We start from the raw sequence: 72,089 nt of genomic DNA, 5'->3' as shown, positions 1-72,089 counted from the left end.
TGGAATAGAGACGGGAGGAAGTTTGAAGAAAAATTTGTGGTTGAGGTGCTTATACCTCCATTTGCAATAGGGACATAATAGTCCTGACGTCATGAAAGGGTGGACCAATCCAGCATCAGTGAGAATTTATCAAGATAAATTTGAATTAAGTGGTGTCACTGATTTGGAGGGGAAAATTGAGACCGTTGACGATATTGGGATATACGATCGAAAATTGGCCATTGTTATAGAGTGCGACGCATGCGTGATAGGGCTAAGGGGTGGCGAATAAGATTTTTTTGAAGCAGGCTGGATCCACAATTTGGACGATGTGCTAAAAAAACATAGGGATTCGGTAATAATTGTGGAGAGGGCGCATATATTGTTGAAATAGGTCTAATCTTAGCATGGTTGGATTAAACAAGTCGGCGCATTATTAACAACCTTTAGAATTATTAACAACTTTTTGAAGTATGAACAAACTTTCGAGTAAAATAATATATTTTAACTGCATTGCCACTATCAAAGCTGATTTGATGAATTCCATTCACTAAAGTCATAAACCTAAATTATACATAGCGAGATTCATGTATGTTAAGTATATCCGTGATTAACAAAATTCCGATCTAGTAACAATTTATCTAATGAATCCGTTGTATCATAAAAATTGATATCAGCTCAATTAGTTGTATCTGGCTCAAGCGGAACCTTAAAACATTTTTGACTCGCATTGGTCACGAGGGTATTTGAGTTCAAGGCAGTTTCCACATATCATTCCAAAGGTCTCATGACTTATTAACAACGTTCGAGTTGTTAACAAAATTTTGAATTATTAGCAAAAAGTCGTAATCAGTTACTGGATGTTCAAAGTGACAGTAGCTTATCTTGATTATCATTTATTACGTCTATCATTGAACAATACGATAATAACGTTTAATAAATTCCATAATTCGATCGTGTACTAATTAATACGCCAAGTGCAATGATTTTGCAAAATTCTGGAAATTGGAAAATGGGGGCCTGAATTCGAGGCAGTGGCCAAATTCTGGTGCAAAATAATTTTTTAAATTATTCCCAGCGATATTTAACCCACTTTTGACGATGTTGAGTCAAAAATCAAATTTCTCAAAATTCGCAAAAAATTCGCACATTTTGGCTTTTATCTCGAAAACTGTTGGCGGGCCCTCCATTTTTATTGCAGATTCTTTATCTACACAAAATTACGAAAATTTTAAGCTATCATACATCAAAATCGTTGGAAGATGAAAAAACACTATTAGATGGTATACATATATTCTAACTAAAAAGAAATCCAGTAAATTTTGAAATCAGGGTTTCCGTTGACAAACCATATTCTCAAATTTTGTAGCCCATATTGAGTAAGTATAATAAATATGAATTTGACAAAACCATCGTATATATTTGGATACATATTTTTATTATGTAATTATATATTGTTGAATTTTATTTTTTACACAGGTTAAAATGCATAAATATTACATATTTCTTACAAGTTATCTGATTTCGACAGGTTGTGTATGGGAAGCTTAACTTCCATACTTTGCACCTACAACCGAATAACACCTGCGCATCCCATAAAATTATTTAGCTCTTAAAACTAACCCATTTCCTACAATCTTGGAATCATGCCTTCCAGTTTTGAAGACATGGGTCGATTATCCGGATTTATTGCGAGCATACGGTTAATAACCTTGGCAAAGTTATCCTGCCTGCTCAGTGTGACTTGCTCTCGAATGTAACTCAGTCTTGCATCATCATCCTCGCAACTTCCAATCTTACCAAAGACTTCCATCCTGTCAAACAAACTTCCATGCTGCTGCACCACCTCTGTAAAAACCAAACCCAAGCGGTACACATCCGGCTTTGATTAATATTTGAGGCCCGAAGTCATCTCTGGACTGCGGTAAATCTCCGTTCAAAAAATCTCCTGATTTCCAGCGGAACTGTAATCATTTCGCACGAAAGTCGCCAATCTTCAAAATGTACATCCCATGGTTGTCTCGACGCCCAAATATGTTTCCCGGTTTTACGTCACGATGGATGTAGCCTATAGAATGGACATATTTCAGTCCGCAAATGACATCCTGCGCGATTCGTGTTACGTCCTAGGCTGGTTGGTCGGCCGGACTAGAAGAGTGTGTCAAGTAGTCGACCAAGGGCATGTGGCAGAGTTCCGTTTGTATGGAGATCTGACTGAGGGGTTCCGACGTGGACGGGTTGGCTGGGAGATTCCTTCGAATGTAGGCTTGCAGACGTTCTCTATTGAGTTGAACATCGCCACGATTGTCCTGTGCCTCTGCCCAGCAAAAGAAGAAGCGCAGGACGTAATCAGACCTTAATTTGCTCAGGATTTGGATCTCGTTGAGCAGAAGGTCGAGCGATGAGGTAGATAAGGTTGACTCACTAGAAGGTGGGGACGTTTCCGCGGAGGACTTATTTACGGGACGTAACGTGGTACGAAAATCTGCGCATTTCATAGCGTATCCCGTATTTGTGAAGTCCAGGGCTTTGTACACCTTGCTGAATGATCCAGTCCCAATGAGCTCCTGGTAGATTAAGGATGGAATGGATTTCCACGGAGAGGCAGTGATTTCTGTTGAAGTATTTAATCATACCGGTTCAAAAAGAAAGATTTCATTTGAGAGTGAGTCATTCTGAATTTTGAAGGACGGTTTTCATTCGTTTTCATTAATTTGGATCATTTAATTGGTCGTTTCGTCTTATTTTGCCCATGTATTTATTAATTATATGTTGAACAAAAAGAAAGGAATGGGAAATTCGCAATTAGGTTGAAGATTTTCAATTACTTATTTAAATGAATGAAAACAATATCATTTTCATTCATTCTCATAATCGCAATAATGAATGAAAGTGAACAGGTAGGGGAATAATGCTATTATTAGCTCACCCTGCGTAGCAAGGGAGCTATTGAATTCCTCTTGTCCGTCTGTCCGTATGTCTGTCTAACAAAGGTTTGTCTGTCCGTCTAACAAAGGTTTCACAGTGGATATGGAGCCTTTGCAAGCTTGGATGGCTTTTCATGTACATATGTCGCAGAATGTAGTTTAAGCTCCATTGAAATATTTAACTTAACCCCTTTAGAATTTTGCAAGTCAACTTATGTTTTTCTTTATAAATTCTTTACTGTAAAAGTTTCCCACATCATTACACACGTAGAGTTTGCATTGTAAAAATGTCTTCCCATACATTAAGATACATATTGTACGATTCAATGAGAAGCAATTAGATTGGTCACGTATTGGACGAAGTTTTCAGGGACGTCTGAGAACAGCCAAATTGGCGTTCAGTGAATACAAGAATGAGGACTAGGTTAGCCATCTTTCTTTTCCTCAAACATTTCGTCATGTCGACTAACTTAACAAACCCATATTTTATCACCAACTGTCTCTACCACTTCGTAAACGTGATTGGAATGTCGTCATTCCCCTCTTCAAGCAGCAATCAACACCTTATCAGCAATTCCACCAATCTAAATTCCATGAATTGGAAAACATTTGTATATACTCGAACACTAAACTGTAGGGTCAAAATTTTAGCGATCAATATAACTACTTCCTTGTGGAAGGACGACTTTACAGTAGCTTTCGAACATTTGACTACCGCTCAATCAATATTAGAAAACCCAGATTAAATCATGTTTTATGTTAAGACTACCTTGAACAAAATTCCAAAAGAGTTTCCAACTTTCTTCAAAGCCTTATTGACTGTGACAATCACCTCAAAATTTCTTGTGATCGATTCAACTAGCACTTTTCTTCTAGATCTTCAAGGGTCTTCGCTACTCCACATTGAAGATACTAGTGCAATAATACCAATCTGGAATCAACTTCATACTAATTTTAAAGGCAGCTTTGTATCTGTCCCTAAACTTCGTACTTCTTACGAATATTTTGGAATAATATATGGGAAAGCTGTAGTTTGCGATCTGGGATACAAATATTCTTCCAGTGGCCTCTATTGTCTAATACACAGCATTTCCACCATACTTAATTTTACCGCGTATGACGATGTTTTTCAAAGTGCCGAAGTTCCCATGAATACTTTACCAATAGCGACGGTTAGGAAAGACGGGCATCAAGTTCTTCTTGGCCTTCTAAACAATCCAAACAATAGATTGCAAGTCCAGTCACATTTTTATAACGTACTTCCCTTCGGTTTTATTCTAGTTATTGATAAAACTGAATTTGAAATTGCGAATCCGATTTTATCCTTTGACGTGTTAACCTGGCTCCTTATTTTAGCAACTATTGTACTGATTAGTAGCTATATTTGGGTTGAGAATGGAACAGGATTTTCAACACTTAATTGCAAAGATCTCCCACTGCTAACCGTATCAAGTACGCTTACTGAACAAAGCCTGTCCGTCCACTTATGGAAAAAGTCACAATCCAGCTTCAAAATTTCCAAATACCTACTGCTCATCTGGTTTATCCTGAGCATCGTTCTTATTGGAGGTTTCCGAAGTGCTTTTTACCGTTTCCTAACCAGCTCCGTCCCACCAACGGACGTTCCGTCAACTCTTGAACTTATGGAATCCAAGTACGCAATGGTGGGATCAGACTCGTTTTTAGTATCAAAAGGAAGCGGTCCTGCCATCAATATTTTAAAGTATATTCTCGACAGTTACCTGGCATCATCTGAAGACGAAGAGGAAAACGAAGACGATAACGAGGACAAGCATATTGTCCAGGATCAGACGGTGAGAAAAATAAACAAGCGAGAAGCACAGCGTCGAACTACATTTGCCAAGGGTTTACAAAAGCTTGTTTTTCTAAACAAAATTGCATATTCAAAGCTCCGCGTCCTACACAATTACAGTTTGCCAGTCCCTGCCTGCTGCACCAATAAACCAGGTATCGTTCTACCAAAGAGTTTTGCCATGGTTAGCTCAACTGATGGCACGAGACATTTCCAAAATCAAATGAAAAGCGTGGGGGACAAATACTTCTTAATAATGAGCAAGGAATTTGACTATTTTCTCTCAACGACGGAACTCTTTGCAGTGACATCGAATTTCTTTGCGAAGCCTTTCAGTCACATTCAATCTATCTTGATTCAATCGGGGCTTTACCAAATTTGGACCAAATACGGGAAAGACATGATGCTGAAGTTAGACATGCACTATGGGTCTTGCTTAGTCGACGTGTATTTGAATGACGTCCGTAATCTAACTGAATTTTGGGGGTATACGACATGTCTTCTCGGTCGCCCCAGAAGTGACGGTGCTACCCAACTTGCAGAAACTTTATAAGACCAATTTGCACGTCCTGCTTCCCCGAAAACATACAAGACTTTCCGCTCATTGTCTCTGAGAGTTGTTTCCCTAATATTCTTCACATTTTGGGTGGGAATAATTCTAGCGGTTTGTGAGTTTGGTTTTGAGTGGTTTAATTCGTTTTATATCAAGAAAAAATTAAGACGTAATTTATTTTTGGTCAATCGATAAATCGATAGTGGACAGACTGAAAGTTATATATTAGAATCCTCATGTAAGTCTCTGAGTATAATATGTGCTGATATTAATCCATTCATATTCTGAATAAAAAGCCTTAACTTTCTTGAACTAACAATGCGATGGTGTTAAGTGTAAGTCTCTGATCTGGCTGAAATTTTAAAATTGAGTAGTCCAGATCAATACAACCAACATTTCAGTTTACGTATTTCGTAACAACCGCCGGAAGAAATGTTGGTTGTATTGACTTGGACCACTCAATTTTAAAATTTCAACCAAATCAGGGAGTTGCACTTCACACCATCGCATTGTAAGTGGTTTCACAAAAAATAATTGGCCACCATGGATAAGTTCCTATTCAAATTTCATAACATTCAAATTTCATTTCATCAGCGTTGAGTCCTCATAACGCTGTCTCTTTGTTATAGCGCCCCCATGGTTCGAACAATTTTGACGGCTAACCAAAAAGTGAACTTCTTGTTTAACATGGCCAAGCCAACAAGGGTATTTATTCATCAAGCTCCATAGTCATCGAATTGAATACGCGATTGTACAGACATTAAACTATTATACATATTTATTATATCCTTGATGGGACAATATTCATACACATTATACATCTACTATATTATCGATTGTTGTGTGCTTATATGTATTGTGCTCAAGAGATGAAGAATAAAGAAATAAATGCTTATATCTCACGCGATATCTAACCAAAGGGACTTTTCACATAATTTACTATTTCCACTGAAGGAGAAGAACTCATTTATTACTTCAATGAATAAATATTTATGTGATTGTATTATTCGATGCATTGTATAAGAAATATTTAATTTATCCTGTCCGCCCATCCGTCATACACCCATTGTGTCGAATAGCCTATTGTCACCACGGTTTATCAATTTCCCTTTTCTACATCCGCTTCTTTGTTAGCTAAATGCACGAAAACCTATGGGCGGATTCTGCGTGACATGCAAGTGGTAAAAATGTAAATCCCCAGTTTTGACATATCCAGCTGAGAAGATCAGACATCATTAGGATGTAAATATTCCGTTAAAAGTAAATACTATTATAAATGTTCCGGTATATATATTCATGTAGCGATATGGGCTGCGGCCATCGTCTGAAGAAATAAATAGAATTGAATTGAGAAGATCATGACGTGCCATGTAAAACATAACGTGACGTGTGAAAATAACGTGAAGTGCTCGCTGACGCTCTCACTTCTTTATACTTCAGAGCGGACGAAAAAACGCGGCTCATTTGCATGCGCACATAAATTGTTTGCTTCTAGAAATAGCTTGGATTTCCGACTATTCTTCCCTAATATGTATAAATACAATAGTTATAAGACACACTTTTAGCATTACGGTAAATGCATGCATACAATTAGCTAGTAAATATTTACTACCATTTACATATGTGGTGACTGAAAGTTGGACAAAACTCGCTCTGCATGAGATTAGTATTGCATCTCTTCGCGACATTTTAGCCAAATCAGCGCTACTTCCCTCGCTTCCCTACTTCCGCTTCTTACTCACAACATGCAATATTCGCATGTTACGACCAAATATTACTTATTGTACGAACTAAACATATAACTAACCACAAAGTCTGCAATAATAAGGGGAATAAGAGACTGTAGATAGCATGTGTGAAATTGTTACTTGGAGTGACCCACAGTGGTGGTCAAGGTGAATTATTATGAAAATTTGATGCCTATTATTGCGAACATTAGTGCAAAATACTCCTAATTTTGGAGGCATATAATCGGACATTTGATAGAGGATAAATTAGTCTACTAATAAATCCTGGTTGGGGTTATGCAGAGCTGTACTGAGAGGTTTAATATTTAAATTTAATAATAGGGATTTATAAATTCTCGACTTATAAGTGTGCACCACTTATATGTCATTTTTTAAATGCGAATTAAAAGTAAATTTTTGGACTTGTGATGGAAAAATGAGACTCCAGGACTACTACATCCTTACCATTACGGAATATGCGTACCGGCTGGTAATAAATTTTTTTCAGTGTGCGTCACATATACACACATATACATAGTGTGTAACAAGGGGTCTCAAAAATTATTCCTTTATTTTGAAACGTTCCCCCATAGAACTATTTTACACTGGCAATTGACATGTAATGTTCAACATATAACGGTTTACATCCATAATTTTGCGAGTATTAAATTGATGTATTAAAACAATTGATTACACGATTTTATCTATGCAATCAAAATCAATATTTCATACCTTTTGTAGAATATTTGACAAATTAATGCATATTTGTCTGACAAGTTGCACAAAACGAATAAATGTGCAGATGATAAATAAATGTCCTTGAAAAGATTTCCTTAATTTCAAAACCTAGTGATCCATGCAAAACTTAAGAGTGCTCGCCATGACGATAATACCCCATAAATTTTGTATCCCGTCATTACCAGAGAATTACCAATTTTTTTTATATTCCCACCCTCCACCAAGAAGACTCCCACCCCGAACCCACATCCGATGAGGAAGACGAAAAAAATGGTGACCGTGTTATCCCTCAACTGGAGCGGAACTGCCTCCATCCTCTCAACGATATTATAATCCATTCCTCCCCAACTCTCAGCTTCCTTCCACTCATTCGAAATCCCAGATTCATGAAGTGCTGCCAACTTTCGAAAGATATTTGGATTATTCCAACCCGCAATATTCCACCCGTTCCGGCGGTAGTAAAGATTCCCATTTCCGATAACCAAAAAGTGATGCCTCCTCATCCAACCGGTCGTATTTTTTACTTTGTTTTGTACCATTGTCAAATCGGTATGCCACCCTGTGAGGGCAACCTTGTCGCAAACCTGTATTACGCCAGAGAAGGAAAAGTTGAAAATTTTCGCCCCAATTTCCCTCGTCTCGTTGGGATGGTAACGCGTATTTTGGACAATATTGTGTTCAACGTCGGCAGAAAGAGTGCGCACGTTGTATGCCATCTGACTAATTTCGGTGTAGCCATCCATATCTGGCGACTGGAGGCCGGCAAGTGAGTAAGTTTCTGAAATACTTTGTTTAAGAAATGGCAAAATTCTGCTGTAAATTCTGTATCCCTCCACCATCAAATTTTCAAAGGTTTCTGGAGGGTGGAATTCTCGCGGTGCAGAGAGGTTACTAATGTTATCCCCTTTGTAATGATTCGTCACTATAACTCCGGTTAGTAGGACAGCACCCAAAATAGAGTAGGAAGCAGCCCTCTTTCCCCTAAAGCTTGGAAGCGGGTCGCCCTGCTCCAGAAACATTTTCAACGCGCCGAAACTAGCCTCCCAAAACATTCTGGGGCATCGTGGTCTCATACAGTATAAACAAATCGCATTCCCGCCGACTAAAGACAACCAGAGTAGAATCCAGGTGGGGACGTCGAAAGCGGAAATAAACCCGGTAAACGAAATCCCAGACGGGACAACCTCTCCACAAGAGAGGAACGTAAAGTATTCCACATTCCGGACAAATTGGAGCTTGTTGTGCTCTTCGAATGTAACGGAAAAGGGATCAGTTTGGGTGCGACAGATGTAGCCGAGTTTAATGGGGGATGGTGATTCAAGACGTAGTTCAGTCATACAAAGCTCAAAGGATTCATCCCCACTGATGAAGGTGGTGTTGGGGTAGAGCAGTTTAAGAAGGATGGGATCACTTCCGGAAGGATGTTTCCTTACGACGTATAAGCGAAACGAAATTGTTCCCGGAAACGTTTTGAGATCATCTCGGCTTATAACACGGATCCTGGTAATGGGTATATTATTCAAATAATGGTGGACTTGAGCAAGATTTAAATTTCGCGGCCAATCAATAAAGTCCCGCTTGTAATGGTGGCACTGACTGCATCGAAGTTTGACAGAACTTATTCCACTCGATAGATCTTGACAGTTCAGGAGGCCTAGAACTATCGCTATCATGACCGGAGTTGAACGCGAGATTCGAGTAATTGTCCGGCTCCATGGTTGCAGTGCAGGAGAGATTGTAATATCTTGATGGATTAGAACATGGTAGATTTGTCGTGATGAAATGAGTTCATCTAAACCGTACAGGCCACTCCGTTGATCGATGTAGGTGTACAAACTTGGGGGTAGTAGTAACCTCTTGGGGGAACCAATATACAAAGTGGGGTCCGATTGGGTGGGAAGGTTCAGGTAAAATGTTGCGTCGCAGGAAGGTATTCGTCGTAGCCTGGCACATGGAAAATAACAAGTTTTACAGGGCTGTGAAATTTAGAACTGTCATGTCGTACAAATTGACATTTAAGCCTCAATGAACATTTACCACGATAAATGAGGGGGCCAGATTTTTCCAAGGGTGTGGAATTGATGATTGTGAAACCTGAGATAATTTTTCGAATTTAGCCAGACCTACTTACAAGATGTTGACAAACTTTTTGGCTATAACAGACTAAAATCTCTGATTTTTCGCATAAAACAGAAACTGCTGTGTTCGCAAACCACGACATTTATTTCCTTAACTCACGTAGTTTTTGAATATAGTGCGAATTTTTGCTAAATTTTTGAGTTAAAAATTTCTACGCAAAAATTGTAAATATTTGTTGAAAATTTAAACAGAAGTTTAAAAATCATCAATTCTACACCTTCGAATACATTATCTTACAAAACTCTTTATTGAGTTTATTGAGGTCAATGTTCGTGAGAGGCTTACACGATTATGAAAACCTAAAAAAATATCGCATGATTCATGCACAGCCGATGTGCTGCTAGTCCAGAATATCCATAATTATTTACTGTGATCTACAAACTTACAATTCTACCCATTTCGAACATGGGCATGGTTTATACTTGCCTGAAGAGTACACTGATGTAGCTCGCGTTGAGATGAATGGGATTCGATTGCGATAACGGTGTGGTGTCTTTGGTGGCATCCATGTCGTATCTCGATAAGATTAGTGGGATGTGGCCAACCGGTATTCCGAAGTGTTCTCCGGTGTAAGTTATAATGTGTATAAGACAGTGGGCGAACGCTTCCATATCGATAAATCTATCTTCCACTGCAAATATGGAACAAATAATGGTTCGCAGAAATTGATGTAACACGGTCGAAAATGTATTCAATTTTTCTTCAATTTGCAAATAATCTATGGAACTTGTCACGAAAGTTCAGCAGAGAAGGACATTTTATCCCCCGTGCATATCATCACGTACACATTTCTAGTCTTATAAAACTCTCAAGTTATCCTGATACTTAATAAGAGTGGATGACGGACACATCCTAGATCGAGTGACAAATATTGTAAATTGAAATGTACTTGTAGGAAATATGTGATTGATTTAGACGTTAACTCAGCTTCTTTATTGTCATGCCACTGGCGTGAATTGCATAAGTTTTTCAAAGGTGAGACCAAAATAAATAAAAAACACCTACATAAATGCCCAAAGGTGCAACTACAGTATCGGTAGAAAGTCTTTCTACCCTCATACTTCTAGCACATGAAGCGTTATATTTCTCGACAAGATTTATTTAGTCACTTGAAATTTTGCACGATTACTTATCATGATATAGGGTTTTCGAAAAATAATGTATTGTAAATAGTATGGATCAAACTGAGACACTGTGACGTCATATGGAAATTCCGCGTTGGCAAAAAGTGTTTCTACCCTCTGATTCTTTATTACTTTTGACATAGTTTCTTAAAATATCCCCTTGAATTCTTCTGTCCCGATCAGGTAATTCGTCATTCTTCGGTTAAAAATATTTCCATAATTCTCATCTAATTTTCTGATATAAATCTTAGCTCATAATGCCTGGAAAACGCCTTAGCACAGACCTAAGGGAAAAGGTCGTAAAATTACATGGCAGGGGGCTTGGATACAAGAGAATTGCTGATAAGCTGGTTATGAAGAAGGACAGCGTTGCAAGAATTGTCCGAAAGTACAAAAAATTTGGAACGGTGGCGAATTTGCCAGCTTCCGGACGGCCAAAGATCACGACCCCCAGGATGGATCACGTCATAATTTCCAAAATTCAGCGAAACCCTCGGTTACCTGCGCCAAAAATCAAGCTGGAACTGAGGGAAGAACATAATGTTCAGATATCTGCGGAAACTATAAAGAATCGGATCCATGAAGCTGGATTGAAAGGCCGAGCTGCACGGAAAAAACCATTTCACTCAAAGGCCCATATTGCGAAACGCTTGAAATGGGCTAAAAAGTATCAAAATTGGACGATTCAAAACTAGAAAAAGGTCATACGGAGCGACGAGACCAAGATCAACTTGTTTGGTTCAGATGGGGTCACTCGAGTCTGGCGACGACCAGGAGATGCTGACAAGACCAAGTACTGTCGGCCAACCATTAAACACGGGGGCGGAAATCGAATGGTTTGGGCATATATGTCGTATTAGGGCGTCGGAAATTTTGAAATAATCAAAGGCACCATGGACTCCAACTACTATCGCGACATTCTGGACAGGAATTGGATCGAGTCAAAAACGAAATTGCGGTTGGCAAATATTTTTATTTTCCAACAGGACGGTGATCCCAAACACACGTCGAAGTTATTGAAGAGTTGGTTTACAACAAAGAAGAATGAAGTGTTGGATTGACCTCCACAATCACCGGACATGAATGTTATTGAACATTTATGGTCAATCGTGAAGCCCAAAATTGCTCTGCATAAACCATCCAACCTCAAAGAACTGGAGGACGCCATCAAGCTCGAATGGGAGAACTTGGACACCTCGTTCACCAACTCATTAGTTGAGTCGATGCTACGACGTGTCCTTGCCCTCCAAAAGGCTCGAGGTGGACACACTAAATACTATTTTAGCTGTTGTAAAACAAACAAAATTTATAAATAAAAGTTATATCAAACTTTAAAGAGGGTAGAAAGACTTTTTTCCATTTGAAATTTGGCATATCAATTTACTGTATCGTTTCTTGTGTCACGCCATTACCCAAAGTTTGGTTTTGAAAACCTTGCATCATGGTAAGTAATTGTGCAAAATTGCATTTCATTCCATAAAGCTTCTGGCGAAATATAACGCTTTATGTGCTTGAAGTGTGGGGGTAGAAAGACTTTCTACCGATACTGTAATTATAATTCTTTTGTATCACTTTCTTCACCAGTCTGAATTATCTAGGAGTTAAGTTGAATCGACATATAGTAAAGATTATAGAAACCCGATCACTCGGATTTTGGACCTGACAGGTTCAAGAAATGATTCTCGAAATCTCAAGTTATTAGAATCTTGGACATACATCTGACCTTAGATATCCGCGAACATAGAAGACTATAATCCATTATCCAATTCATATTTAATCTTTTTCCTCACATCTGCCATTTGTGTTTTTCCGGAAGGAATTTCAACTTTGTTGCTAATTTTCTTTTACGGGAACCCAATTTTTTTTTAAGTATCAACTGTTTCTTGAAGCTGGGAGTGTACCTTCTTGTATAGAGCACAAAATCTTTCGATCGGGCAGAAATGAGGGAAACTCGGGTCGCTTTCATCTTTTCACATCAAATTCCTATATGATCCAATGAAAACCAAACGAAATATTTCTTTAGACATTTTGAAGAAGATTTTATTTTTTCTTCTGTCTCAACTTGAGAAGAGTATTGGGCATGGGAAAATTGCCTTCCCGGAGTTTCTGTCCTGTTTTTATGGGCGCAGGACTCGTTGCCAATGATCAATTTTGTTGGTCAAATTTTGTTGTAAAGATTGGGAAATGTCGCGCTTATCATTTTTTTGAGTTTATGTATGCGTTTCTGAAGACTTTTTTGCATACCCTTTGACCCCCAATATATGTGCCTTAATATGACATAAACAGTTTGTATTTATCTTAAATATCTTGGCCGCACCAGGACGTGGAGGGATACATTTGAAAAAAAAAATCAATCGTTTTTAACTTTCGTGGGGCCGCCATGATGTTTTCTGTTAATTATGCTTTTTTGAGATTGACATTTTCGGATTCGCCATACTTTTTTGTGTATGTCTCAATTTTTGAACAAACACACCCCTCATCCTTAAAATGTAGTCAGACATTCCCCGCAGCGTTGAGAAACAAATTCTGGTACTTACGCAAAACTCGTTTCACGAGTTCATGCCTGTGAAATCATGCAGGAAATTTGTTTTCCATTAAAATCTTACGAAATTTTGAGGAATCGTAGTTAGATATATGTGTAATATTATACAAAAAATTCGGATTTATAAAACTGTTTTTTGACTAGCCCGCAGCTAAAGTTTAAAGTGATCGGCTTCCCATAATCCTTACCTTATAAGGGCTGCGGCCATCGTCTGAAGAAATACATTGAATTGAATTGAGAAGATCATGCCAAATAATTCGCAACAAATCAAACTCCAAATCTTCGGAAACATCGGATTCACGTTGTTTCCAGGATTAACCTTATTCCGCTTTAACTCAGTTTTGTTCCTTATTTCGATCTCTGCTTTCTTCGTAACTTCGGACTGGGGACACAACGTACAAGGAGACCGATGTCCCTACAAGTACCATCAGGGTAGCCCTGTTCGCTCCTTCCCCCCACTCTTCTGCTGCAATGGGTCTCAAATCAGTCAGATTGAGATTCCTCAAATAGATGAAGCTCACGCGGCCCGATTTTCCATATCCCATCATTCCGACGGTTACTTACGACGGTGTCCAGGAGAAGTGTCGCCCGCTCTTACGTCGGACAATATTTCAGTCTACCTGGTAAAAAACACCATTTGTTCACCCCTAGATAAGTGACAAGAATTAGCACTAAAAAATACCAGCTTCTTAATAACTGAGATTCTAAATTTCAGTGGAAAGTAGCGCCCTGCATGTACCAAAAGCAGAACATAAATAAGATATAACCAACTGCATACAAATGTAATTCGAAGCCCACGTATGATCCAAAATTTCATTCCAGAATGGGACCAAGGAAATTAGTTAGGCCGATTTTGTCTCGTGGAAGGTGCGGATGGTTAACTACACTACGGATAAAAACATTAGGGCAGAAATTCACGACAGAAATTCGTCCTACTCTCCAGGTAAACATATTTTAGCTTTGTTTTACATGGGACTCGATAACTCGTAGCCATCAACCAATACATTTTTAAGCGTTGCTACCCTCTGGAAATTTATTTTAAAATTATTTGCACATTTGTAGTCAGTAGGACGATTAATAGAATGGCAGTGGGTTTATAAGCCAGTTTCGATGGGTTCTTGTTTTTCTGAAGGCTCCTTCAACCTGACATCTCGCCCTTCAAGAACTGCCAAAACCTGGAGTGTATCTTTTTAATAAATCAGCAAAGACCTTCTCTTCAAATTTGATGAGCAAAATTTTAAGATAAATTCCAGCAACCCTGAAATGATTCAACTAGCCTCACGTTACCCTCCTGCACGAAATAACTGAAAGAAAGTGGTTTCCTGCGCTATTTTAACCTTTAAGAAATTCAAGGCGACCGGTTATTCCTGTTTTTAGGCTGTTTCCCCTTGTTGAATTAATTGCTCAGTTCAACTGCTCCATGAGTACATTCAGCAACTGATTTATTAAAGATCAAATCATGTAGTATTTAACTAAGAACAATTAATGCATTCATAATGCATGCATAACCTAAAATGTCAAGCAGGTTAATAAACTTAAGCAAATCCGCCAACAATTACTGGTGGTCGAATATTTACTACTATGCAGATAGTTGACACACGTCTTGGGCAAATCATATAATGGCTACTTTCAACAATCAACTAGCCTCACGTTACCCTCCTGCACGAAATAACTGAAAGAAAGTGGTTTCCTGTGCTATTTTAACCTCTAAGCAATTCAATGCGACCGGTTATTCCTGTTTTTAGGCTGTTTCCCCTTGTGAAGGAATTCCTTGTTCCGTACAACATCTGACTGGTCTTCCACAAGTTCCCTTGCATATAGAGAACGGACTCTATCGCGGCTCCCAGGCAGACCAAGGGTCCGCAACCCTCTATTAGCCAGCAGCGTCTGCTGCCGGACACTTGGGAGCACCCAACCCGAACTGTCACCGAGCCGAGTAGGATTAGCTAACAAGGGACACTATTGAAATGGATGGAGCGTCCAGGGTACCCACTATGTTTTTTAGAACCTACTAGGACCCTAAATAAAGGATCTATTCCTATTTCCGTGTAAAACTCATATTTGGCGCCGTGGCGTGGCGCCAAACTTAAAACTTTGCGTTTTCGACCAATTTCAAACCTCAATAACTTTTGCAATTTCCATGGGATTTTTAAAATTTTGGGCTTAAAATGATCACAAAGGTCAAAATTTTAAGAAAAAATTAAAACATTGAAAATGATTATTTTTCGAGATATTTGGAAGATTTTGTCGACGAATCCCATGCCTCGAAATTTTCGAAAAAAATGAAACAATTAATTTTTTGAACAATTTCACAACATTCGAAAGTTCGACTAATTGTTATGATCTTGGCCAAAAATTTTGAAAATCCCTCCAGGATTTCAAAAATTATGACGGTTTTAAAATTAAAAACATTCAAATTTGGCGAATGTGGTGCCACGCCACGGCGCCAAATATGAGTTTTACACGGAAATACGAATGGATCCTTCATCTAGGGTCCTGGTTGATTCTAAAACACATAGTGGGAACCCTGGACGCTCCACCCATGTCAGTAGTGTCCCTTGTAAGTTTCCCTGGCCTAGGATTCGAACGTAGAGCTGCATGGTGACAGTCCTACTCCCCAAGCACTAGACCAACAGGGCTCAGATACGAACCGGCCCCTTCGCTAGATGGTGTGGTGTGATGTATAGATGGTGATGATACATGATGATGATGAATATGTAGAATGATGTGTAGAAGGTGTAGTTTTTTCAGTTTTTTGCATGCACCGCACATAAGAATTTGTATAGTCTACTGTGAAAAGCCAAATATTAACAACACATTCATTAGTTTAATTAGAAGCAACAAAGGAGTCTGAATTCTGCAAAAAGTTTAAAATTCTCGACCACTGTGATTAAGGGCTTACGGTAGAGTTATTATTGCGCTATATTTACACACTGGTTCCATATTTTGTTCAAATAAATAGACCTTATCTTCATCCACAGGGCAGGCCCAATTATAACAATCTTATTTTCAGTGACAAACACGATGCCACTGAGTAACAATGTAACACCACAGATGAGAAAAACTGGCTGTATGAGTCGCAATGAGACTGCGGTGGACTCATGGAATCGGATTTGCTCTTTAACTTTCCCCAAATATCTTTGCACCATCTCAAAGTATTTCTGTTTTCCGTGGCGAAATTTCGTTTTGTTCAGAGCCGAACCAATCGTAACCAATTTCTCCCACATCCCCCCTAATCCGGATTCTTGCAGGCGTCCCCATTCTTTTGCGACGTAAGGAAATATGAAATTCTTAAACCCTACCCGAAACTCTGCAACCCGAAATGGCGATTCCGCCTTACATATCACAACATACCGATTTCCGGCTAGTTTAATCAAGCTAGCAAAATGCTCAAGCATTTTATTAACAAGTAGTACTGCAACGGTTGGAGCGATTCCAGTGAAATTTTCATGACTGTATTTTTTCAACATGAGAAACATCGAGCCATTCCCGATGGGCGAAATCTTTTCCTGCAGTTTGATTAACATTTCGTCTTGCAGTTTGGTGACTGAACTTTCTCTTGCCCTCATGAGTAATTGTGGAATAAGTATTTTCTTTAGGAAAGAATTGTGCAAACGGGTTTCTGCAGAATATAGAGTATCCATTCCTACGATGTCAATGTCCTCCCTAGCCAAATCCCTAAACCCTTGCGGAGTTTGTGGAGGGAATAGGACAGCCAAACATGAGTAGATTGATCCTTGATATAAATTTGCAGTGAGGATGAAGTTCCCGAACAGCCAGAGGATGACGAGAATCAAGGAAACTTTTGCCTTACAATACGCCTTTCCTGTAGTTTCGCCCACCTGACCGAGAAACATGGAGGTGACGGTGATCACCTTTTCAGCCATTGAAATAAATATTCGCAAATCGCATCCAATCATCCCGTCTTGTTCCAGCCATGCCAAGTATGCAGCCACTGAGACGACACTAATCAAGAGGAAGGTCCAAGATTCTGTGTCGAAAGGAGAGACAAAAGTGGTCACGCCACTAGCAGGGGACGGTGGGTTGGTGATAGTCAAAAAGTTAATATAACCAAATTGGACTTCATAAACTTCATCTGTGGCGCTGTTCGGTAGGTCACCTCTGATACCCATAACACGTTCGAAACTTTGATCCACATGGCGACTTCTGCTACTCACTTGCACCATGGTTAGATTATATTTTGTTGCAATGGTTTTTATGAGACAGAAATTAAATTCATTTATCTCTTCAAGAGTTCGATACAGGGGGCCACATCTTCCCCTCCTGACGAATTTCTGTGCTCGAAGGTAGTAAATATAGTATTTGTGCATGTTTCTATTAATAGTGTCCCAAGCCAGTTGAATATTAAAGAGCGAAATGCCCCTCAGGCGTAAATACTTGATTGGCTTGCATGTCAAACATGGGATGAAGTAACGGGGTGATTTCACACCATTTTCAAAAACTACAAGTTTGGCGCTACCAATGAGTTCGGCAGCGCGTGTGTAGCATTCCAAATCCCGCCTGTGGAGAGTTAGACAAAAGCTGACGTATGCTCGGAAGACCCGATAAGGGTAATAGATAAGATCTTCACACGCCGAATAACCGTTACGGGTTTGGCCTACTGAGCGGTCCAAGCGAATGAAGATAACAACCGGTCTCGAGCATTTTTCCTTGTTGAGATTCCAATCAATGTTGACTAGCACTTCAGGGAAGAGGACGCCACTTGAGGTGTAACAGAGCACATAGTATCGCAGCGGAGTGTAAGGATTGGCGCTGTGAATAGTGTGAAATTGTTGGACATCAATCTCGTCCACTATCTTTGAGTTTGAACAAGCTGGTACGCTCGCGAATGTTAGATCAGCCTCGTGAAAAACTTCATGCAACGAGGTACTTAAAGCAGAGTGAAAATAAAATGAGCACGTCCAGAGTGAGGCATCAAAGAAAAAAACTAAGAGGTCGAGTGACATGGTGAATTCAACGATCCTGTGACGTGTCACCAATCAGATCAAAGTACATGCCCGACATACAATTAATAATTGCGATCCTTATACATTTGACGAGGATTCTTTGAATCTTGCCTGCATTGAGAAAGTTGTCATGAAGTAAATATCTGTACATATGTGTTTAGATATAAAGGTCCGTTAAAATTAGAATTCTTCCAATTTCTTCGAACTTATACAAACCTTAAGTGGTTCATTTGTGCCTAGAATTATTTAATGGCTTCGTGTTGGCTAGATATTATTTCCGTTGTCACGCACACATGGAACACTTAATGAAACCACGTGTCCAATATCTATGTCATTATTAATTTTGTAAAGCTACAAGAGATACCAATTAATCTTAAATGTGGAAAAATTGTCTTTAATATTTTCCCAGTATCGGTTTAATCCCGAAAATAAATTATCCACGTATGTACTTCAAGAGGTGTTTATGTTGTGAAGCAGGCATACATATAACTTCCAAATACTTATGATACTAATCATCTCGGCAGATATACACTCTAAATCTATCAACAATAAAGTTTCAAATATGCAAGTATTCAAAAACGCTTTCTACCTCTTTTGTACCAATTATTATTGCGGTATTTGAGCAGATATGCTAAATTTGGAGACTACAGGGCTCTAAAACGGTTATCATGAGGGGAAAATATGTACGCGCAATGTTACAACTTGAAATTGTAAAAATGAAATACGAGATGGATAATCTTAATAATAGGTAAAGTGTCATTATTTTGCCATATTCAACAAATTGGAAAACTCGACTCAGAAGTCAAGGCAGTCGCCAAATTGAGTGTAATATTATTTTGAAAATTGTTTCCAGTGACATTTGACCAAAATTTGGACGAGTCTGAGTTAAAATCCAACATTAGTCGAAAAATTCGAAAATTTTGGCTCAGATCTCGAAAACACCCACACGGGCCATCCCAAGATCGATTTGGCTGGATACGATTATTAGCTCACCCTGCGTAGCAAGGGAGCTATTGAATTCCTCTTGTCCGTCTGTCCGTCCGTCCGTCTGTGTGTTAACGACTCTTTTGCATCAATTGATGCTAATTTAAGCGAGTTATTGGCATTCGCGGCCGACTTATTAGCGTCACTGACATCGAAAAATCCGTGACTTAAAATGGTGCCAAATAATTCAGGAAATAGATGCAAAGCGCACCGAAAGTGCAGAAAAACCGGAGGAAGTAACTATAATTTTGACCTCATGTTTTCCAAGATTTGATGTCAAAATTATGGATTCATTTTGCTCGCTTATTTCATACCATTGGTGCGAAATTATATAAAAATTACCTGTATTATTTGTCCGATTATTCTGCATCATTAATGGATAATTATACCAAAATTGTGACATCTATTTTATCCAATTTTTCTGTCCCATTGGTACAAAATTATACCAAATCATTATTACAGGGTGAGCTACTTTTAACGTTACAACGGTTTATTATCAAATACTCACAGGATTTAAGAGAGTTTTGACGCAACGACTTTGCATACGAATAGAATTTTTTCTAATGCGCAATACGACGTGTCTCTAGGGGATACAAATGGCATATAAAATTTCTGACTCGGCGCTAAAAAAATTGGATAAGTAACTTCTTTAAAACTGGGAAATTGCATTACTAATCATAATGAAAACGACCCGTCTGACCATCACTGTTCAATAACAAATGCTATGATTACAAAGACAATTTTGCTGAAACCCACCATCAAACATCCATTTAAATAGGTTTACATAGTTAATATTTGTTATTACGTGTCTTAATATTTATTTGTAATATGTACAATGGTCACACGTTGATGCAAATAGAACAATTCACCTAAAACACCTAATTACATTCTACATATTATATTTCTCGATCGATCTGTAGGTTAAAGCAATTCTTAGTATTTCCATATCTAGCCGCAAAGTAGTTATATTTGTGCATATATTTATGCTATATTATTCGGTCGGGATATCGGGATATTTGGATTATTGGGATATCGGGATATTGGGGGCTGATCTAACCCAGAAAACCACTACCCCTAAATAATCACCACCCCCAGATAACCATAAGACCGCGCCTAAAAAGAGTATTTCAGCAGCTAACGTTTATTTTTCTGAATTGAAGCTTTTTTGAATTTTCGTGCATTCGAAACTAAACTTTCTCTGCTTTTACTTTCGTCACGAACAAAATTTTGGGACGGACAAATTTACTTTCACTTCCGTTGCAGCAGACATTCTCGCTCATAATATAAATAAGAATAAAGCTAAGGAATCTCAAAACTTTCGCCATTCAGTTCAATTTCGCTTAATTTATTGGTACATTTATCGTTTAAGAATGTTAACTGATAAGCGGACCATGTCGCAAGCGCGGAGAAAGAACATTGTATCCTATTTCATATTATTATATGGAATCACAGTCCTCCCACCTTCAAGAGCATCATACACTGAAAACTTCCTGGAAACCGTTAAATTTCATAAATTACTAGAAAACATTCAAAATTGCCACGTAGTCATTGGACACGGTGGAGGGTTATCTTCGAGGAGTCTGCAATCCACATACCCAATCGCAATTATCCTTTTGTATTTGCCGCCATTCACCAAATTCAACTCCCTCATCACAAACCCGTTTCAAATAAATGTTCTAAAAATGCCGCCTCTCACCTGCAAAGTAATCCTTACTCACTATCCCAATAAGGAGACTGGAAGACACGAAACACTTATAGAAGAACAAAAGTTGTCATATTGGATCTTTCTGTTGAAGGAGTCACATTTCTATTTTCTCAAGGAATTTGGACACCACCTGGGATACGGGATACAAAGAGAATACATTTCTTTCCTGTCGTCCTTTCAACACGTCTACATTGTCGTGCTGGTCAAAAATTGTAAGAAATACTACATCGAATCTCACAGGCAAAACGTGGTATTCAACTTCATGATGCCATGGAACCCGGAAAATTTTGCAGTATTGTATCCAATTGATGGAATAACGTACGAGGTTTGTACCCTGCCAGGGGAAGATATCCCCAGCCGTCCACCATGGTTTGTGATATAACCTCGCAGCTGCATATTCAGCATTTAGTTCAACCAACGCCACCACATTCGTGGGAAGATGAACGGATGTTTTTTCGATATGAAAGATATCGCTTACCGCCTGCAGTTAATCCGTTCCAACGATCTGCTAGTGTCTCGATACACAATTACTTGACTCAATTAGTATTAAAGGCAAATGCTACCCTGTTTATCCGAAATGGAGACACGGACTTCCGGCTAGGCTCAATTTCTGATTTAGATGACCCATTCTTAAAGCCGGGAAGCATGAATATTGTAGCAACCAGTTTTAGTGGCTTTGAGTTCCTTACTTGCTACTCACCAAAGTCCCTCGACTTCATGTTTTACTTCAAGCCATTTCAACCCTCGCTCTGGTTAACGATCGTGTTGGCATTGGTACTAATGGGGTGTGTTACTTCAGTATTTGTTAAGTATTACATAAGAGGGAAAATCACGTTTTCCTGTTGGGTGTACCTTACCGCAACCTGCTTCGAAGAAACATCTTCGGTCCCTTCTGCCATTGCAAATAAATACTATTTTCGGCTAACCCTAGGAGTTTGGGCATTGGTATCTACGTTCCTCACGAATTGCTATAGCGGTCTTATGATAACAGATTTGAATTCCCCGCTCCCTGGCGCTATATTCGAACGTTTTGAAGATCTTCAATGTTCTGACCATGATGAACAGAAGTTGCCGACACCTATCAACCGAGTGTCGATGGACGAGTATAAGGCCAATCATACCCAATTGCGGAAAACTAACTTTGAAATCCTGGTGGTTTGAAAGAGTTCAGCAAAATCGAAGCCATGCAAGAGAGAACCCGCTGCAATCTGTGGACTGTTTTCAGTTTCTCAGTCCTATCGAGATCGGGGATTTTGGAGTTCACCTAAGTTTTCTTGCATTATTGCTAACAGAGTACCGAAGATTTAGGGATGAGGTTAAAACATATTTTAATACCTATGCACTATCCCGTGAGTCTAGAATCTTGCTACAACTATTCAACCCTAAACATGGAATTTTTCCTATCGGTCTGAACAGCCATAAGGAGGTAAACCTTATCAAATATCAGCACCTTGTCGAGGCCGATGTGGTTGACTGTAGAAGCAAGACCGCCTTTGTTGCCCGTTCCCCACTATTGGAAGAAGAGTACAGATATCTTTCGAAAACTTATTTCTGGTTGGACTTTCGTAAAGGGAAGCATGTTTTGTATGCTATGCCGCAAGGTTATGCCTTCCAAAATGAGGGAAAATCCAAAGTCCCAGTATATTTTCGGTCAGTCTTTGAAAGTGGGATATACAATCGACTTCTAATAGAGGATGCCGCAAATAGGGTAAGCTCGAGAAGACGAGAAGATGAAAATCTACCACATCTCTCAATAGCGCAAACTTTAAATGGCAGCCTTGCTACGTTGTTTGTGGTATATGGGGGTTTAATACTTCTGGGGATGGTTGCGTTTGCGGTGGAATCACAACAACTACTACACAACCTATGTAGGATGGTGGGAACTGGTTTGAGGAAAAAATGTTAAAAAGTTTGACCTTGTGATTTACGTACATTTATATCATAATGAAATTTGTAAATGCGCGACGTTAGCTTTGAAATGCGCTCGGATGTAATGTAAATAAATGGGCTGATGCTGGAAATATTAAAATTCTATATATGTATAACCTTGACTGTAGAAGAAATTTATTAAATGCGCTTTATCGCACTTTTCAGCCCCATCTAACCTTTCCTTTTTTGGGTTTCTTGTATTGTAGAAAACCTCAGAAATTGAAAACTGGTTGAAAAAATATCTTCCTTTTATGAAATGATGCATTTTATGAAATTTGATTGGTTGACCATCAGAGATGTAGTTATGGAAACAATATCGTATTCAAGGGAGTTTTTTTACAGAATTATATTCAACAAGAGTTTAAATAAGCTTAGATAACGCTTAAAAATTATTTATTCTCCAGCAATAAATAGCGGGTGATTCTATTGGAAATCAGATCGCTACTAAACTATTGTTAGTTTTCGTCCTGGCACATAATGCCATTTTGATATGTATTTCCATCCAACATAAATATTTCCATCTTTCTTTCATTAATATGGATACTTATTTAAATTTAATTATTTTCCCATAAGACAACCAGTAGTACAAACGTTAGAAATGCGTAAATTAAAACAAAATCGAAATAAATCTACGTATTTACTAGCTCAATTTTTTCTGGTACAAGAACCCTTTGATGAACTTGGTTTGACTACTTGTCCTTTCGGAGTAGAAGTCTTGGGGCGTTCCTTCTTAGGAGCCGGGCGCCCTGCGTTCCTGCAGGACGAATTGCCATCACTGCAACATTCGCAAGTAGAGTTGCAAAATCGTCGATTGTTTTTGCAAAAGCAGGACGACGTAGTACAAAATGTTAGACAGTTGCAACTGCAGAATAAAGAAAACAGCTATGCATTTGTTAAATAAAATTTAGCACAATTTTTGTGTATCTTGAATTACCCTGGCATTTTGGCGTTTCTTCAAAGTTTGATGTTTTTATGGGTAGTCGTGGACAAAAAAGACGAAGTATGTATGTAGGACTGAGGATGATTGCTATATGTCGACTTTTATACCCAAGGTCCTATTTAATTGTCAACTATACTTCATGACTTTTCAGTTTGCAGTCTAATTGCAAATAATTCAGCCATTATTTGACTATCAAGCAATAAATTTATCTACGCCCATATGTTGCCAAACATTAATCAAAAGAATGATAAAACTGTGAGCAATTTTGTTGACCGATACGAAAATAGGCATGTTACCGATAAAGTTTTAATATTAATTAATATTCACGCTCGCTAATATTACATTGCAAGATTACAATCGCTCTCTACGACTTTATTTTAGGTCAGCAAAGTTCTTGTTACAGAGTCGCCAAAAATCGTGTCTTTTCCCGATGCAGCTGAACAGGCAAGAATTTCCACATCCTTTCATGCCAAGAGTAGATTTCCAAATATTATAGGAATTATTGATAGGTCACATATAAATATAATGTGGCCAAGTCAAGACGAAAGGTCATTCGTGAACAGAAAAAAAGCATTCCTTTAATGTCCAAACTACTTGCGACGACCGATTCCGATTCATTGACGCCGTGGTTAGTAATCCGGGTGGCGCACATGACTCGTTTGTGTTCCGATATTCTTACATTCATTACCGATTTTTGATCGGAGAATTTGGGAATGGAAAATTAATAGCCGGAGAAGTAAAGTGGAATTTTAATTTAATGTATTTATTTTGTATCTAGGTGACTCAGGATATTCTCGTTCTCCGTTTATGGAGGTCCGCTATGCCGGATGGATTATTACTCCTTTTCAGAGTGATTACAATAAAAGGTTAACGTCCGTTCGGTGGACCATTGAATGTACAATTGATGATGGAGAAATAGGTTTAGATCCATGCACAGGTAATAATTTCAACGATTTATTAAACCTATAAAAATTAGTGCATCATTAATGAACTCTTTACTAATAGGACAGGGGAGAACTTTGTTACACCCCAGAAAAAGTTTCTCGCCTAATCATTTCAACAATAAGGCTTCACAATAAGGCTTTAAACTAGCTGATTTGGAGTGCTTGCCTAATTCTATAAACGGATGAGGTTAAGCATGATGATGGATCTGATGGGCTTGGACGGGTGACCGCTTAAGTTCGGGGACGGCTAGCGAATCCTACTCGGCTCGGTGTTAGTACGGGGTGGGTGCTCCTCTCAATGGTTGGGTGAACCCGGCCAGACGGTCTGGCAATGCTAGCGAGGGGAGCCCACACAGAGTCCGTTCTCTGTGTAGAAGATCCGACTCATCACCAGAGATATATGGTGAGAAGGACCTTCATGGATTGGAAACCAGATTATATTATCTGATCTCAGTTGACGTTAAAGGATTATTTTCATTTCATTTCACAACTTTTGTCATACGACTAATATTGCATTACTTAACGAAGACGAAGATATTTACAATCAAATAATTAGAGAAATGACTGACGAGGATTAATTATTTTTTATAATTTTTAGCTTCCCCTTTTCAATTGCGTTTCGCTCCGCCAATAAATCAACTATTTGTGCCAGCTGCATGGTTTGAGTTTCCAATAATCCCGATAATTTCCGAACCTGGTGCGGTTCGGGTTCGGTACGGGCGAAATTTTATATTTCTACTGCTTCGGCACGCCAGACTCAACTTACAAGTGTGGTCGGAACATAGTAATTCCTCACCAGCCCCATACACCCCTCTCATACTACATACATACATAACAAAGTAGTACATCACTCGAAACAGCACAGCTCCAGACACATGTCAACCAGGGTGGGAAAGCTAGGTACATTGAACTATACAGAAATCCACGTGTGCGTACCCCGAAAACAAAATCTATCACACAAATCCCAACATAACCCAATTTATCACATATAGAAACAGGCAGAAGTAAATTAGCAACTCATTTTTATTCCCAAATGAAACCGGTCTCCGACAAAAACCCGGCCTGCTTCGAGTAAACCACGCAAACCAAAACGGGACCAAGATCCAGGCAGAAGTTCCCGCCCAAACGGCTGAGGAAAGGGGGCAAACCGATCTTCTTCTTGGACATAAGGCAGCATCGGCTAAAATTCCATAAATTCCGATCCACAAAGTCAACGCCAGACCTGGTAGAAGGATCGCAGGGATTATTTTGCCTTTTACGAATTGACCCAATGTTTCTGTCCTTTTTCGGGGAAATTTCCTCCGCAGCACGTTCCCTGCACGTTTTTCGTAGGAAGAAATCGAAAACTTGGTCATGTTTTTGTGCACAGAGGATGGATTTTGATGTACCGGGGTGGATTGAACATGGGTTTCGAACACTGGGTGAAATGAATGGTGATCTTGTCCAGTCAATCGTGGTGGTGGGGACCTTGTCCGTGTTGGGGGGTCAGGTTTGAGGGGTACGATAACTGTGTAATTGTTTAAGTAAGCACTCTAAATAAATTTGATTAAAATTTACTCAATGCTCGGTAAAATTACAACGAACAGAACCAATTGTGGAAAATTTACGCAATGAAAGTTAAAATTTATCCCACTTTGGCGGATTTTTTCTCAACCTGGAGTAAATTTTTCCTTCGTCGGGGTAAATTTTACACAATTGGTTGTGTTAGTGGTAATTTTATTCAACTTTATTTAGAGTGTAACTCATGTTGGTAATTAACTGGACATTACAAAAACTAAATATACTTCACCTTCGTCGGCATCAACAGTGTCATATTTTTTGGCCATCCTTTATTTTATTTAAAAGACAAAGTATTTCAATCGTAAGGTTAAACGAATTGCGTATGAGGGATCAATATGTTTGACGTTCAAAATTCAACCTCCAAACAAGTGTGAGTGTGAACAACCTCGAACATATTTGCAATAAAAGCATAACTTTCAGTTCAATAGCACAATCAGAACCAACGTATCGCTCTGCGTAATCAAATAATTGTCAATTATTAATTGATAAAGATAAGCGATAGAGATATCCTTTTTAATTTTGTTGCCCAATAGTAATATTGGTGTCGTAAGGCTGAAACATCCATCACTCTGACAACCTCTTGTATATAAATAGTTTACATACTTCGGAGTATATACGTAATTCGAAATTTATTACTTACAAAACATTTGTTTGTTTGGAATTGTTGGCAAGCAGGCTTGCGTTACAGAAAATGACGAAATCCCCTCCAAATTCACCAGGAGGAATTCACCAGTTTAAATATATAAAAAAAACTCGGAAAAATTGAAAAATCCAGAATTTAGCATTGCCTTATCTTGGGAAATGTCAATACGAGTTCCAGTTAAGATTGTTTGCCAAAAAATTCCCTCCCACTTTAGATTTACGTAGCTATTTTATTATTTTACCATTTTCATAAAACTGCGGAGGAACACGTACTCACATATGGCAAACTTTGCATCAAGCCTACTCGGGCTAAAACACTCCGAAAAAATGAATGGTTTACCAGATTTTTCAAAATTTTATTTTTCCGGCCAATACATATGCACTCGTCTTCCACGCCCATTGAGGTACGATATTGTAAAAAGTGGGGCCGAAATAATGAAAATATTCCTATATTTCTGTTCGGCGTTGGAATAAATTACGTAATAGGAAGTTCATTAAGTTAGAATTGGAACATTAATATTTACGCAATTGATAATAAAACCATGTCTCAAATTAACACAGTATATGCGCATGTTAAATGTATTGCTTTTTTTTAAATTTCGTCTGCAACTCATACGGAATGCAGACATTCTGCGTATGACTGATTGTTCAATAGATCATTAAAAAATTGGCATTGACGTCGTTGTATTCAATTACATAAATAATTACGTAATATAATTGACATCATTGTAGCAACGTCTACTCAGCGTGCTGAATACCAGGGCAAGATTTTTGATCAAACTACGATTACGTTCCATACGAGAATGTTCAACTTGTTGGGAAGGCTTATCACTATTTGGGTAAATTCTAAATTAAAATTACGCTAATAATTAGTTTAACCTCTTAATTCGTTTGGAGAACAATTGTCGTTTTCTTAAAATTTGTTTAATTCGTGAGGAAGACAAAAGTCGTCCTGAAAAATTGTGGCCATGGTGCGGGCGGAAGACAATTGTCGTTTCTGGAAAGTCACTCATTTTCACCATTTTCTTTCTGCATCGCAATATTTTGTCATTTTAGGGAATTTCTCATATCCCAACTACATGTTAAATTTGAACATTTTCTTGCCAAAAAACCGGAAATTTCCTAATAATATTACGCAATGTGAAATTCTGGATCTTTTAATTTTTCGAGTTTATTCCTTAAAACTACCCAACTACTCTTCCCACATCATGATTACAAGTTGTAATTTACAACAGACTTATATTTGTGGCAGAATTATTGCATTTTCCTCTAGTAAATCATAATCTTTAAACTTTAAAGCTTAAAGTGTTAAATACGTCTGACTGATAATTTTCTAACCATCATAAAAGTAAATAGTTTTACTTCAAAACGTCCTTGGTAAATTCTTTGGCCGGGAAATTTTGAAGTAAAAATTAACTTATTTTTATGCACAAGGCCAATTGATCAATATATATTTTTAAAAAATGTTTCAGGTATTCGTCGCTACAGTTTTAGCCCAAGTGGATGATGACGACAAAGACATTTCCAGCACGATGAAGACGAATGACCTCGAAATCAGTTTCAATCACCTTGAAACTACTCCTCCTGGTCTGGACACCTTTTCTTCATTCTGGGATGGAGGTTGGTTCCAATCTGTAACGGAGAAACCCTATTTAGCTGATACCCCACCTCATGTAAGCGAAAACGAAGCAAAAATTGCAATTGATTCTTTGCTCGTCTCAATTTCGACAAATATACCTCCCCCGGTCGAAGAACAAGGTCGGATCTTAGAGGTATTAAAGACATCTATAAATCAAGCTGCCATCAAACCTGAATGGGTGGTCGAACTTAAAAACAAAATCCTTTCCCTGCCTCCTATCACGCCTTCGCTAACAAATCCAATCAACTCAACGGACTGGTTAAGATTCCAAGTCAGGTTGGAAGTATTAATGCGAAATAATCTACTCGATATTGGTGAGACCATGAAGCATCCCGCGTCCTCCGATTACCCCGGTGATATCTCAGGAAGCTCCGATTTGACGAAATTGTACAATTATACGATCCCACTTGGAAGGAATATGGTGTACGAGACTCTGCTAGAGGGCAAATGCACTCACGCACAATTTGTTGAAAGGCTTAATAAAACCGGAAAGATTTCGTGTCCCCACTTTTGCTCGACGCTACTCTACGCGGCGCCCGGATCCAGTCTCAAATTAACCCTTTTAACTAAAACTGTGACAGAATTTGTGGTTCGGATTGGTCACTGGATGGATGATACGTCTCACATCGATCTTTGGACACAATACCCAGTTATGAAATCGGTCAAGAGATTTACAGTGACAACAGATGGCGACCAGAGCTTCACGATGGCTTCAGTTTTTGGCGGGATTGTTTACATAGGACAAATAAATAGCTCAATTTTCCTCGAGAATGTAACCTTTTCGCTGACAGGGGTAGTTGAAACTCCAAGTTTTAAATTTAAAGAGATGACCTTGGTTGATTGGCGGGAGGAGCGTCAGCTGATGCAGGCCCCATGGGGCGATTTAGTCAGCGATCAGCTGATCTTGTCCTATCCGAAACGAGTCCTTGACAAGATTCAGGACCCGGAAGAGTTTCTTATCCACTGGGAGCGCATCCTGGATGGGATTAATGAACTGGCCAGTTCACCATATAAAAGTTCCCGCGAACATATCGCCTTTTCGAGAGATCTTCCAAACCAGGGTTCGAAAACCCATTCAGGAAATCCCCTCATGATCCGAGAATCCATTAGTGAGGTACTTACGGACTTTAAGCAAATTTGGGAAAAGGCTCCAAACATGTACGCTATTCTCCACTCCCTCGCTCATAACCATGAATATTCGCTGTCATTGTTAAAGTTCAAATCAGGAGAATCATTCGTTGGAAACTTATTTGTCGACTATGTCAAAAATATAGTACATGGCCTTCGTCCTCATGAAGTCAGGGACGAATATAAATGGGAAAATATTGTTCAAGTAGTTGAAGAATACATCCAGGGTGGCGCAAAGTTTGACAATTTCTTCTCCTCCGGAGCTGTGAAACTGTTTTATTTTGATTGTGTCCGTAATTTTGGGTACGACACGGTCATGAAGCTGGGTAACGGCTGGAATGACATCGAAGGAGGCAACTACCAGGGTCGATGAGACGCGCTGGCCATTAAACTTTCGGAACTACAAGGAGAAAACATGCATGGGTATTTGACATCGTGGGGGATTCCTGTATCTTCCAGTGTAAACGAGAAGCTTAGTGGAAGCTTCGTAAAAACCAGGCTGACCGCAAAACAGCTGATTAACTTTGCGAAGGACAATCTCCAAAAAGAAGCTGCTGAGAAGATAAAAAAACGAAGGGAGAGGTTTCCAACGAGGTGGATTAAAGAAACTGGAAACAAGCACAAAATCCCCGTTTGACGAACCTGACATGTCGGACGAAGAAGAGGACAAAGTAACTAGGACTGAACTGAGCACAACGACCGAATCAGGATATTCAACAACTGAAACAAACCCCGCTGACGGTGTTCAGGAAGGGAGAGGATTTGAGATTGTGGATCTGGTTAGATAAAAATTTTCGTAAGAAAATGTAATGATATTTAAAATCCTTCTAATAACCACTCAAATTTATTTTTTAGGCGGAAATGGCGAAACGCAAAGCCCTTTGGAAGTCAAACAATAAACTCAAAGGTTAGGTCATTATAGTGAGCCTACTACTCGTATATTTAACTACATTTATAAACACGTTTCCAGATGTTGATCAAATACTCGACGGTTTGACTTCCATCAAGGGAGGAAGCAAAGTCGGATCCCTGTTTGTCTTTGGGTCCGACGCGTTTCCCATACTCGCAGGAAAAGTTGGATCTGGATTTTCTCCAGTCGCCGCGGCATCTCGGTACAGCAAGGGGCGAATTGTGTTCCTCTCTCATGAAAGTTTCTTCCTACCAGGGGACGAATATCTTGATAAATTTCACGTAAATTGTATCATGTGGGCGGCTAATTATGACGAGCGGTCTCCTAAACTACTCCCCGTAGTTGTTAAAAGCACCGTACGAGGCAGCAAAGATATCTCAAGATATCTTACTGAGAGCGGATACCCGAGTAGAGTCTTATCAGAAGATGATATCGACCTCAACTTGTTTAACTTGGTCATAATCCCCACCGCCCTTGATATTTCGGACGGCTTCGTTACAAAGCTAGACGCCTATACAAGAAACGGCGGGGGACTAATTATTGCGGCAAACTCTGGAGCTAGAACATCAACACACATTCGAAACATGGCGGCAAATAAGATCGCCAAAAATGCGGGCGTATTCTACGTTCATGAGCCTGCACAACCTTCTCTGGAAGACGGGACGTATAACACTTCCACCAATCTGTTGACATACACTAGTTTGAACGACGCTGTTCGTGGGGTAACCGAAGTCCTGGATAAAATTGAGAAATCTGTTGATTACGAGGTGCAAGAAGTGGACAATGTAAAATTTACTAGCGCCATGGCAACTCTTAAAGCAGGAGTGCAAATATTGGATAGAGCAGACCTTACCTGGGTGAATGCCATAAAGAAAAAGTGGTTCAACCTGAGACCTCTCGATCCAAGAGGGAATTTTACTGAGGTCAATATTACGGACGGGCTAAGAAGACGGGTGCACATTGATACTGAAATCCTAAACGGCCTTTTTAACGCGTACGATAACTATGCCCATCCCGCAAGTGATCATTTCCCCGGCGCTGTTAAAACAGAGACAGATTTTAAGACAACACACGTAGTCACGATTGATCTTGAGGGTGACACCATCTTTGAAACCCTAGCACTACATGATTGTACTCAAACAGAGGAATATCTAAAGAAATCCAATAGAACAGAAGCATCATTTCCGGGATTTTGGGAGAGTGGCTTTTATGCACCAGCTGGAGTAAGGGTCACAATTAAGTCTTTTTCCAACGAAATTCAAGAATTTTCAATAGATAATGGTAAATTTGAACCGGTCAGCCGTCGAGAATTTTGGAACAAATATCCCACAATACATTTTACAAAGAAATTTTCGGGGAACTTTGGAGAATTTAGTGACCCTTTCGGTGGCCCTATTCAAATAGGGAAAATTGTAACACCCATGAACACAAAGCAGGTTTCTATAGAAATCACGGGGGCAATTGAGACACCCCACTTTTTCCTGGGTAAAGCAAGACTGTCGAATTGGGATAGAATAAAGGAACTTGATGGACCCTGGGGATACTTTACGGCACCTAGCTTGCAGTTAAAAATGCCACGGAGGGGCTTTACTCTTATCGACAATCCTGAAGAATTGATGATATCTTGGCAGAAAGTGATTGACGCGTTTAATGAGTTTCATTCAGTCCCATACCGAAGCCACAAATTGAAGATCAACTTTGATATCATTCTCAGAAGTAAAGGTGCCGCTATGATTTCGTCTCGGCATTCATTTATCATTCCCTCGTTGCCGCAAAGGTTGCCTCTTTACGTGATACTTCCATAATTTTTGGGTTCCTTCACGAATTCGGCCACAATTTTGACCTGGACTGGTGGAGGTTCCATGGTGGGAAGGAAAGCACGAATAATATCAATATTCAATATGTTCGGACAACATTTGACGGATTTTCGAAAGACCAAAGCCGTCCGCCTGAAAAACTGGTCCCATTCGTTGGCAACCATAGCATCCTGGGGAGCAAGGGTTCCGATGTGAGAACTTGGTTTTATTACGACTTGTTTAGAACTTTTGGTTGGAACGTGTACTTCAAGATGGCAATTCTGCAAAAAGGAGTAAACTTCGAGGGGGATCGGCTAACCTCGATAACTCGGAACGACTGGTTTCTAATCCAACTGTCCAAGCTGCTTAAACGAAATATGGTCACGTATTTAGATTCGTGGTACCTGTTCACCACTAAGGAGGCACAAAAGCAGGTGGAAATGTACAAAATGTCGAACTACAGGGCCGAACAGCTGTTCGATATGGCCGTCAAGCAGGTTTACGCGAAGGATGTTATCAAAAATGTCACAAGCGTGGCAACAATTAATTTGAAAATGGCAGAGACGAAGACTAAATCCTGCCTGAAAAATGTTTCCACCGAGATTAACAGCGCCACCAAACGGGCGACGTCAAATATCAAGACTGCCATCAAAACGGTTTCCAGCGATGTAAAAGGCATGGTCAAAAATGTTACGGCCAGAACTAAAACGATCATTAAGGATGCAGGTGCTGAGGCTAAACTCGTAATTAGGGACGCGTTTAGAACACCCAAAGAGGAAATTCTTACAGCTGTTGATTCTGCAAAAGATGTCCTCAGAAAGAGCATTGCCACGATTGACGCCGCCGTGAAGAAAAAAATCGCAGCGAAGAAAGATGCCGATAAGGTGGCGAAAAACAAGAAGAAAGCCATGTCAAAAACCATAACGATCCAAGAAGTCGACGCAGCTGGGAAAGCAGCTGAAGAGGCGGCGTTAGAGGCAAAACGAACCGCGGTAAATGACTTAAGCATCACTTTGAGAAATGTCACTGCCACGTCGGACTCTGGCATGAAAACTTCTCTAGACGAAACTAATCAGTTTCTCGCCATATCTCTAAAATCTACGATGGATGCGATGGATAAACTTTCGCAAATCACGACAGCTGCGACGAAGCAAGCCTCCGAATCGATTCAATTCGGTGTTAGAGCGGGAATGTCAAGTGGAAATTTAACCTCCATTGAAACCACAACCTTGGCGATGTCGACAGTCAAAAATTTTATCCATCTGAGCGAAATTGATTTAAAGGATTTCCTAGAAAACGCTAGAAACGATTTTAATATGGCCATGGAATTAGTACCGAATGCTGTCAGGATTGCGGTGAACGTAAGTCGACCTATTCATACAGGATTAACGATTTCTGCCGACGCTGTGGAAGCTCGAGCGAGAGGAATCGACACCATACAGGAAATTTCTGTTAAACTTAACAAAACCATTGCTGAAATGCAAGTCCAGTACGATAACTTTACGAAAGATGTGAACACAAAAGTCCAAACGGAATGGAGCAAAGTAACACAAGAACTTCTTACAATGCCCCAGAAAGCTTGGAATGAAACGGGCGCAATTTCACAAAAAGTGATTAAGGAGGCGAAAGACTATGCGGATAAGGTCGCCAACGATCTAGGCGTTATTGGACAGAAGGGGTTAAAAGATGTGGAAGGATTCGCACAGAAAGTTAGAGACGCTGTGGAGAAGGCTAAACTAAATGCGGTTGTGTAACAATTTTGAATGTATTGATTCTGAATATCGTTTAGATTATGGACTTCATTACGCAATGAAAATAAAACGCATTGAATATCGCTATTAATTTATAATAATGCAATCCTTAAAAAGGGTATTGTAATCTCTGGTTGCAAGATTCATCCCGTATAAGTTTCACTTAGAAGCTTCGCTGATATATGAGTAATTACTTTCAACTCACCGAGTTGAGCTGGCGCACGTTTTTATTTGTATGTAATTTTGTTCTCGAAACGTAGTTTCAACATTTGGTTAAAAAACATCGCTCAAAAAATATCTACAAACTTCCCATCTGACATCAAACAACTCATAAAACACGTTTGACTTGGGACAAGTCGAAATTATCGGTATATAATGGAACGTTCATAAATCTCGTAATGCCCGTTGTTTGGTCGTCGCGACTGTGGCCGAGGTTAGAGTAATAGGTCGTACCGGAAAGGAGCGGTCAGCAATACACAGCTTTTGCCAGTTTTGTCCGTAAAAGTGGTTTTCAATTGGTTTTATCTGCTTTGAAACTGGTTTGAAACCGGAATTTCCGCATTCATGCTCTTCATTCATTCGCATTCATTCGCATTTATTCATGCGAGCGAACGTTTTGCTGAGCTTTGTTGCATGGAGCAGTTTCAGTTCCCTTATGTACATATGCAAATATATACGTAAAATATTTATCTCGACTTTGGTTATGCAGATAGCTTTCATTTTGCGACAATATTATAATTATGAAATTAACAAAAAAAGGAAATATGTTTCTAAACAAAGTACAAACATAGATTAATGAAAGTTTAATACGATTTGAAAATTTGGTCAATATGTTTGTCTGCATCCATCCCGCGAGAACCTTTAAGTCATATATACACACGTACATACGCTGGCCAAGAGCATCCGTAGATTATATGATATCAGGTTATGATATTAATAAAAAAAATTTAAAATATAGGGTTGATGTAAAAACATACTGGATGGATTTTTCTTAACGTATAGTGCTTTCTTAATTTTTCTACGGTAATATTTATAATATTTATATTTAATATTTACTTCAAATTAGGAATTTATCAACAAGTATGGATCGGATTTTGATGAAATATAGAAATATCCAAATCCAATTAAACCTTTTGAACCACGTGTTTACCTTTCCCCTCATGACTTTCGTCCTGATTGGTGTCATTGATGCGGAAATAATTGCGCTGTACATGGTGATATCCTCCTCCGCAAATATACCGCTCCTCGCAACAGTATTCTTCGTATTTTTAGGTATCGAGATGATAATCATTATTCACATTGTGTTTCATATGCTTCGCCTCCCTGGAATCGGAGAATTTTCATGAAATCACACGAGGCGGAGTAAGGTTGCCCTGGGCTAAGAAATTTTTCCTCTCAATGAAACCTGTCGTTGTTGGGGAGGGCGATGGATCGTTTTTTGATAAAAAGACGGCCTTAGATATGTGGGACGTTTGTATAGATAAATTAATTAGTTTGTTAATTGCTTATTGATCCAGGTGCATAATAAATTTGAACATACGTTTTTTGTTAAATTATAAGTATAACATTTTAGGTATAACATTATAATTGCTTCCTCGACAAATTGGTAGGAACTGCGCTTGGCAGTGAGAGGGAGTGATAAAGCACAACGATCCACCACGTGTAGGCATTTTTGTAGCATGGAAACTTGGAATTGAGGAAAAATATGAAGAGGAGCATGGTATGTGGAATCGAACCACATGTCTTCAGATACCGGGTGACACCTTACCACTAGGTAAACCAGCCGACTCCATACCTATTGTGACACGATATGGGTTCGCTATACTGTATAATGAATCCCTAATGGGCGTATATATATATATATGTATAATTAAGTGTACTTGTTCCCTATCGTGACCTGAATCCGTCCTCCAGAGGGGAGGACTGCCCGTCTATTCGAAGCAAAGTATTGTTAAGTGATAAGAGAGCAACAATGCGAGTCTTCTATAATAAACAACAATTTATTTAAGGCTAAATTCAAATAATTATTATGTTACAAATGATATTTGAGGAGAAGACAGAAATTATTTGTGTTGCTCAATGGAGAGATTAGACTGAAGTAAGATAGAGGAAGAAGGCGAGGAAGAGCCTTGCTTCTGCCAGAGAAAGTCGGTTTGGGGAAACCCACTGCCAGGTGGCAGGAAGGATAAATTTCCCCGGGAGTGGGGCACTTTCGGACCCGTATCACTGGTTTGATCATGACCAGTGGTACGGGTTACACTATGCTTACCCTTGTCCACACCACAAATACTACTCTCTTTCCTACAATAGTTGAAAGGATTTGTTGTGTACGGCGTTTTAATAGCCACCTTGTTGCTTACCCACCTACATATATAATTCATTTACCCACCTACATTAACCAAGTATAAGCAATTTGAATACGTGTGCATATTTGGTGTTTCAGGGAAAAATGCCGTCCTTGCGTCAATCAGCATTCGTAGGCCGTCCAGTTAATGAAAGTAATTACAATTTTTCAAGACTATGTAATAACTACGTTACGTGTGGAATAAATAATTATGGGCGACATGAATTCCGAGAAGCATAAATATTTAATTCCAAATTGATAGATTTCCAAGGAAGCTCTAAAACTCATTAAGTACAAAAATATGTTTACCAAGGAGCCACATGTGTCATTGCTAAGAAGGTACGCTACAGTGGTAGCTCTCCTAGTTACAACCTACTTGGTAAATTAACTTAATAGGGACGAAATTTGCGTATCTTCATGTGCATACGTTTTCGCAATCTATATCAATCAAAGTTTTACTATTTTATTTAACATTTTAATATTTTGAGATATTTTTTGAATAATGTTGGTCATAATGGAAAATTAAATGTCGGGTTTTGTAAAAGTGTTGACAAACCACTTGGCGCCAACTACGATCCCTTGCACCACAAACAGTGAGCCTCCTCTTTTCCGCTCCTTTTCAAATAAGTAAATCAAGTTCGCTAAAAGCATACATATTAAATTACACAAAATTTATACATAAAGACTTGAACCATATAGCCGAATATTCAAATCAGCCGACTGCCTTAAACAATGGTTACGCAAATAAACATGTAACTATTTGGCAAACAAAAATACGGATTTTTAGCATATTTATACCCATTTAAATATTGCTCATAGATAGGATGTGGGTAAATGTAGGTACTGTAAAACGACGTTTTTTTGGGCTTACGATTTTAAACACAAACTTTATATAGTGTTTGTAACCAGATCAATTGAGCCTTAGTAAACTAACAAACCTACCCATTGGCTTGCACCTATATAGTCTGATAGAATATTGACAAAATAAGTATCGACGTACATGGCCGAGTACATCCCAATACACGAGATAATGATAACATAACTTAACACCTTAAGTCGAGCGAATATAATGTATTAATGTATTAATATACCCTAAATTCTAATTATTTGGCAATGCGAATTTAGAACAAATTATTCAGTCTTATATTAGTCAGTAACACAGTTTTGGGCTATACGAGGGAATTCAAGCTTCGAGTCCAGCAGGTGACAGTAAATGATTTTGCCCAGATTGCCATTCCTACCAATTTTATTATTTTTTCCGCATACATGTTTACAAGTTTTTTGACCAGAAGAATTAAAACAGAAAAATTTTAATTTCAAGCCACATTTTTTTGAAGCCTATATACTCAAACCTGTGGATTAGATTCAGACCTTAGTGAACAAAAATTCCACCAAGTCGTAAAATTGACTCAGATATTAGAAAAAAACACCACATATTTGTAGGAATGGATACCACTAAATAATAACACCTTATGTGCCATCGTACTGACTTGTATGCTTGAAGCCAAATCATTTTTTAGTCAGTTATTTGCTCGGATTTTTTTCGGCATGTTAAAATGTTTTTTCAACTTTGGCTCTTACCAGTCCTGTTAATGACTGTGTTAGCCAGATTGGAGCTGGGTAACCTCCCTTCCGGTCATTTTAGACACTTTGGCGACTGCGTAATCAAGTTCTTACGATTGAGCTATACTTTCGAGTACGTCGACCTAACAGAACACCTCATCCATGTCAATAATCCAACAAGTTTAATCTACACGGTCAATGGGCGGGCAAACTTTTCCATCCGATCTATTCATCAGGAGAAGAGGTTATATGACTTTAAATTTTACGAAGTATGTACAATAACCGTCTTCGTGAAATTCGGCATCGAAGATAACGAATTTCGAACTGATTACGTATTTTTGACACGGGACGCTCACAGAAGTTGGGCACATTCCATATTTATCCTCATGACTGAACAACCCCCGCAGGATGTATTCCAGTTACTTTACGAATTCGAACTACAAATACCATATAGAAGTTTTGTGGTTCATTTGAAAATCAATGCATCCAGTTCATTTGTACTACTAGAAATGGAATGGTTTTTTGTGTGCGTCTATTGCAAAGATACGCTTGTATTGATAAACTATACCCCCAAGATTAACACGTTATCGGTAACGACGTACCATGTACACGGGTGGAGAAACGACATATCCATCGCGGCAAAACTAGTGGACAACTTTGTTCCAGATGGATTATGCGGCAAAGGGCAATACTATATTACCCCAAGTGTGAAATCCTGCGTCATTGCTGAAAGACAATATGTAACGATTGGTGACATTTTAAATATCACGTTTGTCCGAATCGTAGGCTCTGGCTGGTATCGACATGTGTTTGGGCATTTCCATCAAAACTTCCAACACACAACCTACCTTTATGAAAATATTAATATGCTGCATTCATTCCGGTATGAGGGGTATCACGCGATATACTGTAATTTCAATGTTTGGTCGGAAAATTCCGACTTGGTCGCGTGGGTGTCACCATTTGCGCCAGAGGTGTGGCTTGGGTGTGTCGTTACATTGTGGATTATACTTATACCAATGATTTTGAAAGGTTTGTTTACATATGGAAAAGCATCGTCGATACTAGAATTACTAAATAATGTGGGCGAACTGGTGCTCGCAATTTGTGCGATTTTTCTAAGGCAATCGTCAAATAGTAAGCATTTCTCCAAATTGATTGCTGTGTTCTTGCTGCTTACAAGTTTCTTGCTGCTTGCACAGTATGAATTGTACTTAACGGCAAATCTAGTGATGCCACCACGTTACGAGAAATTCCGTAGCCTGAGTGAGTTTTTTGGCAACGGTTATACCCTTGTATACGAGTCGGAGGAAATTAACAATATGATATCAATCCAGTCCCGATTGCAGATGGAATTTAAAATGAAGTCATTGGAGGTTTTCCCGCTTGATAAAACCATTGTTGTAAGGTATGTCTTTGCATTTAGGCAATTGATATTTTTTTGTCAGACTCACAGCAGTAACGGTATTTTCCTATCATATTATTATTAAACTGAAATGCATTGAGGTGGAATTTTACCTAGCAATGCATTTCGTGTATATGTATGTAAGTTACATTCAGATTTTCCTGAGACCAATTTTATGTTGTTCATCAAAGAAAATTAGCGAACCAACAGTAGGTACTGTGTACATATATTTTTAAAACCGAGTTTTAAACTGTTTCCTATCCTAAACCTCAGATTTTCAAATCCAAACCCTACGATCTGACTCGGAAACTTTTCAAATTGCGAACTTTTTTTCGCTCGCCAGAAAATGTAAGAATTATGAAATGTATGCATGACGAACTTCATAATTACCTATACAGACGGTTTTCCACACCCTCTGGATGGGAAAATAAATGTCATCAATGGGCTCAGGATGGAAAAATCTTAATACATGTTTTAGAATTTCGGAGTAGCAAAAATAGAAAGATACCATTTCATAATCGCGGAAGTTATGACGAAAAAACGAAAAACTACGTCAAAATTTTCAGGTTAAGGTCAGTACAAATGTTGACCTGGGTCACTTATTTACTGGGACGCTGTAGGGAATGACAAATGAGGAATCTGTGAGCTGATTCGGTGGAATTCTCGCCTTTGGGAGTTGGGGAAAGTCCAAAAAACCACAATGGGGTTTTGGGGGGCGCGGGTTGGGGAGATCTGATAATCGAGGAGAACATGTATAATTATTATTTTCCATCCTGAGTCCATTTGTGACATTTATTTGCCGATCCAAGGGGGTGTTGAAAACCGTCTGTATTGGTAATTCTGAAGGTCGTCGCATATGTTTTTTGTAATATTGGTCTATTTCAGAATGGCTGAAAATTTGAATATCAATCTTAGCATTCATTATAAATCGTATTTATTCACTAGCATGGACTAATGCTTCACTTATATTAACTGAAATCAATTTAATAATGCGTGTATAATACGTTAATCCGCAGCCACGCTTGCAACAATTTGACTGGTTACGTTACCAAACGTAGTCCACGGAACGTCGTCCTAACTGACCTAAAGGTGAAGGCATTTAATTTACTTCTGGAATTACAAAATCTATTCTTGAAGGGAAAGTATGAGTGTTTTTGGATTTATGAAATTGCCTTAAACTTCGGCTGGTTTTCCATGGCGGACAACATGCTAAGAGTTGAGATTAGGCAGAGTATTAAGGGTCTGGAGATGGGAGGGTTCCAAAATTTGTGGGACCGGCAATTAACTCAGTCTTCAAGGTTGAGGGCGATGAAGTGGCCATCGCTGAGGGTGGCGTCACCATATATTTCTACAAACACGTTATCACCTTTCTTCATCACTGTGGGAATAACCTTAGCTCTAGTTGGACTCGTTTTTATTGCAGAGGCGTGTTTTGGATGCAAGAAAGTATTAAGGGATTGATCATGTGACAGTGCATTATATAGCACAAAAAGAAATCGGTTGTAAATACTTTAACAGCACTTTTTGTGTCTGTAATTTAGGATTTTACAATAATGGTATCCAAATTCAAGAAATTAATAATGACCCACATAATTTAGATTGTCTTTCAATGGTTTACACAATTGTCGCCACCGTCGGGCCTTCGTTTAAAGCCTAATGTGAAGACAAGAGTGTAAAACGGATCCGCAACAATTGTTCAGTTTCTCTTGTTTTATCGCCTCATTCCTTGTGACCTGGTATTTCTGATTGATAAAGTATGACATATCAGCAAGTGTGATATATCTATAAGAAAAATAGGTCGTTTACTTTTGAGAGGAGGAATTCGGAAATTTAAAATCATGCCAGAAATACACTCCACAAAAAACCAATCAAAGACGAAGAACAGAACGAGTTTCATCATCATGGCAGTTACTAAATATGTAGTGGTCGATCTGGTAGTCTCATAGTTATTGTTCTTGTACAATAAATAATAATGTTAGATAAATGCAAAAGAATATGTTGTAAAATCCTTAAATCTTGAACCAATTCCTTCAGACCAATATGGCATACACAAACACAAGTACCCATCATGCACAGATATATATATATATATATATATATATATATGCGGAGAATTGGACTTTTGAATAAAAAAATTAGTGTCTGATGTAACTGATGATGAACTTTGACATTATTTTTAATTCTACTGAGCACTGAACACATCAATTTAAGACTATTCCCCTATTCATCAAAGTCAATTGTCTCTGAATTTTGTTTAGCCTTAGCTTTATCTAATTATCTAATATCGTGGTCTTACATTGCCCTCTTTCCAGAGTTCCAGACCCATCGTGAAACCGTCTAATGTCCCGCCACTGAACCTCATGTTGCAAATCTGTTCGTCATAGGGTGCGTTGGTTAGGGTGAGGCTGCAGTAGGTTTGCAAACGACAGGCCGGCTCCCACCAAACCTTCCCGTTTGGATAAACCAAAGCATTGGTGGCGTAGCAGTCCATACTGGGTTTGGGTCTGAAAAGGTGGTACAAAAATTAATGGTTATACACTCTTAAGAAAATCAGTAAAACGTGGTATTGATATCTAACTTTACCGCTTTGGTAATGATTTGGTATTAAATTTTAAAAATTAATACCATATGGTACAAACTTTAATACTACCTGGTAGTAAAATGATTACCACATGGTATTATTTCATTACCGAATCTATATCAGGGTAGTACGGTAGTACAACGTTTTAATACCAAAGCGATGGAGTCACATATCAATACCGCTCATTTTTTAAATACCCAGTTTCTAAGAGTTTAGAGACAAAATTTAAAAAAAAATCAATTTCAATCTAAACCCACCCGTTATAAAGGGAAATGTCTGGTCGCCACATTTTTTCTGCTGGAACGCGCAAAACCGAAACGGGAAATTCGGTTTCGTTCCAAATAAATCTGGTGTCTATCCAGGACTACATTAAATTCCTCTTTATCGAACTACTGTTTCATGCGGAAAATAATATTTTAGTAAATTTTAAAGGTTCACTTACGATTTGCAGCCAGACTCTGGAATCCATCACATTGTTTTCTGTGTCCTGCAAGTTTGTGTTAAATGGTGTCAAATAGTTTAGTGTAAGCATTCAATGTTCAAGGTAAATTGTGACTGTTTGACAAAGTTTTGGGTGAACATATGCCCGAAATTATTCAAAAATCTTAAAATATATTATTAAAATAAAATAAAGTTAATCGGTCCTTTACAAAGATCACATCTGCGGGTGTGATGCCGAAGTGAACGGTCGTATTTTCCGCATAGTTTTCCTTCTTGTACGAGTCGAATAGATTTTTTAAGAGCTGATCTCGCACTGCAATAGCGGCATGATCTACGGTTGACAATTTTTCCGAAGGTTCGCCTTTGGCAAGATTGGTCTCTGTAGTAAGGAATAGTTATTTTTATTTAGTTTATTTGAATTATGGTTATTTATAGTTTCCCTCCTCTTACAAGGGACACTATTGACATGGGTGGCGTGTCCAGGGTACCCACTATGTTTTTTAAGAATCTACTAGGACCCAAGATGAAGGATCCATTAAAATTTCGGCAAATTAAAACTCATATTCGGCGCCGTGGCGTGGCGCCAAGCTTAAAAATCTGCGTTTTCGACCAATTTCAAACCTCCATAACTTTTCTAGTTTCCCATGGATTTCCAAAAATTTGGGCTTAAAATGACCACAAAGGTCAAAATTTTAAGAAATAAATAAAAAATGACGTTTAAAAAACGAAACTGACGTTTCGGAGAGATAATCGGATAAGGCAAGTCAAGAAACCATCACCATCATCATGAGCAACTGTTCCAACTCTAATACGTCCAAGTGCTGTGAGCCCCCCAAGAAGGCGTGTCCACCTCCGGCCCCACCACCATGTACCAACCTCCCAGCTACCTTGACCTTCGCCTGTCTTGCAGAGGAGTGCAAACCGGTCCCGAAGCCACCCTGCCCTGAAAAACCGAAGTATGACTGCACATGCGTTGGCGCGGCCTCGGCCTACGAAGAACAAAAACCAAAAAACAACAACTCAGATGATCAACGTTGCCCGATATCCACATGCCCTGGAGCTAGTAACACAGATGATGACAATTGGATACTTTGCGACCATTGTCAGACATGGTACCACACAGCTTGTGTTGCTGTTGTCGTCATACCGGAAAATGAGTGGCTTTGTCCAGATTGTTTCTCTTCACAAGCAATCTCATCTTCACAGAACTCAACTACTACAAGGAAAAAACACACCATCGCGTCAACACAACATTGGCTTAAATTAAACATTATGGAGGATCCCTCTGGCCAAATTCCAAAATCCGAGGTCGTCACCCGTTACGCCCACCATATTGAAACCTCTGGAGAAGGAAAAGTTCATGATGTCACAGTTGCAAAATATATCAATCAGCTCTTCCCAAACGCAACGCTTCTTCGTCCACGAGCTCGAGGTGCTACAAACGCTTATGTTGGAATTAGATGGGCAGACCAACCACCACTTCAACAACTTCCTCCAAACCAAGCTGACTTCTTGGGTTCCTCTTTAGCCAAGTTGAAGGGGACCGTCCCAACTTTGAGAAGAGTCCCGCGTGGTGCAAGGAGTATCGTCGCTCAATCTCTGACCAAAATTCTCAAGGAAATTGCTTCTGGGAATAGCGAGGAAAGTTGGAGAAAGCTCCTGTTCTTCCCGTATGCAACGCTTCCAGTTCCACAAAAATCGGACCAAGTAAAAAATCTGACCACATGGGTGAAGACCCGCACTTCTGAATGGGAAAATAACTTCTCCATCCCGCTACCACATCCACCACGCCAGTTCTCGCAACGGAGCCCCCAAATTGATTCAACTGTCAAGAAAGTGGAGGCCAAACTCGCAGATGGCGACATTCGAGGAGCAATTCGTCTTGCCTGCTCTGATGACACCATAGCCCCAAACGACGATGACACTCTAAGCGTCCTCCGTGCGAAGCACCCGGTACACCCAGAGCCCACAAACTATCCACAACCACTAGCGGATGACTCGTGATTGAAGAAGTACACGTTCCTGAAGTAGCTAAGGCCGTATCCACTTTCCCCCCAGGTTCGGCAGGAGGACTCGATGGTTTGAGACCCCAAATTCTAAAGGACCTACTCAGCTGCAATCAGGGGGAGACAGGAGAACACCTCGCCCAAGCAATCACAGATTTCCTCAACCATGTGATTGCTGGAAAAGTCCCTGCAAAGCTGTGCCCAATATTATACGGAGCATCTCTCACGGCGCTGAGGAAGAAGACTGGGGGTATCAGACCCATCGCGGTGGGAAATACGTGGCGCCGACTCGCCGCCAAGGTCATCCTCGCTAAGATTACCCCCCAACTTATCGACCACTTTTCACCTCATCAGTTAGGCGTTGGAATAAAAGGTGGCGCTGAGACCGGTGCCCATGCCGCCCGTGTATACTACAACTACCCTCACCACACCCCCAAAGCATTCCTTAAAATTGATTTTAGGAACGCATTTAATGAAGTGAGAAGAGACACTCTACTGCACACTGTTCGTGATAATTTTCCATCAATCTTCCCGTTCGTGTCCCAATGCTACGCTAACCCGTCATCACTTTTCTTCGGGACAACATCTCTCCCTTCGCTTCTGGGTTGTCATCAGGGCGACCCTTTGGGCCCTTCTCTGTTTTCTTTGGTCATCCACCCCATAATCAAGACTTTGGACACAGAGCTAAACGCATGGTATCTCGACGACGGGACTATCGCGGACACCCCGGAAACGGTACTAGCAGCCCTTGAGAAAGTTTCCAGAACGGGTGAAGAAGTGGGGCTTTATCTCAACCACAACAAGTGTGAGGTTGGAGTATTGGGGGCGGACGACGACACCATCACCCAGATTTTTCAAGAATTTCAAAATTTTGCCCCAGGAATCCAACTGATAACTAGAGAAAATGCAACATTATTAGGTTCTCCTCTTACCAACGAAGCCATGGAGGCAGTTTTGGCTGCCAAAACGGAGCAATTGGCAACTTTCTCCAAACGTCTCAAGAAAATATCTGCCCACTCAGCTTTCTTCCTCCTCCGAGCTTCTATCTCCATACCTCGTTTAATATACTTTCTCCGATGCTCACCGTCGTGGAGAAAAAGGGAGGCCCTCGCTCTCTATGACGCTACACTCAAGGACGCCCTGGAGGGGATCCTTAACTGCTCACTCTCGGAGGCTGCATGGATGCAGTCCTCTCTACCCGTGAAAGAAGGTGGCCTTGGGGTCAGACATGCTGAAGATGTAGCGATACCGTGCTTTCTTTCGTCAGTCTACAGCACCCAACCCCTAATGGAACAAATTCTTCCGGTTTACCTACATGGTTCCGATGCCGCCATTGCGGAAGGAGAGGAACGATGGACTTCTCTTGGCCCAACTAATCTTCCTCCCAACACAGTGAGAGGATTACAGACAGCATGGGAGCGCCCCATCATCGACATCACAGTGTCCCACTTAGTCGTCGCCGCAGCCACGTCTGAAGATACGGCTCGCCTATGTGCTCTTCGCGACAAATATGCAGGAATATGGCTCAACGCTCTCCCATCTCCTCAAATCGGCACCCTTCTCTCGAACGAGGCATTTCGCATCGCAATTTCCCTCCGTTTAGGTTGCGATGTTTGTCAACCCCACACTTGCCCGTGTGGAGCGCAAGTCAGTTCACGAGGATATCATGGTTTATCCTGCCGACGAAGTGCTGGTCGGTGGTCTCGCCACGCAGCCGCTAACGACGTAATCGCGAGGGCGCTTCGATCAGCCGATGTTCCCTGCATCCTTGAACCACCCGGATGTTCACACCAAGACGGAAAGCATCCAGACGGGATGACTCTCGTTCCGTGGGCAAGAGGAAGATCCCTTGTGTGGGATTTTACCTGCGCTGACACCTTCGCACCTAGTTATCTCCCCGAGACAGTCCGCCACCAAGGAGCAGCAGCAACAAAGGCAGAAGATAGAAAGAAAAAATTGTACGCCTTTCTCCTGGACCGATTCATCTTTATGCCCGTTGCAATTGAGACGACAGGTACATGGGGTCAGGAGGGGTTATCCTTCATTAAAGAGATTGGGCAACGGATCGCTACCGCGACTGGAGAACCACGCTCCACAACTTTTCTCCTCCAGCGACTCGGCATTACAGTTCAACGTGGAAATGTAGCTTCAATCCTGGGGACACTTCCACCAGGAAAAAAGTTTAATGAAGTTTATTATATCTAAAACTACCATGTATTTTACAGACATTGTTACTCTGTACAGAAATAAATATCCTAATAATAAAAAATGATAAAAAACAATTTTGAGGTATTTTTTAAAAAATCGACGAATCCCCAGGTGAATCCCCAGGTGTTGTAAGAACATCCCAAAATTTGAAAAACTAGTTTTTTTTTAGAAAAATTTCATAGAATTCGAAACTTCGACCCCTTGTCATGATTTTCTCCAAAAATTTTGAAAATCCGTCCAGGATTTCTAAAGCAATGGCGGTTTTAAAATTAGAAACATTCAAATTTTGAGCGACGCCACGGCACCAAATATGAATTTTACACGGAAATGTGAATGGATCCTTCATCTAGTAGAATCTAAAAAACATAGTGGGTACCCTGGACACGCCACCCATGTCAATAGTGTCCCTTGTTAGATGAGTTAAAATAATCAAAACCGAAATTTCGAAAGACAGGAAAAAATTATTTTGTCAAGATTTGAATAGTTTGTAGAGCTGATTTTTGTAACTGTATCAATATTTTGATTCTGCACCGGCCACTGCCGCAGGGGCAGGGCCCGAAAGTCACAAAATCTCCATGCAGAGGATTTCTCCATGACGAAACAAGATATCGAAGTGCTACTTTCACCAAAAGTTTCCTAATTTTTACCCCTACAATCCGGATAGAGCGTTTTTCGATATTCGAATAAATAATTTTGAAAAAATAAGTTTTAAAAAATTTTCGAATTTTTTCGAATGGGATAAATTGAGCAGAAACCATCAGAGAAAGGTTGAGAACATCGTAAAACGATAATATTTCTTAATTTTGAGTCATTTCAGGAGCTTTAAGGGGAAAAATATAATTAAGAATATAAATCTCAAATTCTCCAGAATGTAACACAGACGTAGATTGGGAGCTAATATGACAGTAGATGGGCAAAAACTCAGAAACACTCTTCTGTCTCTGGGCTTGCAGTGGGTGGTCTCGGACCCTACAAAGAATATATGTTCTTCCTCCTTTCGATGTTTTCTAGCTGGTTTGATGGTTTCTGCTCAATTTCATCCCCTTCCAAAAAATTCGAAATTTTTTCAAAATTTATTTGTTCAAACTTATTTTTTTGAATATCGAAAACGGTCGATTCGGGTTGTAGGAAAAAAATTAGGAAACTTTTGGTGAAAGTAACATTTCAATATCTTGTTTCGTCATGGAGAAATCCGCTGCCCAGTTTTCAGATTTTGTGACTTTCGGCCCCCGAACCAAAATATTGATACCGTTACACTCACAAAAAATCAGCTCCACAAAGTTTTCAAATCTTGACAAAATAATTTTTTTCTGTCCTTCGAAATTCCGATTTGGATTATTTTAACTCAGATACAATATTTAAGTGAAGATAACGTACGGAAATTTACGGTCAAACCGGCGATAGTTACCAGGGATAAGAAATATTCCATGTTCTAAAACTTTACATAAGACTCTAAAACGAAAGATATCGGACAAGTGAACAAAGTTGAAATGAATCAAATTTAATGCTTTGTTCCTATATAAATTTTGACCATGACTTGATGACGTATTAATTTATTAAAGAGAGAGAATAGATCTCCACCATGGTTTGAAGTATTCACATTATGGCCAAATTTAGTAACGTTGGTCGCATTGAACTTGAAAAATTATGAATATAGTTTGCGCAAATGAATATGCTCATATTACCGTCTTGCGGTTTAATAAGGATGATTTGCCTTTGATCAGTCTTAATTGAACTTATTAAGTACGGATGTGATACAGAACTTGATCTGTGTTACACGTCACCCTGAAGTATTCAATATTAGCAAACTAGCGGATAAGCCCATTTCCCGCTGGGCGGTACTTGATTTGAATGTAAAAATTTTATATGGTTAAATTTTCCATTGCCTTATAATCCGAAACCATCTGTGAGGTAATAAGTCAACCGTTAGGATATTTGTTATCTTGTGGCCACCCCCACACGGTCATTTTGGCGTCGTAAGTCAAATTGAGTATCAAATTCGTGTTCAGCGTACAAAATCTGGTAGAATTGATATGTCCGAAGTGACTTATCGACTTTCCAAGTGACTTGATACTCAAATCACTTTCCCCACTTTCACTTCCGTTTCGGAAAATTACTTTCACTTCCGTTGCCAACAGACATTTCCAGCTTATAATATAGATGAAAACAATTCTGCACGGTCAACATGGCATAATCTATTTCGGATATTTTTGATATGTAGTAGACCTCTGGTATGGGAACAATAGTCAAGTTACCTTCACAGCCGAAATCGACCTGCGTGACCTTGTTTCGGGGGTGGAAAGGTCGTTAGGTCACGGAGCCCCTTAAGTGGGGTATCGTTGGAAAGGTCTTGGCGAGTGGATTAAGAATATATATACTTTGTGGGGTGTACGACCACTGCCTGATGTTTCAGAGGCCGATGAATATTGTCGACTTTTTACCCATCTATTGTCGTATTCGCTTCCCCATCTACTACTGTGTTCAATTCTGGAAAATTGCAATTTATCACTCTTCTGCCTCCGGAACTTCAGGGGGTGGTTCCGGTTTTCAGATATTTTGTTGAAAGGGAAAATTTGTTGACACTAAAATATGAAGATGACGATATAAATTCCCTAAAATAGCACAGCGACTTGCAAATTAACCAATTATTTAGAAAAATTGCAATATTACAACATTATTTGCCCTTAAATGATTTCTGTGCATTTTCGCGCATTTTCATACACTTTCCCAAGTTTTTGGTGGGTGTTAATAAACCTTTAAGAACATTCTCGTGCACCAATTTCGTGCAGGTGTTATTTAACAGCAGAAGCACTGATAATTATACAGAGTCGATTGACACAGGCTGTGAAATTTTTAGATTTTCTTCTCTGACCACACAACAAAATACTTGAATAGGTCTGGAATGCCAGAATTATTTTTAAAATGGACCCCAATCAATTATTTAGTGTTGTTTTATCTTACGTCCATCTGTGGGCAAGTGAAGTTCATTTCGGAATGATTCTTCCTAAATATGTATACCCCCTGCAAGCTCGTTACATTTCAGGCGTGGACAAAATGTCGGTCAGCCGGAGATGTATGCACAGTAAAACTTTGTTTACAATCGCTCTATCCAACTCTTCCTCACAGTAGGTGAACCTTGACTTGTCTGTTTCACATATTTGATTCAATAGAAATGAGCATTTCTTCATTCATGTATGCATGTGAGCTCTGCCTTTTTCATGTTCTGAAAGCACTCTTAACAATTAAGAAAGGTACGCAAAGGTTTTTTTCTGGATTCAGTTAAACCGCACATCAACGACTCCTCTTCCCCTAATTATTAGTAATTAAGGTATGCGTGTGTCAAAGTAGTCCATCCATCCGTCCATGGGTACATAAAACCCTCCAGTTTCAAAATTTCAAAACCAGTTTTCCATATGTAAGCCATTTGTGCAAGTTGATTTCGTAAATCTGACACAAAATTAGTACACACGTTCATATGCCATATCCCGGTTTTGCTTAACTCTTTTCTAAGGTGCACCACGTGCGAGAGCAGACCAACGGACAAGCGCTTAATTTTTAAGAGTGCGTTCAATTTATCAGTGTACTATATATGACGGGAATGAAATAGTTTTACACCGAGTACGATCCTTATCCTTGAAATGTTGTCATCCATCCTGCTCCCCTTTTTGAGACGTACATTTTCTACCGCCGACCGCTATTCGTGGTTGTCCTTCACGTTCGACAAAGATAAGGAAGTGATCACATTGCGACAGGGACGGTCCGCCACGTTAGACCGCCTTTCCTTCCTGACCTATCTAATCCAGGCGTATGGAATCCTGTGGCACAATTCCGGTGCGAGCCACGTGACGCAGATAATTTCTGCCATGTTCTGTCTCCCCTATGTTGTCACGTTGCTTATCAGCCTGTACTGGGAGGCTGATCAGGGAATCCCACCTTTGCTGAATGTCATCACAAAACCTTCAACCGACCCAGTCGTGGAAAATGGTTAGGTTGACGACTTCAGATGAAAAAATCATTCCAATTAAGCCATAGAATTTAATTCTTAGGAATCAACCCTACCCGCTTCACGGTTGGAAGGACGGCTCACCTCCCGTTCAGATTAGGGATCCCGGCCGCGTTAATTTCCATCAACAAAGACATCATCGAGTACCGCTCGAGCAGGGGTTAGATTTATTTATAATGCGTTCAATCTTTACTATTGATAATTATTGAAATTAATATAAAATCAATCTCTTCATTACCAGATTCATCAGAAAAGGCGCGAATCATAGTCCGGGGCATAACCCGGATCATGTTTCTCAACATGGAAATCGCACACTTCATATTCCCCCTCGTTATTGGTGCCCTTGTGCTGTTCATCCCATGCCAGGAGCCATTCCTGGGTTCAATCCTGCTTCAACGGAATTCCTCTCAGCCACCCGGGCCATTTATCCGCGTAACCCTGTCTATCCTTGAATTTGCCGCAATGCACTACATGACCATGGGTTTGGGCGTGTTTGCTGCTTGTGTCTTATTTGGAGGAATTCAAACATTGATTTTGATGACATGTAAAATTGCATACGCAAGATTATTAGTTGTACTACAACGGATAGGGTCGAAAGAGTTAATAACTTATTTGAAACAAAAGATATGAAGCTGGAAATGCGTGTACATATTTATGATGATGTTGAGCTTTATATCTTTTGTTGCAAATAAATAATTAACTCTTTCGACCCTATCCGTTGTGGTAGAACTAATAATCTTGCGTATGCAATTTTACATTTCATCAAAATCAATTTTTGAAGTTAGTTATGCTAAATTTTCCGAAAACTCGGAGTGTTTTATAGCACGAACGTGCGCTAAATCATGCCTGCTCACATCAGTCACACGAAATTCAAAAACATTAATGTTGGTGCTGATCCTGTCGCACTGTCAGCCAAAATTAGACTGGGAGAGATAACATTGTATTAAATGGGCGATGAAAAAACAGAAGGCATGTGACCTCTGCCTCCTATTTTTAGTACCACCAGTACTCTCAATTTTCGTAAGACATAGTGCAAAGGGAAGGTCGACTCTTAATAATTATTTATTTGACAGTATTGCAGTATGCAGCTGTTGCAGCAGCCGTAGGGCTGCAATTAGCTGAATTTGTGTGTTTTTTTGCATGTAAAAGTCATGTGTGGAAAATGTGGTGGTATTTCTTGTTTAAATAAATGTACGCGTACTGGAAACGGAGCCAATTTGAGATTTAGTTTTTGAGAGCATTTATTCCCACTTACTTGCCCGACACCCAAAAACGGAATAATCTCTTCTTTTAACCTTTTTGTCTTACACACATATATACATCCACATGCATACATACAAATTAATTTACCCAGGGTTTTTTTTGGGACGGACTGAAGCAAACTTCTTCAAAATACATATTAGACTAAATTTAGAATTTTCATATGTGACTTGACGTTTCAATACAAAAGTTTATCTTGAACATGTAAACTAAATAGAAAACTTCATTTATTTGTTAATGTTAGTTGGAAATTCATGTCGCACATGAAAATTCTCAAAATTCCATGCTGAATCCGAATATTGAACTAGTTTTAGTCAAATATGTATTTTGTTTCAATGCGCCCCAAAATCCCACAAAAACCCCATTAAGCATAGGGGTTTTTCCGGGTTTTGATACCCAAAAACCCACAAAAATTCCAAAAACCCCAACCCAGAAAATCCCGGGGTAGCGTTCTCTGCTCTCCATGCGGTGTGGGAAAGGGAGTCGTAAACTCTTACTTTACATTACGTGTAGAAAAAACAAACAAAAACATTTCCACGACCTATTTAACAAATCCAATGAATCCAAGGACTTATGGTTTGCATACAAACAGCTCACAAGTGCAAACTATAAGTCGACAAAAATTGACCAATTGCTAGTGAATGATGAACTAACAAATTGTCCGAAAAAAATTAGTCAAGCCATTGCTGAATCAGTAATTATTATACCTGAGACATTGGACAATCTAGAGATCCCTCGGTTATCATCATCAGAAGTAATTACACCAATTTTTCCACTTGAAGTAAACAGAACGATTCGTAGAATGAAACCAAAAAAATCCCCTGGTATGTCTGACATTCCCACACACATTATTAAAGACTTTCCCGATGAACTTTCACCTATACTTTCAGTTCTATTTAACAATAGCTTGGAGATGGGGAAGTTTCCATCTCAGTGGAAAACAGCCCTAGTTACACCACTTTTTAAAGTTGGGGGCACAAAAACGGATCCAAACTGTTATCGCCCGATATCGGTTCTACCGTTTTTCAGTAAAGTTTATGAACACATTTTAACACATAGACTCACCACAATATGCACGAACAAAAAACTGATTTCTGAATCTCAATTTGGGTTCAGGAACAAGCACTCTACATTCCATGCACTAACTCACTTGACTCAGAAAATTTATGACACTCTTGAAAAACGAAATTACACTCTAGTTTTATATTTTGACTTGGTTCGTGCGTTTGATTCAATTTCCCACAAACTTTTAATTGACAAATTGCGCAACACTTATCATTTGCCAGAATATCTTATAGTCCTAATTTCAGACTACCTCAAAGACAGATACATAAGAATTAAACTAGGAAACTTTGTATCAGACTCTTTCCCGCTTTATGCATCTGTCCCTCAAGGGTCCAAAATCGGACCAATCCTGTTTAATTTATATGTACACGACGGCGTCGACCAACTTGAAGGTCACAAGGGTGTCTTTGCCGATGATATTGCGGCCCTAGCGGCTCATAAAAACTTTAATACACTTTTAAAAATAGCAATCGAAAAGATTGAAATGCTACATGCATGGTGTAACTTAAAAAGCATGAAAATAAACTGGACAAAGAACCATTTTTCTATTTTTAGAAATAGTCGGACGAAAAAAATCCCTTATATCGACTCATTAAAAACGGAAACCTTTGAAATATCCAGGGTTTCCGAATTTAAATATTTAGGGGTCTGGTTAGACGAGGAGTTAAGATTTGATGTGCATGCAAGTAAGATTATAAATAAAATAACACCTCGTATTCACTATCTTCTGAAACCTAAAAGGAAAATTCCAGCTAAAAAGTTTCATTTAATATTCAACGCAATTGTAATGTCTTGCCTTGAATATGGTATTCAAATTTGGGCTGGGTCATCCAGTACCACGTTAGCACGCGTCCAAAAAGTTGTTGACAACTGTCTCAAATCATGGGTTTCTCCTCGTATTATTGACATAAATTTACAATATGAAATGTTTAATTTACTTAGATTAGATGAGTACCCAAACTATTATCTATCCCTTTTTGCTAAAAGTTTTACAAACAATCTTAAGATCGATATTCCTAAGCTACTACAAAATTTTGTTACTATTCATGATTCGGTTCACGAAACAAGATCCAGAACTTGTTTTATTATTCCACCCCATAAAACTGTGTTATTCGAAAAAAGTGTGAAATATAGGTTAATTAAATTCTGGAATGGGTTACCAAATGAAATAAAAGATGAAAATAATCCTAATACCTTTAAATCCTTGTTGACTACTTATATTTTAAAAAATAGATGTAAATTTTAAGTTTAAAAATCCTACTCATATTATTTTAAAAAACTAATTAGTAAATGTCAATGGTTGGAAATCAGCATGTTTCAAGTTGTTACCTTTTTGACAATAAAGACTTATTATTATTATTATTATTATATTAAACTGGAGAGAAGGATTCCTCCCCGTAATTTGGCGCCTCCATCCCAGAATGATGCTTTCCTTAATTCTCCCTTGAGAGTTAAGTGACTAATTTATTTGACAGATAATTTGCAGATAATTTTAAAATAATTTAAAGATATTTTGACAGATAATTTACAGATATTTTGGCAGATAATTTGCAGAAAATTTACAGATTGTTTGACTGGTATGCGTTAGTGGATCTCGGTTCAATATAGAGGCCTCCTCATTGACACTTGGGGATCGTTGAAATTCTAATCATTTGTACCCGTTCGTGAGTCGGCGGGTAAAGTTGCGCTTACATCCACGTACCAAATTTCGTTTCGTATTTCAGCAAATTCATAGCTCCCACCAAATATCTACAGCCTCTTTAAATTTTCAGCGCAAAACGTTGTAGCCAAGATGAATCTTCTTGAGGCATCACCTAGGCCTGAAACATCTATAAACGCCTATTCATTTCGACGAGTGTCATAGAGATAAAACCCCGTCCGGTAACTTCCACCTTCCACGTATGTCGAAAACACGTACCCCATTTGGCTACATGAGATTTGATCTGACGACATTTCAACCAAGGTCAAGAAACAAGGTCACGCAGGTCCATTTGTGCTTTGGGGGTAATTTAACTATTGTTCTACTGCCAATTATCTACAACATATTAAAAATCGGCGAAAATCCAACGCAGCAATATTTTGCTACACATTTTTCATTAGTTCGAAAAACCAATTTTTTTATCATTGTGAAAAAACCATTGAAATTTGGAATTTCTACTCAATTCAAATAACGAACCTCGGCATAGATGCCAATAGTATTGCAAAAAATATTATGTAATTTTATCAACCCGTTACAGAGATAAGTGGTGCCTTACGCCATCATGTAACACAGCCAAAGGTCTCACAACTCCCCAGGGAAAGTTTTGGCGCGAAAAAATTTCCACAAATTGTTTTCTTTTCATAAGGTGAACATAATGAAACACTTTAATTCCACTTTTGAAATACCTGTTGGATACCCTTGTCGAGTCGGATAATTCTTACTCTTGTTTTGGGTGGTCCCAGACCCCTATTTAACCAGTGTCAATTAATCCTGCACCTTTTTATCTCAAATTTTGTGCGTCACTCTCATAAATTTTGCACCAAGCTTGCACTTTAGAGGTTAAAGCCTTCTGTATGGCCCAAGTCACGCCACTCATTTTGATTGCAGGGATTTATTTAAAAGTAAAGTATACATAATTGCTGGATTAAGGATAAGCCAGGATAAATATACGGCTTCATAGCTGATCCTGCAAACTCCATGCTACAGAATTTGCAAGATTAGGTATTAAGTTGAACATTCAGTGGATGTATGTATTGTGCATTTGTTATCTCCTAACCTCTGATTCTACTTGCCCGTCATAAATTTCGTCATTGTGCTTATCCCAACCTGTCGTCAACCTTTACAGAGGGTGTTTACAGATTTTGTAGAAAGTATATATTACTTCATTACTTCTGAACGTGATGATTGTAAATTGCGTTTCTAGTGTCAATATGTTCTCCAGTCTTCGTAGCAACTAGTCTGTATCTTGGTTTTCAGCTCTAGGACCGTTTTCGACCAATTCCGGAGGAAATAAGATTGCGGATTTGAGTTACTAGTTTCCTGAGAGAAAGAAATTGTCATGCTTTACTTTTCATATGCACCAGTTCTAGATATTTTTGCACGAAAAAATCTACCAAATTATGTAACATTATCCGATGATAACCCAAGTTCGCAGTCTCATTTCGGTTAATATTTTTGGGGGTACGGTGGGGCCAACTTGGTGGTATGTGGATACATAGGCCTCGTAGTGAAGGATGCTAACTTTGTCCGGCTACTCACAGTCCCAGTTTTGAATTTAAGAATCTAAAACTTTGTGCAGAACATCCACCAATCCGAAGATATCGAAGTCAACGATATGTCGAATTAAACTTCACACTTTAGGCATGAAAGGGTATATAATGCAAGGAGGGCTGAAATATTTTGGATCCCAGCAGTTATGAACTAAACCAGGATGCAGGAAAATTTACAAAAACAGGTTGAGCAAAGTCCTGGTTTTTGACGATGAGATCTAGGTGACTAGTGACCCTGATAATGAACCCGGACGTAAACATTTTCATGCAACTACTCCAGCAGATAGAAAATACATAGATGGACTAAAGCCAAAAGCAATCATTCCAAAGAAAACCTTGGTTTGCCATACTGCGGAATACGTTGGATTAGATATGAACAAATCAAACAACGCTCCAAATGTGCCTCAAATGCGTGATATTGATAGTTTCTGGACTAATTGTAGAAGACAATATTCTAATGGAGAGAAAAAGCTTAAAACGTTCTGCGGATTTCGAAAATTTGGGCCAAGATCGCGAAGGACATTGCAGTAAAGTTCGGAAAACGGCTCATGGACAGAGCTCGGAAGAGTCTAATCTCCACAGGTTATAATGCGATAGGAGATTGTCTTAAGGGAAAAACTATCTCATAGAACTATTAAGCTTTTGTATAAATTTAGATCCTTTGAAATATATTCAATCATAACCAAATGAGAGCCGTTTTTCCATCAGCCCTCTACTTTTCGGATGCACTTTAATTTGGATACAGTTCAGGGTTAAAATTGCTTCGTAAACAACTTTCCCTGAGGCCTTAACTTTGGGGTCTCTTGCAGGGCGTATTACTAAAGATACAAATTTGAAATTTTGAACATTCGTTGTCGTGACGTTCAATAACATGTGTGCAAAATTTCGTGCGAAGTGGAACACGAGTTCACAATATAAATTGCCTTTCAACAAAATGTGTAAACACCTTGTAGTCCACACACGGTCCGACCTGCCACATAATTATCAGGACAGAAGTGAAATTGCCATGGCACTTAAGTCAAACTAAAACCATATAAATTCCCCCACTTGTCGGCTCTGCAAGTCAGTCATTACTTGACCATTGTACAAGCCAGAACTGCTGAAATTAATAATACACTTGGTATAATTTCCCAGTTATACTTTGCCATGAAACTATTTGCCCTTGGCGTCATAGTGTTTATCGCGTTATCGGAGAGTGGGGAAGGTAGGGTAATATGAGACAATCTTTTTAAATAAATGTATTCATTGTTTGTTTGACCAGGTCACCCAACCAGTTTTACCATCGATGGTAAAGGAATAGAAAACAATGTTCAAATTGTTGGCGGAGATCCAGTGGACATAGAAAATTATCCATATCAGGTTTCCGTTCAATCCTATGGATCGCATATGTGTGGAGGATCTCTCATTTCCCCAAACCGTGTTCTGACAGCGGCGTAAGCACATAAAATATTTTATACGATGCTCCCAACAATGCGCTAGTTTCAGTTCTACAAATAATTGGGGGACAATATTTCAAAGTCTCAAAACGCAAAGTCCATATTTCTCCGTTGCTGTTTGGATTTGAATTTATAGAAAAATCAGCATGTTTTGAATCAGGTGGGGCAACTTGGTGATACCGATCGCGCAAAGCAATCTTGCAGCGTTGTTAGGCTATCGTACATACTTTCAGTGTTTCGCGACCACTTGCAAGAAATGCACTAAACTACTTACTGCAACGACTTTACTGAAATGCACTAAACTACAAGCTAGATGGCGCTACATTTCTTACACTTTTTGTTTACTTTACCGCGCAAGACATGAAATACTGCGTACTTTCATAATAATTAAGTATTCACCCAATGACAGACAATGACACTTTCCCTTCTCTTTCTTTATATATCCCAACACCGGACCGACCACTAGCAAAAACTTACCATTATATAAATGCACACATACACTTCTACTCTCACGCCACTAACCCACATCTGCACACTCCACGCACAACACAGTAATCACTAATGAGTAACAATAATTTCAAACGGAAGTTCAAAGGAAAATTCCCTATGTCAGACTACGGAATAGGAAGTCAGAGGTGAATTTAGAATTTCGCCAAAACAAATTTTGTGAATTTCGTTTTGATAATTTCAAAAAATGCTCGAAAACCATTGTAGACAAAAAAATTAGGAAAATTTTGGTGAAAACCGCATTCAAAAATATTGACCCCTCTTCGCGCTAGGGGTCCAGACCGAGCGATATTTTCGACTTTGAGCTCCTCCCACTCCGCAAGGGGGGCAAGTTGAGACGGGAGACTGCCACCGTGGGTTTCAGAAAAATCAGGTCTACGAACCCTGAGAATCTCGTCCAATTCAAATTTTTTTCTGTCTTAAGAAATTCCGTTTGAAATTGTTGTTACTCTCATATTAGAAAGAGATAAGGAACTCAAACTGTTTAACCTTTAATAACTCATAATTTATGCTCCTTTATGGGCCCGAGTGGCCTAAGAAGGATTAATAAATCATTTCAAATTCAAAATTCATAATAATTAAATATTCTCAACTGATTAAATTATCAGCAAGATTTAATTCTGAAGGCATTGCACTGATGGACAATCCGCAGGCACCCTAACTGTCCGAGCTGGATCGTCTTATCACATAGCAGGCGGGCAAGTTCTCCGGGTGAAGAATATGCCAGCATCCGCTCTACGACTCAGTACTTATGACTTATGACGAGTCAGTCCTGATCGTAAGTGTGACATGAGGCGTGAAACTAAATCTGAACCACGATATAATTTTACGTTATCCGTGACAATAAATTATTTCAGTTAGAGTCAAGTTTCGTACTTGGTCCCGCAGTGAAGACAATAGCTCTTGCTTCTTCGAGGCCAATTGCCGGAACAATGGGCAACGTCACTGGCTGGGGTTCTTGCTTATTTCACAGTGAATTGAATTAATACCTTCTTTACAAAAATTCGATAATTTTCTTAAAGGATATCTTGAGCCGACTGGGCCAATTTCTGACCAACTGCAAGGAGTCCAGGTTCCAGTGGTCGATCAGTTACAGTGCCTGGTTGCATATGTTCCTTTGCCAATAACCGATACGATGATGTGTGCAGGTTACCTCGGTGAAGGCGGGAAAGATGCTTGCAAGGTTAGGTTACAAATCGATGCGTGTCCTATTCTCTGTTTCAGAATGGCGGGGGGCTACCATCGATGACTCATTACCTCGCGTCTCATTGTGCCCCGTATGCCATGTTTCCTTATGGAGAACTTAAAATTGACACTACGCTGTCAGTTTGTAATTAAATTAAAAATGTTAATAATTTGAATCCTCTATTTTTTTCTTACCAAATTGTTCAAGACAGATTTTAAGGAAAAAAATCCTTAAATGAGGAAGGAAATTTTTTACCAGAAATCCCTCTAGAACAATTTGTTAAGAAAAAAATATAGAATGTTTTGAAGTATTAACATTTAAATTGTATTCAAAACTGGCGGTGGCGTGTCAATTTGAAGTTCTCCATAAGGAAATAAGGCACACTGAGACGCGATATGATGAGTCATCGATGGTAGCCTTAATCAAGTGGGCACATGCTTCTGGCGCGTAAAAATTCCGTCCCTCACCCTTCTGAGAGACAATGTCTTTTTTATGCCAAACTTCTATTCCAAATTAGTTCGCAATTGTGTGACGAGTTAATTCCAGATATGTAAAATAAGTTGATATTTGACTAAAAAACGTAGGGTGACTCAGGAGGGGCTCTTGTCGTTGGATCTGCGCAAGTTGGAATTGTAAGTTGGGGAAAAGGTTGTGGATACTACAGTAAGTTAACTTTGTCGCGTTGAAATCAATCTTAGGCTTTTACCCTACTTGACTAAAATTTATATTTCTTTGCTCCAGGGTATCCCGGGGTTTACACGTATGTTGGGAGCATCCTTGAGCACATTAAAAATTGTGAGTAATTTCCGTTCGTGGGAAATGCTAAATTTTGTCGCAATATTTTCTAAAAAAAATAAAGTGACATTAAGCAATTACTCCTAGCCTAGGAGTCCTAGGAAAAATTTGCAATTTTATACATCTCCAAACTTGTATTCTTAAATTGTGGCACCGCACTAATAACGGGTTAAGCTATTCACGTTATTATTTACTCAGCACTGTGTGCAGGGTTTCTGCGGGTCTCTGGACAGCCGATCCTTTACAATACGTGCTAAAGCCATATTTGAAATTAGCCTGGAGGTGTTTTTTTCTTGTGGAAAATCGAAAAATAAGACATTTTGGTTCTTTCACATTTTTCGAAAAAGTGATCGTGTGGCCTGTTAGAAACCATTGAAATTTTGCCATTTAACATGGGTGTATACGTAAAATAGCAAAACTTCAATGTTTTTTAACAGGCCACACCGTCACTTTTTCGAAAAATGTGAAAGAACAAAAATGTCTTATTTTTCGATTTGCTATAAGAAAAAAACACCTCCAGGCTAATTTCAAAAGTGGCTTCAGCATGTATTGTAAATGATATGTCCAGAGACCCGCAGAAACTCTGCAATGCGTGTGAACTGCCCCAATATGAGACATTGGCTTTTCTCCATTTTACACAAAGGAACATTGCATTCTCACTTTTTTTCACTTCATCACCTAACTCCTTGTTACTCCAGCAACGGAGAAGTCAACTATGCCAAACATTTTTTTTATGTAACCTTGATGAAAATAATAATGCGACGTAATATGGAATGTGGATTGATGGGTACATAAACAAAATCTTATATATCTTGCCGCACAAACCAGCGCCATTATGACAATTTGCAACTTGTGCCAAAATTTTTTGCGAGCTTTATTTTTTTGCTAACGTTGCGAACTCGAAATTAATACCCTCATTATTAAGTAGCGCAAGCTACTTTATGCGATCGGTTAGGTAGTCTGTCTGTCTGTCCGTCCTTCCGTCTGTCAACACTATAACTCGAGAACGCGTCAAGATAATCGAAATCGGTTTGCGGCATCATACATATGAGCCCTGGGGGAGGATCCCGTAAACTTTTGGACCACACCCCCTAGGCGCCAGGAGGTGCGGTCGCGGTGTGATCGGGGCAAAATGAGATTTATACCGCAAATTAATCTATGGATGAAATCCAGTTAAATTAAATTGTTTTGGCTTAATTTCGGCATTTTTAGGGCGATATGCAAGAAATTTGGGCAAAACATGTTTTTCGGTGTTGTCGACATGTCGCAATATGGCGATTATGGTCAACTAGAGATAATTATTTTATCATTAATTAATTGATGTTTGGGCACTATTAAAATATGGCTCGGAGAATTATTCGTTTTATTTTGTGATGCATTCTCAACATTATTATGGCTGGCACAAATGTGCTCATGGCATCTAGCCATTCAAGGATGATCCACCACTCGCCTAGACCAACCAAATATCCAAGGGCATCAGGATTTGTGTATTACAGGTAGAGACCTTCTCTTCCTCAGGCTTGAGTAAATTTTGTACAATTTTTTTTAGAGTGTACTGAATTACCGTAAAAACTCACATAGTAGCTGGGGGCTACTATTTACAAAATCGGTGGCCGGGACTCGGCTACTATTTGAGCAAGGCTACTATAGGACAACGGCTACCATTTGAGCTTTTACGGTATATGGGATGAATGTTCAAAATATTATTAAATCGTACATCTCTCTCCATATTACAAGTATTGAAACAACAGTTCCGCATCTTGCAAAATTTTTCAGGAACTGGAAAACTGGATTGGGGTGGATTCAATAAGGTCGCCATGCACTTTTTCATGAAACAGTCCAAAAAATTGCAGGATCAGTTCATCCACAAACACGAAATTGGATCCAGCGACTTTGAGACTCCGCCAAATAAGTTGAATTAAACAAATATTTTAAACTTCTTTAAGAAGGCGGAAAAGAGTTGTCTTCAGTACTCCAAGGCCAAGTACTCAGCTCAACTTATTTAGAACTATAGCTTGCTTACATTCTTAGATTTTCGTTAAGATTGATACAAACAAATAAATAAATTGAATTTAATCAGCAGCATATAACATTATTGGAACGAAAGTTGCTTGTCGTTTTTAATTGCTGCTTTTTTAAATAATCGCATGGAGAGTAGAGATTATATACTACTCAACATCCCTTTCAGCGTCTCAGACATCTAGATTATCAGCTGGAAATGTCTGTTCACATCGGCAGTGAAAGCATTTTTCGTGCTACGGAAGTGAAAGCATTTTTCGTGTTACGGAAGTGAAAGTGGAGAAAGTGATTTCCATATGAAAGTCGATAAGTCACTTATCCATGATTTGCTCTTTATTAGTGCTAACAGGAAGGGAATTTAAAGTAACTTATTTGGTTGTTCTTATCCGGCCGCATGAGGGAACGAATGGGTGTGCCCCCCTTGGACGTGGTTATCGTTCTGCTGAGGGGAAGGGGACGCTAGTTTGACATATTATCTTTTTGTTACAATGTGTTTTTTTGTTGTATGTATTAAAAATTTGTCATTTGGAACTATGCATGTGTTCGTTTATCAAAATTGATCGGGTACAGAATATATTCACCAAAATTTATTCAGTTCTGGAGTAAGTGACGAAGTTGATTATTAGATTTTATACAGGAGAAAGTTTTATAATTATTCATATCGGATTCATACGTCGCACATATCAAAAATATGGGCGCCTAACCAACTTAATAGGTTATGTACTCACTAAAAAGCGTCAAAACAAATAGCATTACTAAGAATAAAAGTATCTAAATGATAAATGTATTAATCGTTTAGCACATATCGATTAAACCATATCAAATATGCAAATCGAAAGCAGCCCTTGAACGTTGACCGACCTGAACATAAATACAAATTGGATATATTTATTGATCTAAATATTTCATAAATATCAATCCAATATACACTGTAAAAAAAATTGAGTAAAATTGCCACCAAGATTACTATGGAGTAAAATTTGCTCCGCCAAAGTTAAAATTTACTTAAGGTTGAGCAAAAATCTTTCAAAGCTGGATAAATTTTAACTTTTATTGGGTAACTTTTACCCAATAGTTGTCTTGGTGGCAATTTCACTCAAAATTTAGTGAATTTTACGCGATATTTTTTAGAGTGTAGGGATTGACATTGATAGAATCACCTTGAGTGACATGGACAAGGTGACATGGATATTTCTATAACATACACTCTCACAAGTACTTCAGGCACACAAGGGTGTACGTTTTTTGTCAGCTTGTCGACGAGAATCAAAATTATTTCCAAAAATTGCTACCCTGTTTATTTTTGAGGATGGAGAAATATTTAAAACTTACCACTGATAGTTTTCGGTCGCCATCCCTTGGTTTAATTTCCGTAATTCTGGATAATGAAAATGACGGCAAAGTCAAAACCTTTTATCGACGGTGCAGTAGTGGCAACCCGAAAGAACGTGAAGTGCACTGTCGTAATTCTCTCGTCAAGTTCGCAACTTCCCGCGATTTCCAGTACAAGTTTCGAGTTTTTAAAAAGAACAGCTCATCTATTTTATTGTACAAAAAATGACGTAGATCATAATAGTGATGATGGCATCACCTGGATAAAGGATTTTGCGTTTCATTGCCGTTTACCCAATGTTGATACAATGAGTTTGGAGGAAATTGAATTTGAAAAATTATTTGGAATTAATTCGTGTGATTTCGATCGTACAAATTTCCACACAGGAAAAATTCTCTGGGTGGTTCCTTGGCATCATGAAGCTCTGGTTAGGCAACACTTGTAAGTCTCAAAGTTTATGGTATGACGTTGCCCCGAAATCACAAAGGTAGCTGAACCGTACTTGACAGGCTTCCATCCCTTTAGAGCCATAACAAGTACCTGATGTATGGTAGGCCTTGAAACTTGCAAGTAAATATTTTAGACATACTTCCATGTCAAGTCGAAGTAAATTCCTTACTCGTAAAATAATTTGGGAAAAACCGTAAATATTTTACTTACTTCTCGGTTTTGAGTATGAATATTGTTCAAAAGTCAGATTATGTATTTGACTAACCCGATTAATTCATATCTGACAAATTCTTCATGTGAACCCAGAATGTTAATAGTTCTAGATTTCCCAGGTTTTCAGTCTTCCTAACTTTAGCCAAACATAAATTTCTGCTCAACTGTGACGATCCTGTATTAAATTTATATTTGTTTCAGATACTTTTTCATAATTTCCATAAAGAAATGATTATGTTGTGTAGGCTTAAACCTATATTTCAGAAGAAACGGGACTGACAAGCACTACATTTTGGCCCCAGTGTTGTCCCTCTCCCAAAAACTCAATGCCACCTTAACCCCCGTGATATCTGACACTTACGGAGGAAAGAACGCCACGACTGGGCGATGGACAGGGATTTTCTCCCACATACTTTATAACGAGTGTCACCTCACTCCATGGTTGACTCTGACTCTGGACCGAGCTGAGATCTCGGTACCCACGGTCGCCCTGATACCCGAAGGACTCAGTTTTGTGACCGGACTCTCACAGGAGGAAGGTTCCACCCACCTGCTGGGCGTGGCTAGAGACGGGATTGGATTGGAATTTGCCCTGTTCATGACGGCCTCATTTTTTGTGTATGCCTTGCTGTTGACGAAAGGCTCGTGGAATGAGTTTACAAATGCGTTGGCCTTTCTGGCGATGTGTATTTTCGAGTTAAGCGTGCCCAGAAGTTATTACAGGTGGGAAAAATTAAACGAAACAAATGTCGTTGTAAATACACTCTTAGAAAAAACCCACGGGGTAAATGCACTTTTTGCACCGTACGAAGTAATGTTTACTAAATTCAGGGTAAGTATAACGCTAGATTTAGTAAACATTACTTCGCATGGTGTAAAATGTGCATTTACCCCGTGGGTTTTTTCTAAGAGTGTACTTAAATTCCAAAATGTGAGATATATGAAATTTTAAGTAAATTTTATTAAGGTTGATTTATGGTTACATTTCCTCGTTAAGGCTCTCTTGGATGACGCGTAATCTCACCGTACCCCTATCCAATGTATTTACATGCCGTTTCTAAAATTGTATCAACTTCATGAGTTTTAAGATAAATAGGACTTTTGAAATTTTAGTGTAAAGCTATTTTTAGCAAGACCTTGCTATTCTAAAAAATTAGTTTATTCATTTGCCATTTTTTGTAAAATAAATTTCCTCGAAAACTCATGAAGTTGGTGCAATTTTAGAAATTGCATTTAAAGACATTGGACAGGGGTACAGTGAGATTACGCGCCAACGCGTCATCCCAGAGAGCCTTAATTTAATTTTTAATATCGAGATATTGTTTTTTTGCAGCAAATTCTCTAGCAACCGCTGCTCTCGGTTAATTCTGACGTTTTGGTTTGGTGCAATATTCGTCATAAGCTCTGACCTCAAGACGGCATTCATCTCTAATCTGACGAAACCCGAGCTCAGCCATCCCCCGGCGGATTTTGAACAACTGTACGAAGCCAAAGAGTACAAAATTGGTTTTGCCTCCATGAACAGTACGGCAGAGGGGAGTGCCTTTATCTCCTTGGCGGGTGAAGGAAACCAAATAATTTCTCATCTCAACACCAGAGTATTCAAGGACTTTCCGAATTTTGATGTATGTAAAATTATTTTTCTACAAAGCCATAATTTTTAGGGAATTAATTCCCTTCCCCGAAATATCAGTACCAGAAAGTAAACGTACTTGATTCCTCCCCTATGGTTATGAAGTTGTCACTGCGTGGTTATAGCCTCTTAAGAAAATCAGTAAAGCGCGGTATTGATATGTGACTTTACCGCCTTTGTAATGACTTGGTAATAAGTTAAAAAAAAATACCCGGCGGTACACAATTTAATAATACCAAGTAATAAAATAATTACCACATAGTATTATTTCATTAACGAATCTATACCAGAGTAGTACAACCGTTTAATACCGAAGCGGCAGAGTTAAATATAAATACCGCTCAATTTTTTTAATACCCAGTTTCTAAGAGTGTATCTAATTTATTCAACTGGTTGCAATTTTGTGACCACATTCTTATAAATTTATTTATTATTTAATAAGCATAACCAGTTACTTACAAATTTATTGCTACGTCATCTACGTTTACCTTGGTTCTAATCGTCACCCCATTTCTGAAAGTATAAAATCGTCCTGTCATCTCCTGCTTAAATTTTGATATGTAGGAAGAGTGCTTAAGGATTACTCAAAAAGCACGCCACGTTTGCATGGGCTCCCTTCATGGCCTGATCCCTGAAGCGATTGAGGAACTTGTGACGAATCGAGGCAGGAAATTGTTTCGTCTGGCAAAATCACCCTTCATCTCTTTCCACACGGTGGGTTTCGTAAGTATGAAGATGCCCCACATTCTTCCCACGTACAACAGGATTCTCCTCAAATACATGGAGTCTGGCGTGATGGATTACCTTTGGGAGGGTTACAATGAGCAGAAGAAATCCCTCGGGATAAAAGTGGCGAATGAGAGGGAGGTAAAAAGGCAGAGGTTTCCGTCAGAAGTGGAGTCCGTGCCGGAGAGGGGTCAGGAGATTTACGTCACCACGATAGGTGTTGGGGTATGCGGACTTTTGGCGGTAGTAACTTTGGCAGGGGAAAGGTCTTCGGTGGTAGGAAGTTTTAGAAAAGTTTGGCTTAAGTGGAAGCAATGAAATAAAATTATGTATTATGCTACATATTTATTTACTTGACCAAGAGGGAACTTTGAATGTTGGGTTTACGTAACCCTATCGCTACTAATTGTGAATACATTGGAAATATATGTATTGTCCGCAACCTTGGATAAAAGTAGGTTTGTTTGACAAGGCGACATACATACATAGAGGCATACGAAAATAAATATGATGTAGGTATATTATATGAATTTATTTTATTCTCACATATTTTACACAATTCATTCACCAAATATCCACTTTGTGGGACTTACAGTGTTACATCATCAAAGTTAAATATGTTCTCCTTATAAGTAAAATGAATAAAACAGTTTCAACCAAAACTCACAAATTGCTAGTATTATTCCAAGTCGGAATTTCTAACTCCAGATATGAAAAAATTAGAGGAACAACTCTAAGAGATACGGATGATCCGTAACGGATCGGAAAGTTTTATGGTTTGGGTATAAATGTGCGCGCTATGTAATTAGTCTTGCACAGCTCAAAGTTTCATAATTCTTGGCATTTGTGGAACTAATTCATCCATCTACTTAAAAAAAAAATAGGCGCGACCGGCCAAACCAATCAACCGTCCAGCACAGAAATGTACTCCCCCCATTGTACTATTGGGGACTCCCCAGACATTCAAGAATATGTTTACATAATACCCTGATACCATACAGTACTAAATTTTAACTTGATATAACACGAAATAAAATTATGTTAGATCGATTCCTATGTTCAAATTTCTATAATGGGGCACGTGTTAATCAGGAATATCATTATGTGCTCTACCCATACATGTTGTCGACAATACGGTTTGAAGGAGTATCCCATTTGTGGAACGATTTAAATTGTTTTGCACTACAAACTTTCTGCAAACAACTTCCCACCATTATGGTCCAATTCTATGGTTTCATACCCTATTAAAAAGCTAAACAACAAGTGATATTAAATTTGACCTCATTATATTTAGTATTGTAGAACAGGTTGACAGCGTAGGCGGGATTTGATAGGCAGTTGCTATTTTTGGTGAAACCTGGAAAACCATGGATAAATTTAGTACGTACGAGGGATCCGGCATAAATTTTCGGCCTGACCTTGAAGGGACAATATATTTAAAATATTTACCTTATCACTTTTCGATATAATTTCCTGCGAGGTCAACACACTTGGTCCGCTTCGATTTCAGATACTCTTCCTGTCTAGATAAATTTTTTACTCCTGCTGCTCTAAAAGCGACTTTTATCTCATAAATCGTGGAAAATCTCCTCCCCCTGAGGTTTTTTTAAATGTCGAAATATGTAGTAGTTACCAGGGGCCAGGTCTGGACTATAAAGGGCATGAAATAATTTTGATATCTTTTGGCTTAAAATTCCACCCTTTGAAAGTTGGATGTTTTTTGTCGCAAAAAAGAAGTAGGCGACGCGAATTTCCTCCTGGACTTTTCTCTACAACGGCTTGGCATAAACTTTCGAAATTGTAGGATAATAAGCCCCAGTTATCGTCCTTCTCTGAACCAAAAATTCCCAGAGCAGTATTCCTTCTGAGTCCAAAAAACTGGGTGAGACCATCTTAATTTCTGATTTTTGCACTTTCAATTTCTTCTGGGGTGGATAATCCGTCTGGTTCACTGTTTTTTTTGCTTACTTTCTGGTCATAACCTTGTACCCAGGTTTCATGCCGAGCGACTAAATGTAAAAAGAAGTACATATATCCGTTTTGAAGGTCATATTTTGTGGGGAAGGCTGGACTCGGAGTTTGATTTTGCTGAATGCTCAAATTAAATATCACCCATATTTCAAGACCTGGTTGATGGGAAGACGTTCGTGTAGGATGGTGGGGACACTTGTTTTACAAATCCACAAGTCCTGAGCTATCTCCCAATTTTTAATTGGACGATCGATCATGATCAGTTCCTCCAATTTTTGGTTATTTCGAAAATCATGAAACTTGGTCGTCCTTGTCCATATTTGTTTTCGGCTAATTTTTTGTCAAGACGAAATTGGCTGGCCCATTCTTCAAACGGGTAAGGGAAAAGTAAGGGATTAAATCAAGGGGTCGGTGACGAATTTCTGTTGGGGGGATCCCTTGTACCATTAAAAAGTTTATCATGGATTGATACTCAACTTGAGTGGGTTGGTTTGTTTCACTGGTTTCGGTTGCTCTCTACAGCTCCGCCAACTCGGCCATGACCCTAATTTTTTGAAATTACTGTGAGTTTATCCATATGAGTTTATCTTTCGAGCCATCAAAAAAAGTAGCGCAAAATAACTTCAAAGTCAGGCCGAAAACTTATGCCGGATCCCTCGCACAAAGTTTTTTCAATTCTCTGATCCAAGTTAAAATTTTACATAGAATAAGCTTGGTTACATTCTTTAGTTGCGGCGGGTAAAATTCAATATCCGTCCAGTAGTTTTTGGCATTTGGCATGCATTAATGGAACATTTGCTTCGTCTATCAAAGCTAAAGGTAACACTTCATATCTAATTGTCTCATTGCTCCCACTCGTTGTTTTGAACAAAGAACAGGATGATTGTGTACATTAAACCGCAAATTTAGTTTCAGTTCAAGTAAGTTTTCGGATGAGATTATAAACGTTCAATTCACAACCATAATTTGTAATTACGTGATTATGAAAATTTTTGCCACTAGTAGTTTTGATATAATTGGTTAGGCGTAAATTGTTTGCACGTGTGTATGTGTGAGTACATTAAACCTATTTCTTGTGTTTTACTAACCTTATACGCAGCACGAATTTCCTGTCTTTTGTGTGGGTAAAGTTGTACTCGAACTGCTTCCAAACAAATTTTCAAATGAATAATTGCACGAAAAAATTAAACAACCAATTAACTAAAGCCTCCACATTCGTTTTATTCTTTTACATAGGCACAAACGTTCGAGCGAAATTTTGTGCGGTGCATAAATTCATACCTTTTGGCCCATTAATTATTTACAACTGAGGTTCAAGAAGAACTTTATACTTATTCGACAACGGTGATTTTTTTCTCAACGATCAGCGGTGGCCGTGGAGACAAGAAATCGTACTTGAGGCATAAAGGGTTTATTTCGAAACTTATCTACATTGGCGAGCTTAATACGTAAATTGCATCCTAATTATAAATTGTATTGTTGTACGTATTGCATTGTACAGATAAGTGTTAGCTGCAACTCTCACAGCGCTAGGGAAATCTATATACAACATAAACTGGAATTAGTCAAATATCATGGTCCGCCATCTTCAGCAAACAATGAAGGATTTATGAATGCAGAGATATATTTGAATTTTATAATAATTCGCCCTCAAACCTTCGCCTGCATTGCAGAACAAAATTAGTTTCAGGCAAAAATGGCACACATTATTTCATCCCGTGTCCTTGCGGCGATTCTCCTCCAAACTTTGACAAACTTTGAATTTGGTATGTCAGCAATAAGAATTGGTAGTTCCCTGATAATCCCTGATACAACTTCTGAGCATCTTCAACCATTCGAAAACTGTACGACAATGGTATTCACTCCAAAAAACAGCAAATGGAATTCCTTCAGCAATCCGACGAATGGACCAATTGCCTTGCTAGAATACCAAGAGTTCACTAATTTGAGAAGGACGAAAACTATCTTCCCCAAATTCTCCATCCAGGTGCGACGAAATCCTGCACCACATTGTTGGACAACGTTTGCTATTCTCCCAGAAAAGAGTGGATTGTTTTCAAGTGATCACAATCAGGAGTTCATGCTGCAACCATACTTCGTCGAGGCAAACTGGCAGTCACAATATTTCATTTGGGTGACAACCATTAAAATCGAGGTTCAAAAGTATCTAACTGATTACCACATTTTAGAAAAACTCGGCTTACGAGAAATACTACTAGTAGATTTGAACAACTTAATGGAAGGGGACAACCTGCTACGGATACACTATCATAACATGCACCATATTAAGACACCCTCCGTCAAAATTGAGCATTCTGAACCATGGTATACGATAGATTGTTTTCCCACCAATTGTATGCACCAATTGGACATAATAAGTCAAAATGTATCCACATTAAACAAATATTTTTGGACTTCGCGCTTGAAATTTAGCCGAAGTGTAATCCATAGTTTTTACTCTTCAGGTAAAGTTTCCCTTCACGGGCATCGTAGACTAGCGAGTCTCACCAGTCTGAGTGGTTTTTTCGAATTTTGGATTTTCCAAGACGTGTTAGCGCAAGATTTAAGAAAGGTTCAGCCAATTCATACACTCTCGCCGATCATGCGCATCACCAAGCATGAAGTAAAACGGTTCGCATTTATCCCATATAAAATTCAATTATACAGTTATGTAACCTGTTATAAGATTAGATCAAGGTTCGACATATTTTCCGCGATGACTGATCCGTTTGACGGGAAGAGCTGGGCAGTGGTAGCGACCAGTTTCACCTTAGTTGTCATAATTTTGACCGCATTGCGCACACAAGTTGTTTCAGACGGAGCATTTCTCATAATTGGAATATCACTAGAAAATTCGGTGCTGCTATCCAGAATTAATTACAAGCTTACATTCCTACACGGAAAACATTATTCGATGGGCCTTCATGCCATTGTCGGAATCTGGATTATTCTGGTAGGAACTCTTTTAGTGAATTGGTACAAAACTTGGTTCACCATGGATATGATAATCCGGACGAAGCACCAATCTCCGTATCAAAGTTTATTGGATGTTGAAGGCATGAAGATTTTACTGCCCATCTTCCTTCTGAAGGACTTTAGTCAAGACCGCGAAAGTGATACTCCATCCAGAAGTTTCTATCTTGAACTTCTCGTACGATTTAAAGAAATAGCAGAACAACATTCCGAACATAAGCGCCTTATTGAATATAAGGAAACGGCAAAACAATTGTACAAAAAACTTCTGCGTCATTTCCGGAT

General features: G+C 38.9%; 2 protein-coding genes and 1 long non-coding RNA gene across 3 annotated transcripts; all 3 read left to right on the top strand.

Annotated features, from left to right (window-relative positions):
* The first annotated feature begins 57,616 nt into the window (after window positions 1–57,616).
* Window positions 57,617–60,593, top strand: LOC110855277 (trypsin-7-like). The gene is made up of 7 exons (XM_035856199.1): window positions 57,617–57,766; window positions 57,824–57,995; window positions 59,132–59,264; window positions 59,363–59,459; window positions 59,528–59,688; window positions 60,276–60,354; window positions 60,433–60,593. Exons 1-7 carry the CDS (start codon window positions 57,709–57,711, stop codon window positions 60,492–60,494), a joined length of 762 nt encoding a protein of 253 aa, XP_035712092.1. The 5' UTR covers window positions 57,617–57,708; the 3' UTR covers window positions 60,495–60,593.
* Window positions 60,594–61,002: 409 nt separating this feature from the next.
* On the top strand, window positions 61,003–62,578 carry LOC110855416. The gene is made up of 2 exons (XR_004835956.1): window positions 61,003–62,164; window positions 62,263–62,578. It is a non-coding gene; the product is annotated as an uncharacterized LOC110855416 (long non-coding RNA).
* Window positions 62,579–63,321: 743 nt separating this feature from the next.
* On the top strand, window positions 63,322–67,462 carry LOC118437231. The gene is made up of 3 exons (XM_035856118.1): window positions 63,322–65,224; window positions 65,835–66,126; window positions 66,699–67,462. Exons 1-3 carry the CDS (start codon window positions 65,100–65,102, stop codon window positions 67,176–67,178), a joined length of 897 nt encoding a protein of 298 aa, XP_035712011.1. The 5' UTR covers window positions 63,322–65,099; the 3' UTR covers window positions 67,179–67,462.
* The last annotated feature ends 4,627 nt before the right edge of the window (window positions 67,463–72,089 follow it).

Source organism: Folsomia candida, unplaced genomic scaffold (assembly GCF_002217175.1).
Source record: "Folsomia candida strain VU population unplaced genomic scaffold, ASM221717v1 Fcan01_Sc012, whole genome shotgun sequence".
NCBI classification, from domain to species: domain Eukaryota; kingdom Metazoa; phylum Arthropoda; class Collembola; order Entomobryomorpha; family Isotomidae; genus Folsomia; species Folsomia candida.
The sequence above is the reverse complement of the archived record's forward strand: the minus strand, read 5'-3'. Positions and strand labels throughout refer to the sequence as shown.

Bases quoted from the DNA above. Each gene is read 5' to 3' on its own strand.
- LOC110855277 (XM_035856199.1), top strand. From the start codon at position 57,709: ATGAAACTATTTGCCCTTGGCGTCATAGTGTTTATCGCGTTATCGGAG. The intron at 57,996-59,131 runs GTAAGCACATAA...TTAATTCTGAAG, and splicing joins AACCGTGTTCTGACAGCGGC to GCATTGCACTGATGGACAAT. The intron at 59,265-59,362 runs TGACGAGTCAGT...AAATTATTTCAG, and splicing joins GACTCAGTACTTATGACTTA to TTAGAGTCAAGTTTCGTACT.
- LOC118437231 (XM_035856118.1), top strand. From the start codon at position 65,100: ATGACGGCCTCATTTTTTGTGTATGCCTTGCTGTTGACGAAAGGCTCG. The intron at 65,225-65,834 runs GTGGGAAAAATT...GTTTTTTTGCAG, and splicing joins GTGCCCAGAAGTTATTACAG to CAAATTCTCTAGCAACCGCT. The intron at 66,127-66,698 runs GTATGTAAAATT...TTTGATATGTAG, and splicing joins AGGACTTTCCGAATTTTGAT to GAAGAGTGCTTAAGGATTAC.